General features: G+C 41.8%; 2 protein-coding genes across 4 annotated transcripts in view; both read right to left on the bottom strand.

Annotated features, from left to right (window-relative positions):
- SANBR (SANT and BTB domain regulator of CSR) overlaps positions 1–31,610 on the bottom strand; it is a gene marked incomplete at both ends in the record, with an annotated part of 69,049 nt that extends 37,439 nt beyond the window's left edge. For 2 of the 3 annotated variants that reach the window (XM_080712039.1, XM_080712041.1), the window contains 6 exons: positions 2,398–2,558; positions 4,867–4,925; positions 15,106–15,344; positions 21,082–21,175; positions 23,784–23,970; positions 31,461–31,610. In XM_080712039.1, the coding sequence (XP_080568165.1) occupies positions 2,398–2,558; positions 4,867–4,925; positions 15,106–15,344; positions 21,082–21,175; positions 23,784–23,970; positions 31,461–31,610 (890 nt within the window). The remainder of the gene's footprint in view (positions 1–2,397; positions 2,559–4,866; positions 4,926–15,105; positions 15,345–21,081; positions 21,176–23,783; positions 23,971–31,460) is intronic. The other variant, XM_080712040.1, reaches the window with a different exon arrangement.
- A 12,977-nt stretch (positions 31,611–44,587) lies between these two features.
- PEX13 (peroxisomal biogenesis factor 13) lies at positions 44,588–63,596 on the bottom strand (the record flags this gene model as incomplete). Its single annotated transcript, XM_080711074.1, has 4 exons — positions 44,588–44,886; positions 47,273–47,398; positions 53,295–53,989; positions 63,505–63,596. 4 exons carry the CDS (start codon positions 63,594–63,596, stop codon positions 44,588–44,590), a joined length of 1,212 nt encoding a protein of 403 aa, XP_080567200.1.
- Positions 63,597–72,089: the final 8,493 nt, after the last annotated feature.

The raw sequence follows: 72,089 nt of genomic DNA, 5'->3' as shown, positions 1-72,089 counted from the left end.
AAGGGCCTCACTAAGTAGCCAAGCCTGGCCATGAACCGCAATCCTCCTGTCTCAGCCTCCCAAATGCTGGGATTGCAAGTGTGTGCCACCACGCTTGGCACAAGCTTGTAATAGAATTTTTTTTTAAATTGGGGATGTAACCCAGGGGCCTTCTACCTTCTGGGCTACACTCCCAGACCTATTTTATATATTGTTTACTTGGAAACAGGGTCTCTTAAGCCAGCGGAGGCTGGTTTCGAACCCGCGCGATCCTCCTGTCTCAGCCTCCCAAGCGCCCAGCTCAAGATAGAATGTTTTTAAAGAGTGCAAGCCAGCCAGGCATTGTGGCGCATGCCATCCCCAGTACCACACACACACACACACAAAAGTGCAAGCCATAGCATTAAGAATCGAATAAATATTAATTACTTCATCACTTTGCACAATATAACTGAATTTGAAGTCTCTTAAATTTGTCATTAACTCCAAACGTATATCCTGCCTGTCTCCAATTTTCCTTGTGTAACATCTGCTGCTTGTGAAGGCCAAATGTGAATTCAGGATTCCATTGCCATTTTCAAGCATTTAGCTCTTTGATGATTCTACTTTGTCTCCTTATCCCCAAGGACTGAATTCTTGGATAATCCTTTGCATCATCAACATCTTCCTCTTTAAAGGATCATGCTGATCAGCACAGAAACATAAATCTAGTATCTCCATTTTCTCCATTTCTGTTGCTGAACCTTTTAGAACCATTCAGAGAAAAACATCTAAAAAAAATTGTTGTAAATCTAACCGGTTGCTGGGCGTGGTGGCGCACACTTGTAATCCCCGTGCTTGGGAGGCTGAGACAGGAGGATCGCCCAGGTTCAAAGTCAGCCTCGGCTACTTAGTGAGGCTCTCAGCAACTTAGGGAGACCCTGTTTCCTAACAAAATATAAAATAGGTCTGGGAATAGAGCCCGGAGGTAGAAAGCATCTGGGTTCCACCCCCAGTGCCACCAAAAAAAAAAAAAAAAAAAAAAAAATCAATCTAACCAGTCATACTCCATTTCCATCGTGCTCTGCCTGAGACCAGACCGCACACACCTGGCCCCTTTCTTTCCTTCTGCTTTCCCTTCCTCTTTACTGTCTCCTGCTGAGACCCCTCACTGGCTACATCTTGGCTAGTCTCTGTCTGTTGAGCCTCTAAGTAAGTAAGTAAGTGTGTGTGTGTGTGTGTGTGTGTGTGTGTGTGTGTGTGTGTGTGTGTTTTGCAGGTCTGGGGATGGAACCCAGGGGCATTCTACCTCCAAGCTACACCCCCAGCCCTATTTTTATTCTTTATGTTTAAACAGAATCTTACTGAATTGCAGAGGACCTCACTAAGTAGTGAGGCTGTCCGCAAGCTGCGATCCTCCTGTCTCAGCCTCCCGAAAGCTGGGATTACAAGCGTGTGCCACCATGCCTGGCTTCAAATTTCTATTTTAAGCCCTGACCAAAACAGCCTTATATCTTACCTGCCATCCTGTGTGAATGTCAAAGTATATTACTCAGTTACAACAAGATCTACATCTACTTCTTGATTTCCCTCACCTCAATCCTTCCCCTCTCAATCTTTCATTTCTCCATTAATGACATTACTATCCAAGTGAAAAACTTACTAATTTTCATCAAATCCTTTTCTCATCTACATCATCCCACTCACAAATCTGTCAAATATTTTTAATAACATACACAGAACCCATCTACTTTCTAGTTACACTGCTTCTACTCAAGTGTAAGCCATTTCATTTCCTATCAGACGACTATATACTAAACTCTGAATACATCTCTCTTTTTTTTTTTTTTTTTGCGTGTTTGGGGATGGAACCCAGGGGCATTCAACCTCCGAGCTATACCCCCTGCCATATTTTTTATTCTTTATTTTGAAACGGGGTCTCACTGAGTTGCAGAGGGCCTCGCTAAGTAGCTGAGGCTGTCCGTGAACCGTGATCCTCTGGTCTCAGCCTCCCGAGTGCTGGGATTACAAGCGTGCGCTACCAAGCCTGGCCTCTATGCTTCTTATATCCCTAAAGCCTATTCTTCACATAGCAGCCAGAATGATCTCTTAAATCAGATTTATGTAACCCTCTCCTCCCACCCACACCTAAAATAAAGTCTATTCTCCTTGCTATGACTTAAACAGCCCCTAAGTCTTAACAACTGGTAACCTCCTCTCATATCACTCATCCTCATTATACTGAAGTCTATTTTTGTAATTTTAACATAATTTACTACCACCACATACTCATATGTTCATTAGACAAAATAATTGCTAATTTTATCATAAGCCACTTTTCACAAAAAACAGAAATATATTCAAAATATGTCATTAAATTAAATAGAAATATATTTCTTTAATAGGAACATTTGATTTGAAATTAAATTAAAAAATTACCTCCGGAACTTATCTTTTTTGTCTTTTAAATCATCAACTTCATTGTGTGTGAAGAGATCAGCTATTCGTGTAAGAAGATTTGCGTTAATACAATTCATGTTGCAAGGGGTAGCTACTATGGCATTCATATTTTCGTGGCAGTAGTGAATACATTGTTCAACCTAAAAAACACAGGAGAGAAAATGAATACTGAAAAAGAGCACAAAGAATATTATCACAGCAACACTTTTCAAGTGTTAAATTCATTAAAAGCCTGATCCATGTATTTCTAGCCACTGAGTTTTGCCTATCTGAGTAATCTACCCATTCTAAAGTGGTCCAGCAGTTTGAATTTACATGCACAAATGCATGTATATACACACCCCTAAAAAAATTACTTCCAGCCTTTTCTATTTCAAACAGTAATGCATTTTTTAATGGTTGTAGCAGGTATAAATCTAAATCTGCATATTCAAATGTACAGTTACATGACTTCCTATAATTAAATTCAGCTATAATTTTTTTTTTTAAATTTGGAAACAGGATCTCACTAAACTGCTGAGGTTGGCTTCAAACCTGAGATCTTCCTGTCACAGCTTTCCAAGTACTCAGAGGTAGGATGCCCCTGGGTTCTACCCTCAGTACCGCAATCAATCAATCAATCAATCAATCAATCAATAAAAATAAAAAATATGGCTGGGACTGCAGCTTAGAGGTAGAATGTCCTTGGGTTCAATCCTTGGTACTGAAAAAAAAAAAAAGGGCTGGGGTTATCATTCAGAGCTAGAAGGCCCCGGGCATAGTGGTGTACACCTGTAATCCTAGCATTTGGGAGGCTGAGACAGGACGATAGCGGTTTGCAGACAGCCTCATCTACTTAGTAGGCTCTTTGCAACTCAGTGAGACCCTGTTTCAACATAAGGAATAAAAAAATAGGGCTAGGGGTATAGCTCAAAGGTAGAATGATCCTGGGTTGCATTCCCAGTATTGTAAAAAAAAAAAAAAAGATATCTAAGTAAAACACGCATAAAAAATCACTTTAATATCAAAACAAATATATTCCAACTAATGTGTGTGTGTGTGTGTTTGTTACTGGAAATTGGACCCAGAGGCATTCTACCTCTGAACTATACTCCTAGCTCAATTTTTTAGTCATTATTTATTATTATTATTATTATTATTATTATTACTACTACTACTATTTTCTTTTTTCTTTTCTTTTTTTTTTTTTTTTTGAGGGTCTGGGGTGAAACCCAGGGCCATTCGACCTCCAGGCTACACCCCCTGCCCTATTTTTTATTCTTTATTTTGAAACCCGGTCTCACTGAGTTGCAGAGGGCCTCACTAAGTAGCTGAGGCTGTCTGCGAACTGCAATCCTCCAGTCTCAGCCTCCCTCCAGTCTCAGCCTCCTGAATGCTGGGATTATACGCATGCGCCACCATGCCCAGCTTATTCTTTATTTCGAAACAGTGTCTAAGGTGCAGAGGGCCCACTAAGTAGCCAAGGTGGCCACAAACCAGGATTCTCCAGTCTCAGCCTCCCATGTACTGGGATTACAAGCGTGTGCCACCATGCCCTGCTTATTCCAACTAATTTTAATTTGGTAGTAGGGCAAAAAACTCTTTTGGTGTAGTTAATACTGTTGTTCCAGCTAGGCATGGTGGTGCACACTTGTAATCCCAGTACTTGGGAGGCTGAGCTAAGAGGATTGGAGGTTCATAGACAGCCTCAGTAACTTGTGAGGCCCTCTGCAACTTAGTGAGATCCAGTTTCAAAATAAAAATTAAAAATCAGGTTGTGGGTGGAGCTTAAAGGTAAAATGCCCCTGGGTTCAATCCCCAGTACCACAACAAACAAACAAACAATTTAGTTGCACCTAATACAACAATGATCTACACCTTAACTGCTTGCTTTATAGGTAAAACATAAATATCTAGTGGTTTTAACCGCTTCCGAACAGAACAAAGTACCTTCAAACATGAGCGATTTATTCAAATAAATTTACAATCTTTTTTCTTTTTTTCTTTTTTTTGCATTACTGGGATAGAACCCCGGGGGGGGGGTATTCTAACTCCGAGCTACACCTCCAGCCCTATTTTTTTATTCCTTATTTTGAAACAGGGTCTTACTGAGTTGCAAAGGGCCTCACTAAGAAGTAGCTAAGGATGTCTGTGAACCATGAATTTTCCTGTCTCAGCCTCCCAAATGCTGAGATTATAAGTGTGCACCACCACCCCCGGCTATAAATTTATAATCTTGAATTAGCATACTACTATTATAGTACAAAATCCTAAAATTGTATATTATTCATACTACTATTATAGTATGAAGATAAAAAGTATATCTATAACTTTACTATAACTATACAGTAAAATTATATATGATCATACTCTAATAGCATATATAATATTATATATTATTCATACTACTATTATGTATGAAGTCCTAAAATTTTCTAAACATTTGAAAGGGAAAAAATTAATACTTACTAATGAATCCATTTTCAAAAACTCTGAAGAAATAAGAATTGAAATAACATTTGCTGGCTCTAAAAAAGAAAAAAAATAAATTTTCCTTTTGATTTGTACCTCAATCTCCGCAGAACAGGCTCCTTCTCACCTTAAAAAAGGATGATACTTAATAAGAACAATTTAACACAATCTTGCTTATATCATACAGCTTAGGTACAAAAAAAAATTTCACTGTTAAAACCTATGGTACAGAAGTTGGGTGTAGTAGCACATGCCTGTAACTCCAGTACTTGGAAGTCTGAGGCAGAGGATAACAGGTTCATGGACAGCCTCAGCAATTACATGAGATCTTCAGTATCTTAGTGAGACCTTGTTTCAAAGTAAAAAAATAAAACAGGGCTAGGGGTGTAGCTTGGGGATAGAATGTCCTTGGGTTCAATGCCCAGTACCAAATCAACTTATAGAGAAAATACACATTAAACTTGCTCTGGATTTAGATTCATATTAAGTATAATGACAATATGATAAATGCAAAAGTTACAGTAAGAAAATTTAAAAAAATATTGAGAATATGCCAGGCGTCGTGGTGCACGCTTGTAATCCCCGCGCTTGAGAGGCAGAGACGGGAGGATTGCGCAGGTTGGAAGCCAGCCTTGCTGGTTTAGGAGACCCTGTTTTTTTTTTTTAAATATATATATACACACACACAAACACATATAAATAGGTCTGGGAATGTAGCCCAAAGGTAGAAGGGTTTCCAGGAACCCCAGTACCACCAAAAAATAAATAAAAAAATATTAAACATTTATTTGTGAATTTATTATTCTTATTATTTGGTGGTACTGGGGATGGAACCCAGAGGCCTTTTACCTACGGGCTACACTCCCAGACCTATTTCATATTTTTTATTTGGAAACAGGGTATCTTAAGAGAAGCTGGCTTTGAACCTGCACGATCCTCCTGTCTCCGCCTCGCAAGAGCAGGGCTTACAAGCATGCGCCACGATGCCCGGCATGAAATTATTTTTTAAAAAATTAAAAAGAGCCAGGTGTGGTGGCGCACGCTTGTAATCCCCGCGCTTGGGAGGTGGAGACAGGAGGATCGCGCAGGTTCGAAGCCAGCCGCGCGCGCTGGCTTAGGAGACCCTAAAAAATAGGACTGGGAGTGTAGCCCGGAGGTAGAAGGGCTTCCAGGAACCCCAGTACCACCAAAAAAAAAAAAAAAATTTAAAAAGAAAAAAGTTCAGAGCTGGAGTGTGGTGGCGCATGCTTGTAATCCCCGCATTTGGGAGGCTGAGACAGGAGGATTACGGTTTGAGGACAGCTTCAGCTACTACTTAGTGAGGCGCTTTGCAACTCAGTGAGACCCTGTTTCAAAACAAAGACTAAAAAACAGGACTGGGGGTATAGCTCGAAGGCAGAATGCCCCTGGGTTTCATCCTCAGTGCGGGGGGGGGGGGGGGGGGGGAATTCAGTGCTGGTATGAACAATATTTAATTAAGCCTATAATCCCAGCATTTGGGAGGCTGAAACATAAAGATTACAGGTTCAAGGCCACTGTAGCAATTTAGCAATGCCAACAGCAACTTAGCAAAACCTCCTTTCAAAATGAAAAGATAAGAGTTGGGCGTGGTGGTGCACACTTGTAATCCCCACACTTGGGAGGCGGAGACAGGAGGATTGCACAGGCTCGAAGCCAGCCGCGCTAGTTTAAGAGACAAGAGACCCTGTTTCCAAATAAAAAAGTATAAAATAGGTCTGGGAGTGTAGCCTGGAGGTAGAAGGGTTTCCAGGAACCCCAGTACCACCCCAAAAAAACCCAAAAAACAGTACCTATGCTGGGCGTTGTGATGTATGTTAGTAATCCCAGTATTCAGGGGGTGGAGACCTGAGGATAGCATTTCATGGACAACCTCAGCTACTTGGTCGGGGGCCCTTCGCAACTCAGTGTGACCATGCTTAAAAAATAATAAGCTGGGTGTGGTGGCACATGCTTGTAATACCTGCATTCGGGAGGCTGAGACTGGAGGATCATGGTTTGCAGACAGCCCCAGCTACTTAGTGAGGCCCTCTGCAACTTTGTGAGAACCGGTTTCAAAACTGAAGAATAAAAAATAGGGCAGGGGGTGTAGCTCAGAGGTTGAATGCCCCCGGGTTTCATCCTCAGACCCGCAAAAAAAAAAAAAAAGGGCGGGGCACTGTGGTGCATGCTTGTAATCCCACTGCTTGGAAGGCTGAGACAGGGGGATCGCACAGGTTCAAAGCCAGCCTCAGCTACTTAGTGAGGCTCTCAGCAATTTAGTGAGACCTTGTTTCCAAATGAAGTATAAAATAGGTCTGGGAGTATGGCCCAGGGATAGAAAAAGCCCCTGGATTCCACCCTCAGTACCACCAAAAACAAACAAACAAAAAAAAAACAAAAAACAAAAAAGGTTGGGCATGGTGGTGCATGCTTGTAATCCCAGCATTTGGGAGGCTGAAACAGGAGGATTGTGATTCACAGACAGCCTCAGCTACTTAGGCCCTTTGCAACTCAGTGAGACTCTGTTTCAAAATGAATAATAATAAGGCTGGGGATATAGCTCAGAGGTAGGATGCCCCTTAGTTCCATCCCCAGCACCATAAAGAATAAATAAATAAATTCTAAAAAAAATAGGGCTGGGGGTGTAGCTCAGAGGGACAATGCCCATTGGTACTGCCAAAACAAAACAAAACAAAACAAAGAAACAAAAAAACCCCAGTACTTCCCCTTAGCAACTCAGTGAGACCTTGCTTCAAAATAAAGAATAAGGCCAGGGGGTAGTGGTGCACACTTGTAATCCCGGCATTTGGGAGGCTGAGACAGGAGGACTGCAGTTCAAGGACAGCCTCAGCTACTACTTAGTGAAGCCCTTTGCAACTAGTGAGACCCTGTTTGAAAATAAATAATAAAAAATAGATCCTGGGGTATAGCTTGGAGGTATAATGTCCCTAGGTTCCATCCCCAGTACCGCAATAAATAAATAAATAAATAAATAAGAAAATATAAAAAAATAGGACTGAGGATGTAGCTTGGAGGTAGAAAGACCCTGGGTTCCATCCCCAGTGCTGCAAAAAGAAAAAAAAAAAGCCAATACCTGGATTATTAGAGATTTAATTAAGCATTTTAGTATTTCCTAGTTATATTAAATATTGGTTTTATAAGCCAGGCTGGGTGGTGTGCACCTCTAATGCTAGTATGTTTTTTTGTGGTACTGGAAATAGAACTATTTTATTTTTATTTTACTTTATTTTTATCTTATTTTACTTTATCTCTTTTTTTTGGGGGGGTATACTGGGGGTGTAACCCAGAGGCTTTCTACCTCCGGGCTATACTCCCAGACCTTTTTTATATTTTATTTGGAAACAGGGTCTCACTAAGTTGCTGGAAGCCTCACTGAGTAGCCGAGGCTGGCTTCGAACCCGTGTGATCCTCCTGTCTCAGCCTCCCAAGTGTAGGGATTACAAGCGTGCACCACCACACCCGGCACTTATCTTATTTTACTTTATTTAATTTTTTAAATTCTGAAACTAAGTAGCTGAGGCTGGCAGAGAACCTGTGATACTCCTGTCTCAGCCTCCCAAGTACTAGGATTACAAGCATGCACTACCATGCCCAGCAGAATCTCTGGACTCTGACTAAAAAATTCTTTTTTTTTTTTTTTTTTTTTGTGGTACTGGGGATGGAATGCAGGGGCATTCTACCTCTGAGCTATACCCCCAGTCATATTTTGATTCTTTATTTTGAAACAGCATTTCACTGAGTTGCAAAGGGCCTCACTAAGTAGCTGATGCTGTCTGTGAACCATGATCCTATCTTAGAGTCCCAAATGCTAGGATTACAAGCATTGGCCACCACGCCTGGGAGACTAACTAAAAATTCTGATTTAGCAATCTGGTTATTTATTTATTTATTTATTTATTTATTTATTTATTGGGTCTGGGGATGGAACCCAGGGGCATTCGCCCTCCAAGCTACATCCCCTGCCCTATTTCTTATTCTTTATTTTGAAACAGTGTCTCACTAAGTTACTGAGGGCCTCACTAAGTAGCTAAGGCTGTCCGCGAACTGCAATCCTCTGGTCTCAGCCTCCCAAATGCTGGGATTACAAGCGTGCGCGACCATGCCTGGCTATCAGTCTGCCCATTTAATTCAAAGACTCCTAGAAACCATTCCCATTAATTTGGTATCTATAATACAATAAACTATAAACAACTTCAGAATAATTTTATACTGTTAGTACAGATTTATCTTTTTTTTTTTTTTGGTGGTACTGGGGTGGAACCCAGGGGCTTTCTACCTCTGGGCTATACTCCTAGTCCTATTTTTTATATTTTATTTGGAAACAGGGTCTCACTAAGTTGCTGAGAGCCACACTAAGTAGCTGAGGCTGGCTTTGAACCTGTGCGATCCTCCTGTCTCAGCCTCCCAAGCGCGGGGATTACAAGCATGCACTACCACGCCCAGCTGCAGATTTATCTTTTAATAAAAGTTAAAGTAAATATTTTTTTTGTGGCACTGGGAATTCTATCTCAGAGCTATAACTTAGCCTGATTTTTTTAAATTTTGAAATAGGGTCTTGTGCTGGACATGGTAGTACACACCTGCAATCCCAGTACTTGGGAGGCCCAGAAAGGAGGATTACAGGTTCAAAAATAGCCTTACCTAGTGAGAATCTTTCAACCTAGTGAGACCATTTAAAAATAAAAATAAGGCTGGGGTGTAGCTCGGAGGTAGAATACCCCTGAGTTCACCCCCAGTACCCCCAAAATAAAAAAATTCTCACTAAGTGGCTGAGGCTATCTTTGAATCTGGGATCCTTCAAGTACTTGGATTAGAGGTGTACTACCATGCCTGGCTAGTTTAAAATATTTTGAAAATTCTATAAGTAGCAATTCTAATACAGATACTTTATTTTTTTATTATTTTTTATTTTTTTGGTGGTACTGGGGTTCCTGGAAGCCCTTCTACCTCCGCGCTCCACTCCCAGACCTATTTTTACATTTTTATTTGGAAACAGGGTCTCCTAAGCCAGTGGCTGGCTTCGAACCTGCGCGATCCTCCTGTCTCTGCCTCCCAAGCGCGGGGATTACAAGCGTGTGCTACCACGCCCGGCCAGATACTTTATTAATAATCACAAGTGTCATTTTGTATACAAGTCTATGCCCTCTTAAAGATTGTTATTCCTTATTTATTTATTTATTTATTTATTTATTTTAGTGGTACTGGGGATTGAACCAAGGGGCATTCTACCTCCAATGTACATCCCAAGGTGGCTGCTGCTGCCTCTTCCTCTTCTCCTCCTTCTCATTATTATTATTATTTTGCAGTACTGGGGATGGAACCCAGGGGTATTCTAACTTTGAGCTACACTCTCAGCCCAATTTTTTATTTTAAAACAGGGTCTCATCGCCAGGCGTGGTGGCACATGCTTGTAATCCCGTGCTTGGGAGTCAGAGACAGGAGGATCGCGCAGGTTCAAAGCCAGCTTTGCTGGCTTAAGAGATCCTGTTTCCAAATAAAAATATAAAATAGGTCTGGGAGTATAGCCTGGAGGTAGAAGGGTTCCCAGGAACCCCAGTACCACTAAACAAACAAAAACAAAAACAGGGTCTCATTGAGTTACAAAGGGCCTTCCTAAGTACCTGAGGCTGTTCGCAAACTGTGATCCTCCTGTCTCAGCCTCCTCCCAAATGCTGGTATTACTCGCGTGGGACACCACATCCATCTCCCAAGGCTTATTTTATTTTTGGTATTGGAGGCTGAACCCAGGGGCATTATATCCCTGAGCTACTACACCCCAGCCCTAACTTATTTTTTATTTTGAAACAGGGTCTTACTAAACTGGTGAGGGTCTTGCTAAATGGAGGAGGCTGGCCTTGAATCTGTGATATTACAGTGTTAGCTTCCCAAATGCTGGGATTACAGGCAAGCATGTGCTACCACACAAGGCATTATTTTTTTAGGTACTGGGAATCAAACCCAGGGGCATTCTACCTCCAAGCTACACCCCTAGACTGATTTTATTTATTTGGAAACAAGAGTCTCACTAGGTTGATGAGAGTCTCACAAGTTACTTGCTAAGGCTGTCCTTGAACCTGCAATCCTCTTGTCTCAGCCTCCCAAGTACTAGGATTACAAGTGTGGGCCACTATGCCCAGTTCTCTATTTTATTTTTTATTTTGAAACAGGATCTTGCTGGGTTGGTGAAGGTCTCACTATGTTGCTGGGGCTCTCTTTGAACCAGCCTCCTCAGTACTGAGATTATAGGCGTGAGCCATAATGCCTGACTTCTTGTTATTCTTATCGTTTACAATACTGGGTCTCAAATTTTTTTTTAGGATTGCTTTAGAATCTCAAAAACTGAGAATCCTAAATAGTTGTGTGTGTGTGTGTGTGTGTGTGTGTGTGTGTGTGTGTGTGTTACTGAGGGTGGAACCCAGGGGCTTTCTACCTCTGGGCTACACTCCCAGACCTATTTTATACTTTATTTGGAAACAGGGTCTCACTAAGTTGCTGAGAGCCTCACTACGTAGCTGAGGCTGGCTTTGAACCTGTGCGATCCTCCTGTCTCAGCCTCCTAAGCATGGGGATTACAAGCGTGCACCACCACACTCAGCTAAATAGTTTTTATTTATGTGGGTTATATCTACCAGTATTCACCATACTAGAAACTATGCAAACAAATAAAGATATTTATTTGTTTAAAAAGAATCTAAGCCTATTACAGATTAATATTTTCTTTTGTGTGTGTGTGTGGTACTGGGGATTGAACCTAGGGCCATTTTACCTCAAAGCTATACCCCTAGCCCTATTTTTTATTCTTTGTTTTGATACAGGATCTAAGTTGTGGAGGGCCTCACTAAGTAGCTGAGGCTGGCCATGAACTTGTCATCCTCCTGTCTCAGCCTTCCAAGTACGGGGATTACAAGCATGCATCACTGTGCTAAGCTCAGGTTAACATATTTTGTAAAAATTAATCAGTGAGAAAGGCATGGTGAAGCATGCCTATAATCCTAGTACTTGAGAGGCTGAGACAAGAGGATCATAGGTTTGGTGACAGCTCCAGCAACATAGTGAGTGTCTCAGCAACCTAGTAAGAACCTGTTTCAAAACAAAAAATAAAGCCAGGCATGGTGGTGCACATTTGTAATCCCAGTGCTTGGAAGATTGAGACAAGAGGATCGCACAGGTTCGAAGCCAGCCTCAGCTACTTAGTGAGGCTCTCAGCAACTTAGTGAGACCCTGTTTTCAAATAAAGTATAAAATAGGTCTGGGAGTATAGCCCGGAGGTAGAAAAGCCTCTGGGTTCCACCCCAGTACCACAAGAAAATAAAAAAATAAAAACAAAACAAAAAATAAAAAGGAGCTGGGCGTGGTAGTGCACACTTGTAATCCCAGCATTTGGGAGGCTGACACAGGAGGACTGCAGTTTGGGGACAGCCTCAGCTACTTTAGTGAGGCCCTCAGCAACTTTGTGAGACCATTTCAAAAAAAAAAAAAAAATAGGACAGAGATTGTAGCTCAGAGGTAGAATGCCCCTGCATTCCATCCCCAGACCCTCAAATAAAATAAAATAAAAATAATAAAAAAGTAAAAAGAATGTCCCTGGGGTTCAATCCTCAGTATGTCCCATATAAAAATAATAATCAATGAAAAGAATAGCACGGTTTGACAATTTTTACAAATCTCTTCAATATTTGACATAACAGAAGACAGCTAGAAGCCAGGCATGGTTGTGTATATCTGTAATCCCAATATTTGGAAAGCTGAGACAGGATGATTGAAGGTTCAAGGCCAGCCTCAGCAATTTAGAAAGACCCAGTTTCAAAATAAAAATAATAAACGGGGTTCGATGGTGCACACTTGTAATCCCAGCATTTGGGAGGCTAAGATGGAGGATCGTGGTCGAGGAAAGCCTCAGCTACTTAGTGAGGCTCTTTGCAACGTAGTGAGACCCTGTTTCAAAATAAAGAATAAAAAATTGGGCTGGGGGTGTAGCTCTGAGGTAGAATGCCCCTGAGTTCAATCCCTAGTACTACAAAAAATTAATAATAATAATTAAACCGAGCATGGTGATAAATGCCTATAATCCCAGTACTGAGAGGCAGAGACAAGAGGATCATAGATTTGAGGAGAGCTTCAGAAAGAGTGAGACTCTCATCCACTTGTGAGATCCTGTTTCAAAATAAAAAATAAAGTAGGGTTGGGAGTGTAGCTCAGAGGTAGAATACCTCTCAATCTCTAGTACCACACACACATACCAAAAAAAAGGGGGGGGACGGGGTGTCATAAGAGATAGAATGCTCCTAGGTTCAATTCCCATTACAAGGAAAAGAAAAAAAGCAGCTGAAATCTGTATCATATTTTGCATTCAATTTGTGGGTAGCCTTCTTTGATGTTCCACCAATATTTGACAAGTGGTAGTTTCTTTTTTTTCTTTTTTTTTTTTTTTTGGTGGTACTGGGGTTCCTGGAAGCCCTTCTACCTCCGGGCTACACTCCCAGACCTATTTTTACATTTTTATTTGGAAACAGGGTCTCCTAAGCCCCTTCGAACCTGCGCGATCCTCCTGTCTCTGCCTCCCAAGCGCGGGGATTACAAGCGTGCGCCACCACGCCCGGCATGACAAGTGGTAGTTTCTTAAGAGACAGTAGCAAGCTGGCTGTGGTGGCACACACCTATAATCCTTGAACTTGGAAGGCTGAGACAGTAGGATTGCAGGTTCCAGGCTAGCTTCAACAATTTAGTAAGACCCTCAGCAACTCAGCTGACACCTTGTTTCAAAATTAAAAAATAATAAAGGCTGAGGGTCTAGTTCAGAGGTAAAATGCCCCCAAATTCAATCCCCAGTACAAAAAAAAAAAGCAACAACAACAAAAACTGCAGGTAGTTTAGCTTACAACTCAATTGCCCAAGTACTTTTCCTCAAGATAACCATTATCATATACTGGTGTGTAATAGACAAGCACTTCCACTTTTTTCACACAAGCTTTTTTTTTTTTTTTTTTTAAATGAGCGTTAGCTAAGCACTCTAACATGGAGCTATATCCCAAGCCTATTTATTTATTTAGTGGTACTGGGGATTGAATCTAGCTGGGGCATTCTACCTCCAAGTTACACCCCAACCTATTTTATTTTGAAGTAGGCTCTAAATTGGAGAAGACCATTATAAGTTGCTGAGGCTGGCCTTGAACCTGCAATCCACCTGTCTCAGCCTCCTAAATACTGGGATTACAGGCATGTGCCACTACACCCAGATGTAATTTATTTGTTTTTTATATGAGGTCTCATTAAGTTGCCCAGGCTGGCCTCAAACTTGCTGATCCTCCTGTTTCAGACTCCCAAGTAGTTGGGATTATAAGCATGGTCCACTGCACTTTATCTATACAGAATTAATAATTCAAGGATTGAGATTTAATAAAATTGTTAATTTTTATAGTTTCATCAAAGACATTAAGTGAACTTATATTTTCTCTCTTTCTTTTTTCCTTCTTAATGGTGTTCAATATAATTACTACTACAGTTTGGCACCCCTACCTAAATTTTTATTAAAGCTCCAACAGTTTTTTTTTGTTTTGTGGTACTGGGGATTGAACCCAGGGGTGTTCTACCTCTGAAGCTCCATCAGTTTTGCTATTACTTTTGCAAACCCTAACATTTGTAAAAAAGATAAATAACATCTTGGCACTATTACGTGAATTGTTTTGTCCTTGTAGACTCTCTAAAAACCATGGGTAGCTGGGTGTGGTGGCGTATGCTTGCAATCCCAGCATTCGGAAGGCTGAGATCGGAGGATCGCAGTTTGCGGACAGCCTCAGCTATGTATGCAGTGAGGCTCTCTGCAACTTAGTGAGACCTTCTCTAAAAAAAATAAAAATAAAAATAAAAACTAAAAGGAAAAAAAAGAATAAAAAAATAGGGCAAGAAGGTGTAGCACGTAGGTAGAATGCCCCTGGGTTCCATCCTCAGTACCGCAAACAAAACAAAACAAAACAAAAAACTACATGCTCCACATGTCATATGTTAAGAATTGCTGATCTAGAGACCTGTTCATTTACCATAAATATACTATAATTTAACTAGATACCTAAAAATGATGAGATATCATTTTACTATTAGTACTAAGAACATAACTACTAATGCTCAAACAATTTTCTATACTTCACTTCTGGCCTGAAACAAGTACCAGGTGACACACAAGTTTCACTAGAAAAGAAGCAACAGATTGTCTTTTACCTAAAGTGGGCATCTCACACTCCTTATTCTCCTTAGTGTTCCTTTTAACATATTTTATCAACCAGTTGAATATGTGAACGTCACAATGAACTGAAATGTCCACCTCTTCCCAGCGCTGGGCATCCATAGATAAATATTCAGCAAAGTACTTCATTTCTGATATCAAAAGATCTCGTGGGCAAATAAAATCTTCTTTCAAGTTTTTTCCTTCATCACATACATGGATCACCATGTTTGGCCTTCATAAAAAATGTTACACAGAAATGAAAGTATTAGTGTTTTAGAAGAGGGTCCAAGAATGCTGACATTTAGTGGAGGTAAGAGAACAGGATATTTTTGAAGATTTTGACCACAAATCAGTTTTACAGAGTTTTGACATGCAGAATTTTTTAAAAGTGTCTTGCAAACTTCATTTATTTTATAACTAATTTTAGTATGCTACTGATTTAATTAAACATTAAGGGACTAATAATTTACATAGTTTAAAATTTATTTTTCAAGTTATGTTACAGTTTATACAAATAATAGCAGTTCTTGTCTGAACTATGTAATGAGACTACAATGCACCAATACAAGTATATTTAAAAAAAATAATAGGCCGGGTGTGGTGGCACACACTTGTAATACCCGCGCTTGGGAGGCTGAGACTGGAGGATCACACAGGTTTGAAGCCAGTCTCTGCTGACTTAAGAGACCCTGTTTCCACATAAAAAATAAGAAATAGGTCTGGGAGTGTAGCCCAGAGGTAGAAGGTCCCTGGGTTGCATTCCTAGTACCACCAAAAAAAATAATAATAATAATAATAATAATAGCCAGGTGTGGTGGCATATGCATGTAATCCTAGTACTTGGGAGGCTGTGTTAGGATGATTACAGATTTGAGACCAGCCTCAGCAATTTAGTGATGCCCTTCCAAACTTAGTGAGTCTTTCAAAATAAAAAATAAAATAGGACTGGGGGTATAGCTCAGAGGTAGAATGCCGCTGGGTTCAATCCTCAGTAACACACACACACACACACACACACACACACACACACACCCCACCAATTCCCAAAGAAAAATTAAGAGATGAATTTTAATTATTGTGAGAAACTTAAAATATCAATTTACATAGTTATATGGGTATGGAAGAGAAATAGTATATTAAATGCCAAAAGTTCCATACTTTTGAAAGAGAAAAAACAGCGGGGCATGGTGGCACACATTTGTAGTCCCAGTACTTGGGAGAATGAGACAGGAGGATTGTGGGTTCCCAGCCAGCCTCAGATACTTAGTGAGGCCCTCCACAATTAGGTGAGACCCATTTCAAAATAAAGAATAAAAAAATCAAGCTGGGGTGTAGCTTGGAGGTAAAATGCCCCTGGGTTCAATCCCCAGCAACACACACACACACACACACACACACACACACACACACACAAAGAGGAAAAGAAAAAAAAAAAAACAGGGCGGGGGGGGGTTAGCTCGGAGGTAGGATGCCCCTGAGTTCCATCTTCAGTACTGCAAAAAAATAAAAACTTAAAAGAAATATGTAAATTGTAGTCATTAGAATATATATATATATATATTTTTTTTTGCGGTACTGGGGATGGAACCCAGGGGCATTTTACATTCAAGGTACATCTCCAGTCCTATTTTTTATTCTTTATTTTGAAACAGGGTCTCACTGAGTCACAAAGAGCCTCACTGAGCTGAAGCTGTCGGAGAACCGTAATCCTCCTATCTCAGCCTCCCAAATGCTGGGATTACAGACTTGAGCCAAACTCTTATTTACATACTTAAAAAAAATAAGCCAGGCACAACAGCACATGCCTGTAATCTCAGTATTTGTGAGGCTGAGACAGGTTCGAGGTGAACCTCAGCAACTTAAGAAGACTTTCAGCAACTTAGCCAGATCATTTCAAAATAAAAAAAATAAAACAGGGCTTGAGGCATAGTTCAGTGGTTCAATCCCTAATACTATCACCAAAATATATATATTATTTTTTGTTTGCTCATTTATTTATTTGGCACTAGGAATTTAACCTAGGGCATTCTACGTCCAAGCTACATCTTTAGCCTTATTATTATTTTTAAAATTTATTTTATTTTTATTTTGAAACAGGGTCTCACTAGGTTGATGAAAGTCTCGCTATTTGCTGAGGCTACCTTAGAACCTTCGATCCTTCTGTCTCAGCCTCCCAAGTACTGAGATTATAAGTGCTTGCCACCATGCCCAGCTTTATTCATTTCATTCATTCATTCATTCATTCATTCATTCATTCATTCATGGTACTAGGGATTGAACCCAAAGGCATTCTACCTCTGAGCTACATTCCTACCCCTTTTTAAAATTTTTTCTTTTTGAAACAGGGTCTTGCTTAATTTAAATATTTTAAAAAGTGGGTGTAGCTTGGAGGTAGAATGTCTTTGGATTCAACTTCCAATACCATAAATAAATAAATAAATAAATAAATAAATAAATAAATAGTTTTAAAATATGTATATGGTAGGGAGTGTAGTTTGGAGATAAAAACATCCCTGGGTTTGAGCTGGGCGTGGTGGCACACGCTTGTAATCCCAGTAATTGGGAGGCTGAGACAGGAGGATCACACAGTTTCGAAGCCAGCCTCAGCTATTTAGTCAGGCTCTGGGCAACTTAGTGATACCCTGCTTCCAAATAAAATATAAAATAGGTCTGGGAGTATAGCTCAGAGGTAAAGGCCCCTGGGTTCCATCCCCATACCACCAAATAAAAAATAAATATCCCTGGGTTAAATTCCTAGTAACACACACACACACACACACACACACACACACACACACACACACGTTTAAATAATGCATCGGACATTTTTTGGGTGTTTTTTTTTTTTTTTGGTGGTACTGGGGTTCCTGGAAACCCTTCTACCTCCAGGCTACACTCCCAGAGACCTATTTTATATTATTTTTATTTGGAAACAGGGTCTCTTAAGCCAGAGAGGCTAGCTTCAAATCTGCGCGATCCTCCTGTCTCTGCCTCCCAAGCGCGTGGGCCACCATGCCCGGCTGCTACACCTTTCTTTAAATAAGACTCCAACTGCTTAAGAAAGAAGGATGTTTTGATGCATCCATTAACTAATATGAAGAATGTTTTAAGAAGTATAATCTCTTTGAAAACTGCATCAACTCTTGAATTCACAGCATACTAGATATGTCTGTAAATAAATTAATGACATGAAAAAAATAAAGGTACAGAGCCAGGCATGGTGGCATATGCTGTGTCCCAGTACTTGGGAGGCAGAGAAAGGAGGATCATAGGTTTGTAGCCAGCTTCAGCAACTTAGGCCCTCCACGATAGTGAGACCGTAAACGAAGAAAACAAAAACAAAAAACAAAACAGAACAAAAAAGGGTTGGGCCGGGTGTGGTGGCACATGCTTGTAATCCCAGCATTTGGGAGGCTGAGACTGGAGGATCACAGTTCGTGGACAGCCTCAGCTACTTAATGAGTTACTGAGGCCCTCTGCAACTCAGTGAGACCTTGTTTCAAAAAATAGGGCAGGGGGGTGTAGCTCGGAGGTCAAATGACCCTGGGTTCCATCCCCAGACCTGCAAAAAAAAAAAAAAAAAAAAAAGTTGGGGTGTAGCTTAGAGGTAGAATGCCCCTGAGTTCAATCCCCCATACCCCAAACAAACAAACAAACAAACAAACAAAAAACCCAAAAAAACAAAAACAAACAAACAAAAAAAAAACCAACCAACCAAAACAAAACAAAAAACCAACAAACAAAAGCCACCAAAAAACCCTAAAGGTGCAGGAAGAACCTTTCAGGGATATTGAAAATATTCTGTTTCTTGATTTAGGTGACAGTTATATGGTGTATGTGTTTGTCAAAACTCAAAATGAAGCTGGGCGTGGGTGGTACATGCTTGTAATCCCCATGCTTGGGAGGCGGAGACAGGAGGATCCCGCAGGTTGGAAGCCAGCTGCACTGGCTTAAGAGACTCTGTTTTTCAAATAAAAAAAGTATAAAAATAGGTCTGGGAGTGTAGCCCGGAGGTTAGAAGGGTTTCCAAGAACCCTAGTACCACCAAAAAAAAAAAAAAAAAAACCACAAAAAACAACAAAAAAAATCTCAAAATGATGCCAGGTGTGGTGGCACATGCTTGTAATCCCAGCTTGGGAAGCTGAAACAGGAGGATTGCACAGGTTCAAAGCCAGCCTCTGTTACTCAGTGAGGCTCTCAGCAACACAGTGAGACCCTGTTTCAAAATAAAATATAAAATAGTTCAGAGGTGTAGCCTGGAGGTAGAGGTCCCTGGGTTCCATTCCCAGGACCACCAAAACAACAACAACAAAAAAAACCAAAAACAAACAAACTCAAAGTGAACATTTATTTATTTATTTATTTGCAGGTTTGGGGATAGAACCCAGGGGCATTTGACCTCTGAGCTACACCCCCTGCCCTATTTTTTATTCTTTAATTTTGAAACAGGGTCTTACTAAGTTGCAGAGGACATCATTAAGTAGCTGAGGCCGTCCGCGAGCCACGATCCTCCGGTCTCAGCCTCCCGAATGCTGGGATTACAAGTGTGCGCCACCATGCCCGGCTAAAATGAACATTTATAATCCATGCAGTTTATTTTATACAAATGCACAAAACCAGAAAAAATATCAAAACTTATAATTAAAAGATTCTAATTTTTAGATGTTTGTATAATAAGTAATTATATTCAAATAGTTCTAAAACATATGCCTAATTTCTTTCTTTTTTTAAGGGGGCTGAGAATTAAACCCAGAGGCATTCCACCTCCAAGCTATATTCAAGCCCAATTTTTTATTTTTGAAAACAGGGTCTCACTAGATTACTGAGAGCCTTGCTAAGTTGCCAAAGGTGGCTTTGTACCTGCGATCCTCCTGAATCAGCTTCCTCAAGTACTAGGATTACAAGTGTGCACCATCATGCCCGGCTTACATCTAATTTCTTTAAGAAAGCTGAACTAATGGCATAGAGATTATTCTTTGGGTATTAATTAATTTATTAATTTATTTATTATATTTCTGGTGGTATTGGGGTTCCTGGAAACCCTTCTACCTCCAGGCTACACTCCCAGACCTATTATATATACTATTATATATATATATATATTTTTTTTTTTTTTTTTTTGGGGAAACAGAGTCTCTTAAGCCAGCAAGGCTGGCTTCGAACCTGTCTCCGCCTCGCAAGCACAGAGATTACAAACCTGCACCACCATGGGCTGCTTTGGGTATTTAAATTTATGTTTCAAAGGTTTTTCTTTTTCTTCTAGTACTGGGGATTGAACCCAGGGACATTCTACCTCTGAGCTACACCCAGCCCTATTTTTTATTCTTTATTTTGAAACAGGGTCTCACTAAATTGCTGAGAGCCTAAGTAGTTGAGACTGGCTGAGAACCTGTGATTCTCCTGTCTCAGCCTTCCAAGTACTAGGATTACACATATGCCACCACGCCCAACTTTTATGTTTCAAAGTTTTAATGTAATAAATATCATTTTTAATTTTATAAATATCAAAATAACTTAAAAACTGATAAACTAGTCTTTTTTTTTTTTTTGAAACTGGCAAAACCATAACCCCACTATTTGGGAAGATGAGACAAGAGGATCACAGGTTTTAGGCCAGTCTTAGCAACTTAGCAAGACCATCTCAAAATAAAAAAAATTTAACACAGGGCTGGGGATGTAGCTCAGTTGTAGAGTGCTCCTGGGTTCAATCCCCAGTACCACACACACATGTACACAAAAGCAAATTGTAGTCTAATTTATAAATAACAGGAATAAGTCATATGTTAGGTATTTTAGGTATTAAGTAATTTATAGTCCAACACATGAACTGTGATTCCAATGGTATCATCAGTTGTGTAATTTAAAATTCCTAAACTATGGTAACTGATACATATAATCACCAATTATATATTTCATAATTTAAAGTTGATTTAATATTAATCTTATCTAGCAAATAACCATCCTCCTACCCTTCAGATTCTTCAGTCTTTTCTCCACCATTATGAGTAGTACAATTTTCACTTTCTGAAGAACAATTCCTTGTGGAAGCTATACTATGTCTTCCTTAAATACAGAAACAGACACATACAAAAAGAAAGGGGGGGATGTTAGCATTTCTAAATGAGAATGGGTTTTTACTTATTAAATGGTAACACTGTAAATGCATCGTTTCCAAGGCTAGTTAAAGATGGTATTTGGCTGGTGGCATTTCTCATATAATACTAGTATTTAAAAGGCATATGGGAGAAACAGTATAAAAATGAATCACAAATTGCTAATGTTACAATGAAGATTTCAAAAAACACTGATGTGAATGTACAAATGGGTCAAATGTCCTTATACCAACAGCATAGTTTTCTTTTCTGAATTAAATTTTTATCTCAATACTGATTGCTGCTGCTAAGATTAACTCAGTACATTTTGAGGATTTTTAAAAAACAGTTTTTCCCAATACAATTTCAGAAAACATTTCTTCTAGACCTGGCATAGTGGCGTACTCTTGTAATCCCAGTACATGGGAGGCGGAGACAGGATCACAGGTTCACGGCCAGCAACTAGTAAGGCCTCTGCAACTTTGTGGGACTCTGTTTTAAAATAATAAAGAATTGCCGGGCGTGGTGGCGCACGTTTGTAATCCCAGCATTCAGGAGGCTGAGACCTGGACGATCGCGGTTCACAGACAGCCTCAGCTACTTAGTGAGGCCCTCTGCAACTCAGTGAGACCCGGTTTCAAAATAAAGAATAAAAAATAGGGCAGGGGGTGTAGCTTGGAGGTCGAATGCCCCTGGGTTCCATCCCCAGACCCGCAAAAAAAAAAAAAAAAAAAAAAAAAGAAGAATTAAAAATAGAGCTGGGAGTGTAACTTGCAGGTAGAATACCCCTAGGTTCAATCCTAGCTTCGGAAAAAAAAATAATAACCCTCAAACATCTCTTCTACATTGCCTTTGTGTTACTTGAGTCTACTGTTATCATAAGCAGTAAAAAGTAGGTATAAGCTGGGCGTGGTGGCGCACGCTTGTAATCCCCGTGCTTGGGAAGCGGAGACAGGAGGATCACACAGGTTCGAAGCCAGCCTTGCTGGCTTAAGAGACCCTGTTTCCAAATAAAAATATAAAAATAGGTGTCTGGGAGTGTGGCCCAGAGATAGAAGGGTTTCCAGGAACCCCAGTACCACACACACACACACACACACAAAAAAAAAAGTAGGTATAAAAAAAGTTATGTGAGAGATCAGTAAGATTCTCTCGGTCAGGAAAAAAAAAAAAAGTAGTAGTCGAGCGTGGTGGTGCACGCTTGTAATCCCAGCATTCCGGAGGCTGAGACTGGAGGATCGTGGTTTGCGGACAGCCTCGGCTACTTAATGAGGCCCTCTGCAACTCAGTGAGACCCTGTTTCAAAATAAAGAATAAAAAAACTAGGGCGAGGGGTGTAGCTCAGAGGTCGAATGCCCCTGGGTTCCATCTCCAGACCCGCAAAGAAAAAAAAAAGAAAGAAAGAAAAAAGAAAAGTAAAATATATAGGCCAATAAATGAATATTGTATTTGGGAGGCTGAGACAGAAGGATCGCAAGTTCAATGCTAGCCCCAGCAGTTTAGGGAGGCTCTCAGCAATTTAGTGAGACGCTGTTTCAAAATAAAGATTAAAATAGGGCTAGGAGTATAGTTTGGAGGTAGAATGCTCCTGGGTTTCATCCCCAGTACCACACACACACACAAAGAATATTCATAGAAATAATAAAGATTTTGGTTTTGGAGGTAGTTTGACATATATTAACATCTAAAAAGTTTTTAAAATATGACAAAGAGCTGGGCATGGTGGCGTATGCTTGTAATGCCCGCGCTTGGGAGATGGAGACAGGATTTTGCAGGTTCCAAGCCAGCTGTGCTGGCTTAAAAGACCCTGTTTCCAAATAAAAATATAAAATAGGTCTGGGAGTGTAGCCCGGAGGTAGAAGGGTTTCCAGGAACCTCAGTACCACAAAAAAAAAAAAAAAAAAGACAAAGAAATTACAATTTTTTAAATTTAGAAAGAGCCTGGCGTGGTGGCACATAGTTGTAATCCCAGTGCCAGGGAAGCTGAGACAGGAGGATCACACAGGTTCCAAGCCAGCCTCAGCTGGAGCTGGAACTAGTGAAGCTCTCAGCAATTTAGTAAGACCCTGTTTCCAAATAAAGTATAAAATAGGGCTGGGAGAATAGCCCGGAGGTAGAAAAGCCCCTGGGTAGCCAGGCGTGGTGGCGCACACTTGTAATCCCCGTGTTTGGGAGGTGGAGACAGGAGGATCGCTCAGGTTCGAAGCCAGCCGTGCTGGCTTAAAAGACCCTGTTTCCAAATTTTAAAAAAATATAAAATAGGTCTGGGAGTGTAGCCCGGAGGTAGAAGGGCTTCCAGGAACCCCAGTACCACAAAAAAAAAAAAAAAAAAAAAAAGAAAAGAAAAGAAAGAAAGAAAGAAAGAAAGAAAGAAAGAAAGAAAAAAGAAAGAGAGAAAAAGAAAAGAAAAGTCCCTGGGTTCCACAAAAAAAAAAAAAATCAGAAAGATACAGATACTATTAGATTTGCATAGTAATGTTAACATTAGCCTTTAAACAAAGAGAAAAGTTTATTGCAATGAATAAAATTTCACAGAAATATCATAAAGACAAGTACTGCATTTTATTTTAAAACGTTACCTGTCTTGGAAACTGCATCCTGACTCAGTGGAGTCTCCTGAAAATCTCCCTGAGTGTCAAGCAGGGAGGATCTGATGTATGTGGCTAGAGTTTCAACAGGACTCTCTCCAGCTGCCACGACAGGGTTATACTGGTTGTCAACAGGTGAGCTTCCACTGCTCTTCAGCTCATCAAACCTTTTTGCACACTGTCATAAAATAAAATGAAAACAAATGGTATCAAATTAAAAAATATATTTTTTTGCAGTACTGGGGATGGAACGCAGGGTCATTCTACCTCTGAACTACACCCCCAGCCCTTTTTTTTTCTAATTCTTTATTTTGAAACAGGGTCTTCCTGAGTTGCAAAGGGCCTAAATAGCTGAGGCTGTCCACGAATCGCGATCCTCCTCTCTCAGCCTCCCAATTGCTGGGATTACAAGTGTGCATGACCATGTCCAGCTTAAAAAGAATATATTTTCCTGTCCTCCATTTGAAGGCATTTTCCAATAATCACGTGTGTGTGTGTGTGTGTGTGTGTGTGTGTGTGTGTGTGTATAGTGCTGGGGATGAAATGCAGAGGCATTCTACCTCTGAGCTCCACCCCTAGCCCAATTTTATTTTATTTTTATTTTTAAACAGGATCTCATTAAGTTGTGGCAGGTCTCACTAAATTTCAGAGGCTGGCCACAAACCGGTGATCCTCTTGTCTCAGCCTCCCAAGTACTGGGATTACAAGTGTGTGCCACCATGCACAGTTTAGGTTGACTTTTGTGTGTATATGTGGTACTGGGGATTAAACCTGAAGGAGGCATTTTACTTCTGAACTATACTCCAAGGCACATATATGTGTGTATATGTGTATATGTGTGTGTGTGTATTTTTGTGTGTGTGTATTTTTGTGTGTGTGTGTTTTGTGTGTGTGTGTGTGTATATATATATATATATATATTTTGTGTGTGTGTGTGTGTGTGTGTGTGTATGGGTCTAGAGATGGAACCCAGGGGCATTTGATCTCTGAGCTACAACCCCTCCCCTATTTTTTTATTTTGAAACAGTCCCACTAAGTTGCAGAGGGCATAAGTAGCTGAGGCTGTTCGTCAACTGCGATCCTCTGGTTTCAGCCTCACGAATGCTGAGATTAGAAGCATGTATCACCACACTCAGCTCTATATTTTTTAATTTTTATTCTGAAACAAGGTCTTGCTAGGTTGATGAGAGTCTCACTGCATGCTGAGGCTGTCCTTGAACCTGTGATCCTTCTGTCTCAGCCTCCCAAGTACTGGGATTACAAGCGTGCGCTTCTAGGCCAGGCTTTAGGTTAACTTTTAAAAGAGATCAAATACTAGAATTATTGAACCTATGTAAGGGAACGAGAATTGTACTATTCTTTTAACTTTTCTACATGTTTGAAAGTGTTTATACTAAAAAGTTGGAAAAATAAATGTATTCAACAGTTTTTGTTTTGAAACCTAACATAAAAATCCAAAAGATAACAAAATATAAATCAGAAAGTGAGGATCCAGGCATGGTGGCGCATACTTGTAATCCTTGTGCTTGGGAGGCTGGGACAGGAGGATCGCGCAGGTTTGATGCCAGCCTCAGCTGGTTTAAGAGATCCTGTTTTCAAATAAAATATAAAATAGGTCTGGGAGTGTAGCCCGGAGGTAGAAGACTCTTGGGTTCCATCCCTAGTACCACCAAAAAAAAAAAAAAAAAAAAAAAGAAAGTGAGGATACACACTAAATAATAAATTCCCTTATTATTTCACAAAGGCCTATAATACAGCTGAGGACAAGTAATTTCTGTGGGTTTTTTCAGCTGTATGAGGGCAGAACTTGATTTATTCACTGATTTGACACACACTGCATGTGTATAAAAGGCCAGCGTGGTGGTGCACACCTGTCATCCTAGCGCTTGGGAGGCTGAGATAGGAGGATCGAGGCCAGCAGAGACCTTCAGCAACTTAGTGAGACCCTTTCTCCAAGGCCAGGATCGGAGCCTGCTGAGAGGTTAGGCCAGTGCCGGGGCCAGTGAGGCCAGGATCGGAGCCTGCCTTGAGGCAAGGCCGATGCTGGGGCCTCCGAGGCCAGGATCAGAAGCTGCCGAGGGGTTAGGCTGGTGCCGGGGCCAGCGAGGTTGGGATCGGAGCCCGCCATGAGGCAAGGCTGCTACTGAGGCCTCTAAGGCGGGGATCGAAGCCTGCCGAGGGGTTAGTTTGGTGTCAGGGTCAGTAAGGCCGGGATCAGAGCCTGCTGTGAGGCAAGGCTGGTGCTGGGGCCTCCGAGGCTGGGATCGGAGCCTGCTGATGGATTAGGCCAGTGCTGGGGCCAGCAAGGCTGGGATTGTCACCTGCCATGAGGCAAGGCCGGTGCTGGGGCCTCTGAGGCCTGGATTGGAGCCCGCCGAGGGGTAAGGCTGGTGCCAGGGCCAGCGAGGCTGGGATTGGAGCCTTCCTTGAGGCAAGGCCGGTGCTGGGGCCTCCGAGGCCAGGATAGGAGCCTGCTGAGGGATTAGGCCGGTGCAAGGGTCAATGAGGCTGGGATCGGAGCCTGCCTTGAGGCAAGGCCAGTGCTGGGGCCTCCGAGGCTGGGATTGGAACCAGCCGAGGGGTTAGGCCGGTGTGGGTGCCAGCGAGGTCAGAATCGGGGCCTCCCATGAGGCAAGGCCGGTGCTGGAGCCAGCAAGGTCAGGATCAGAGTTCTCTGGGTGGCCAGGCCACTACTGGGGCCATCAAGAGTGGGATCAGAACTTGCAATGTGGCATGCACAGAGAAATATCACAGAAAATAAAAACCAGATGCTTCTCCTCATTAGCAATAACTAGGAGGAAAGGGGTAACAAGAGGAGGTCGAGTTATAGAAAGGGCCCAATAGTGAAGCAAGGTGATCAATCAGAGGGGATGGGATGGGGGGGGGATGGAACCTCTTTAAAACTCAGGAGGTACATAAACAAATGTATCAAAGATAATCACCAATCAAGCATGGGATCGAGGGGTGGGGATGGGATGAGGATTGGATGAGGGCTAATTGAATGATATGTGCTTGTATATCCTCTCAAGTCTTGTATTCCAATGTGATGTATGATTACAATGCACCAATAAAAAAATAAAAAATAAAAGGCCAGGCAGTGAGAAATATGCTTAAAAACTATTGGAGAAAATCACTAATGTCATAACGACTTCTAAAATGCAAAGATGATTCACCCACTTTAGGATTTTTTTGTGTGTGTGGTACTAGGATTGAACCAAGGAGCATTCTACCTACAAGATATACCCCCAGACCTATTTTTTATTCTTTATTTTGAAACAAGGTCTCACTAAGTTGCAGAGGGCCTCATTAAGTAGCTGAGGCTTGCTGTGAACCTGTGATCCTCTTGTATCAGCCTCCCAAGTACTGGGATTACAAGTGTGCGCCACTACGCCAGGTAGGATTTCTTATAGCAGCAAAAACTGCAGGGTCAGTGTTTTTCAAGCTAAGTGTTCATGGTTGAATTAACAGGAATATATAAGTTCCCTCTAAGACTCATTATATTTTAAGTTTTGATTCTGAGGATAACTTTAATAAATCATTTAGATTATCAGGAAGAACAATTCAGTGCCCATTTGCTTTTCTGTTTACAGTTAAATTGGTACCACAAAGAATTTTAATTGTCCATGGTGAGGAAGAGAAGGAGGGAGGAGGAGGAAGAGGAGGGGGAGAAGGAGGAGGAAGAGGAGGAGGAGAAAGAGGAGAAGCAGCAGCAGCAGCAGCAGCAGCAGCTGGGCATGGTGGTGCATGCTTGTAATCCCAGCAGTAGGGAGACAGAGACCTGGAGGATGGTAATTAACAGACAGCCTCGGTTACTTAATGAGGCCTTTTGCAACTCAGTGAGACCCTGTTTCAGAAAAAAAAAAAAAGAAAAAAAAAAGAAAAAGAAAAAAGACTGAGGGGTGACTTCCGGGAAGATGGCAACCAAGAAAAGTGGGGCTTATGAGCCCCGCTAACAACCAATCTCCATTACCACAAAATCAGCGCCTTTCATAGCCAGAAAACACCATCACCAGAGAAACAAAAAAATCACCAGGCTCCAGAGAGGAGGGGGACTCAGAATGAAGCTCAGAGCCACAGAGGAGATACACCGGCATCACACTAGAGGACGCGGCAGCAGCGCCTTACTGCTGGCAGCAGCGGCGAGTTCACCGGACGGCTAGGCCTACAGACCAACACACTCAACAGCCCACCAGGCTCCAGAGAGAAGTGGCGGACAGCGAGCCGAGGGACTCATGGCGGAGCTCAAAACCATAGAAGAAATACACCAGCCTCATGGCAGAGGGTGTGGCAGTGGCGCCATATTGCCACTGGCGGCAGCAGCAGCGAATTCACCGAGTCCACTACAGCTCCATCTGCGTACTCAACAACAGTGAGTCAAATTGCGGGCCCCATAGGAGAAATCGCAGTACTGCACTCCCAGGGACTTGACCCAGTAGGGGAGTGGCGGTGGCAGAGATATTACACCATAAGAGAAAGCCCAACCTAGCACCCCCCATAGTCTAAAGCAGCCTCTATCGACTCCCTGGGTCTGAGACTCTGCGATATAAGCCAGTAAAGGAGTAGTGGGGTCTGAGATACCACAGACTCGATATCCAGAGCACCTTAAGTGAAGTCGTAGTGACCCAAGGGAAGAACCCAGAGAAGGCACAAACTTCTGAAATCATGGGAAAGAGGAATAACAATGGAGCAATGAATGCCCACAACCCTGTAACATCAGAACCCGATAAAACAGAAATTCAGAGATTTCTAGAAGACCAAATCAGGAAAATAACTGTAGAAATAATAGAGGTGTTTCGAAAAGAATTCAGAGAGAGCCAAAAAGAGATAAAGGATGCCTCAATTCAAAGTACAAACAACCGATTAGACCACATGGAGAATAGAATCTCGCTCTTAGAAGATGATCAATCCAAAAATGAATGCATAGTTTCTAATCTAGAAAAAAAAATCCAACTGCTGAAATCTGACATTGAAGAAATATGGGTCCATTTTAAGAGAGCTAACCTAAGAATAATTGGAATAGAGGAGGGAAAAGAAGGTGAAACCAAAGGGATCAACAATCTCTTCAAGGAAATAATAGCAGAAAACTTTCCAAACATAGAGCAAGAGGTCGATACACAGGTCCAGGAAACTTATAGAACTCCCTTTAGACAGGATCGGAGAAGAGGATCTCCACGCCACATAATTGTCAAAATGACCAATGTGGAAGCCAAGCAGTGAATCTTAAAGGCAACAAAAACAAAGGGCCAAGTGACATTCAGAGGCAAACCAATTAGAATCACTCCAGACTTCCCAGACCAAGTCATGAGAACCAGAAGGGCTTGGAATAACATATACCAAACTCTGAAAGAAAACAACTTCCAGCCAAAAATTTCCTACCCAGCAAAACTTTCTATCAAATTAGATGGAGAAATAAGAAGCTTCCATGACAAACAAAAACTGAAGGAATTTATGTCTTCAAAACCAGCGCTAGAGAAAATACTCAAAGAGATTAACTACAAAGAAGAAATAGGTAACACACACCAGAACCAGAGAAACAAGATTTTCCATCCAACAGACAACTAAGATTGGTTATCTGTGGAGATTCATTATTTATGTTAGTCTTTTACCTATCTCTAAATGGTATTGTTTGCCTTTATTGTTGTTAATTTTTAGGATTTCTAGTTGGAATATTAATATACCTTCAGATATAGCATTTGGAAATATTTTCTCCCATTCTATCAGTAACTTTTAACTCTGTTTACATTGTCTTTGGATATACAATATTTTTTATTTTTTAGGGAGTTTGTATACTCTTCTGTTGCCTGTGCCATTGAAATCATATCCAAGAAATCACTGCCAATTTCAATGTTGTGAGGTTTTATGACCCAGATTTTCTTCTAAAAGTTTATAGTCTTAAGATTTATATTTAGGTCTTTTATCTATTTTGAGTTAATATTTGTATATGGGGTTAGGTAAGGGTCCAATTTTACTCTTTTTCATGTAATTATTATTATTATTATTATTATTATTTTTTTATTTTTTTGGTGGTACTGGGGTTCCTGGAAGCCCTTCTATCTCCGGGCTACACTCCCAGACCTATTTTTACATTTTTATTTGGAAACAGGGTCTCCTAAGCCAGGGCCCGCGGCTGGCTTCGAACCTGCGCGATCCTCCTGTCTCTGCCTCCCAAGTGCGGGGATTACAAGCGTGCGCCAGCACGCCCGGCTTGTAATTATTATTTTTCAACAATATTTAGTTAAAAGATTATTATTTCCTCCACCAATAGTTCATGGAAACCTTGTCAAAAATAACTTGACAATATATGGAAGAATTTAGCTCTAGGCTTTTATTTAACTCCAATGGTTTATATATCTGCCTTTAGAACAGTACTACATTGTTTCAATTATTGTAGCTTTATATGGTTTGAAATCAGAAAATATATATCTTCTAGCTTTGTTCTTTTTCGAGATCGTTTTGGGTATCTAGAGTCCATATTCCATATTAGGATAGATTTTTTTTCTGAAAAATAAATATATGATAGTTTCACCTAAAAAAAAAAAAAGAAAAAAATATTCTCTGGTAAGAAAGAAAGCAAAAAGAAATATTGAAATGTTATCTTTAAGTTATCAAAAGCTTGGTATCTGACAAATGAAACTGTTATGTGAGATTATCATTTTTAATTTTAGAAAAATTGCTATAATACTAGATGTCAACCACTAAGCCAAGCATGGGAAGGAGGGATGGGGAGGGAATGGGGTGGGGATCAGGTGGGGGTTGACTGGGCGATGTGTGCATGTATGTCTACAAAAGATTTTTTGTATCCCACTATGATGTATGAATACAGTGCACCAATAAAAAATTTTTAAAAAAGTATATAAAAAAAGAAAAAGACTAAAAAATAGGACTGGGGACATAGCTCAGAGGTAGACTGCCCCTGAGTTCCATCCCTAGAACCACAAAAAGAAGAAGATGACGACAATGATGACGACGACAAGGTAGGAAAGGAACCTGGTAGAGGAGAGATTCATTAGTGTCATGTGAAAGCAAATAATATGATGATACAAAATAAGGCTTCCCAGTAGGTTAAAGAAAAGTTGAGCCAGGTGCGGTGGTACAAACCTGTGATCACAGTACTTGAAAGGCTGAGACAGGAGGATTGTGAGTTTGAAGCCAGCCTGGGCAACTTAGTAAAATAAAACATAAAAAGGTCTGGGAATGTAACTCAGTGGTAGGGTGCCCATGGGTTCAAAAGAGAGAAACTGAGAAAAACTGACTTCAAAGATATCAGGTGGTTTAAAATATTACATGATTTATACAGTTTATCTCACATATATAGACATTCATATATGCATCTAAGTCAATCATAGAGATATATACATACAGTATTTTTATCTCCACATGTATAAGTAAAACTCAAAAACTTTTTTCTCAGTTGTTTCTTCAAATTATTCACTTTTAAGCCAGACACTCTTAAAATCCCAGTACTTGAGAGGCTGAGACAGGAGGACGTGAGACAGTGAGATGCTGTTTCAAAACAGGGGGAATAAAATAGGGCTGGGAGGGAATAGCTCAAAGGTGAGCATATCCCTGGGTTCCATTCCCAGTACTACAAGAAAAAAATTAATTGCTCACTTTTTCTGATTTTTTTCAGAAGAGAGCAGACTTTATTCAGAAGATATTGTTACTTACTTCTTTGGGTGTTAATCCAGGCACAAGCCTTGCCACAGTTTCCCAGTTGATGGTCTGAGGGATTCCAATTAATGGATAAAGGATCATGTCCAATACCATTTGGTTGTTATTGTTCAGGAAATTATTGTTTTCTGAATAACCACGACTCATCTTTTGGAACTAGAGACAGAGAGAAAAAAATAGCTTTATCTCTGAAATCCAAATGTTTTCAAAACATTACACATTAGCTATAATACAGTCTTAAAAATTATCTAAAAGGCTGGGCATGGTGGCGCATGCTTGTAATCCCAGCATTCAGGAGGCTGAGGCCTGAGGATGACAGTTCGTCGATAGCCTCAGCTACTTAGTGAGGCCCTCCACAACTTACTGAGACCCTTGTTTCAAAATAAAGAATAAAAAATAGGGCAGGGGGCATAGCTCAGAGGTAGAATACCCCTGGGTTCCATCTCCAGGCCTGCAAATACACACATACAAACACACACACACACACACACACACACACACACACACACACACACACACACTTGTGCATACCTGTAATCCCAGCTGCTTGAGGGACTGAGGCAGGACACTCACCAGTTTGAGGACAGTCTGAGAAACTTAGTGAGAGACTCTGAGTCAAAATGAAAAATAAAAAGGGAGGGCCAGGCGTGATGAAACACACCAGTAATGACAGTACATGAAAGGCTGAGACAGGAGGATCACAGGTTCAGCTACTTTGTGAGGCCCTGTGCAACTTAGTGAGACCCTGTCTCAAAATAAAAAATAAAATAGGGCTGGGGTGAGGTAAAATGGCCTGGATTCAATCTCCAGTACCCACCAAAAAAGAGATGAGGATATAGTTAAGGGGTAGAGTACCCCTGGTTTCAATCACCAGTAACACAAAACTAAACTAAAAATAAAAGTCGGGTGTGATGGTGCACACTTGTAAACTCAGCATCTGGGAGGCTGAGACAGAAGGATTTGCAGTTCGCAGACAGCCTCAGCTACTTAGTGAGGCCCTTTGCAACTCAGTGAGACCCAGTTTCAAATTAAAGAATAAAAAACAGGGCTAGGGGTATAGCTCAGAGGTAGAATGCTCTTGGATTCCATCCCTAATACCACAAAATAAATAAATAAATAAACAAATAAATAAAATAATAAAAAACATTAAGTGCTCTAAAAATCACGGTTTTCTATAACCAGAGAAGTACCTTACTGAAGGGCTAGTAAAATATAGTGGTTAGAGTGTAGATTCTGGAGCCAGACTTCCAAGTTTGCATCCCAATTCTACCATTTAATGTTCTGTCTGGTTCAGATAATCTGTGCCTCAATTTCCTCATCTGTAAAACAAAAGTAAGAAACAGTAGCTAGCTCAAATTCTTTGAGGGTGCTTTTGGTGCAACATACTATTTGGCACACAGTGAGGACTACAATATCTGTAGTAGTAGCATTATCATACCTGAGATTCTTGGATTAAACAGATTCATAAAGCTTAAGTTGGGCACTGTGGTACACACCTGTAATCCTAGTACTTGGGAGGCTGAGACAGGAGAATCCCAGGTTTAAGGCCAGCACATAGTAATTTGGCAAGACCTTGTTTCAAAATAAAAAATAAAAGCTGGGCATGGTGGCGAATGCTTTTAATCCAAGCATTTGGGAGGCTGAGATAGGAGGATCATGGTTTGCAGAAAGTCTCAGCTACTACTTAGTAAGGCCCTCTAAAACTCAGTGAGAACCTGAGAATAAAAATAATAGAGAATAGTCGGGCGTGGTGGTGCAAGTTTGTAATCTCAGCATTTGGGAGGGGACAAGAGGATCATGGTTCAAGGACAGCTTTAGCTACTTAGGCCCTTTTGCAACTCAGTGAGACCCTGTTTCAAAATAAAGAATAAAAAATAGGGGTGGGGATATAGTTTGGAGGTAGAATGCCCCTGGGTCCTATCCCCAGTACTGCAGATAAAGAAGTAAATAAATAAAATAGAGCTGAAATTGCAGCTCAGTGGTAGAACATCCCTGGGTTACATCCCTAGTACTACACACACATACAAAGATTATTATGGCAAATAAAAGGAAAGTAATGTCACAATGAAGTATACTGTCAATAAAACGAGCTATGGATTGAATCTAGAAGCATTCTAGCTTCAAGCTATATTCCCAGGGTCTATTCTCTATTTTGAAACAGGGTCTCACTAAATTTTGGAGGGCCTCATTAAGTAGCAGAGGCTGGCCAGGAACCTGTGATCCTACTGTCTCAGCCTCCCTGGGATTACAAGAATGAGTTACCATGACTGCCTTTAAATTTTCTGCTTTTAGCTTTACTACTACTGCTACTACTACTACTACTACTACTACTACTACTACTACTACTACTGCTACTGCTACTGCTGCTACTTCTTTGTCTTTTTTTTGTGTGTATGGTACTGGGGATCAACCCAGGAACATTCTACCTTTAAGCTAAACCCCCAGCCCTATTTTTTATTATTATTTTTTTAAACAGGTTCTCACTAAGTTGCAGAGAGCCTCACTAAGTAGCTGAGGCCTGCTACCAACCTGCGATCCTCTTGTCTCAGTCTCCCAACTGCTGGAGTAACAAACATGTGCCACCAAGCCTGGCTTTAGCTTTTCCACTTCTAATGCTACAATCAATGGCTTCAATTGTCTCAGCCATAGGAAAATAATACCTAAGGTTTATTGTGAGAATTAAATACTACTATAAGGTACCCAGCACATTGTCTGCATATGAAATGGGCCCACGAATTTGCTCATTATTTTTCTCCTTCCTACTTTGGCTATTATTGGCATAAATGTTTTTTTTTTTCTTCCCAAATTAGCTTACTAACTGTAAAGAGCTTCCTTGTATTCAGTGGAAAATAGATGTTTACAGAACTTTTTTATAATTAAAAATTCATTTATTTTGTGGTACTGGGGAATGAACCCAGGGGCTTCTTGAATTATACTCCCAACCATATATATATTTATTTATTGGGTTTGAAGCCAGGGACATTCTACCTGTAAACTACATACCAGCCCTATTTTATTTTTTTATTTTGAAACAGTCTCAGTTGCTGAGGGCCTCCCTAAATTGCTGAGGGTATTCTTGAACCTGTAATCCTCCTGTCTCAGCCTCCCTAGTACTGGGATTACAGGCATGTGCCATCATGTCCAGCTCCTATTTTATTTTCAAACAGGATGTCATTAAGTTGTTGAGGGCCTCCCTAAATTGCTGAGGCTGGTCTTGAACCTGTGATCCTCCTGTTTCAGCCTCCTAAGTATTGGGATTATAGGCATGAATCACCATGTCTCCTTGTCTTGATTTTTTGGTACTAGGGATTGAATCCTGGGGTATTCTACCTCTGAGCTATATCCCCAACCCTATTTTATTTTTTATTTTGAAACAGGGTCTCACTAGGTTGCTGAGAGTCTTGCTATGTTGCTGAAGCAGTCCTTGAACCTGTGATCTTCCTGACTCAGCCTCCCAAGTACTAGGATTACAGGCATGTACCACCAAACTCAGTTCTTTTCTTTTTAAGAGTTAGTCAGCTGGCTGTGGTGGCACACTTGTAATCTCAGCATTTGGGAGGCTGAGATAGGAGGACTGCTGTTGGTGGACAGCCTCAGTTACTTAGTGAGGCCCTCTGCAACTTATTGAGAACCTGTTTCAAAATAAAGAATAAAAAATAGGACTTGGGTGTAGCTCGGAGGTCGAGTGCCCCTGGGTCCCATCCCCAGTACTGGGGGGAGGGGCAGGTGAAAAAACCATGAGTATAAAAGTAACAGCTTTTTATATATCCTTGGCTGAATTTTTGCAAAAGAGGGCTAATAACGCCCTTAGAAGAATCCTGGGTCTAGAGAAATTTCTGTTCATTTTTCTCTTCAACTTACATAACCGTTTTCTCTTTATGAGTTGGGCCTTCTATCTTTTGATTCCTAAGGAGAGTGATCACCAAGGCCCAAAATGGCAAGTTTCCTGAATTAATAATAATGTCACAAAACCTTAGGAGAAATTTAATGTGTATTTGGAACTCAATCTAAAAGGAAGGCATACAACTCACTTAAATATTTATATATCTATACTGCAAAGACAAACAGGAATTGTGTCCTGCTGGATTTAATCAATTTTGTTCTTTTTTCTTTTTTTTTTTTCCAGTACTGGGTATGGAACCCGGGGGCATTCTACCAAGCTACACCCCCAGCCCTATTTTTTATTCTGTGTTTTGAAACAGGGCCTCAATGAGTTGCAAAGGGCTTCACTAAGCAGTAGCTGAGGCTGTCGAGAACTGCGATCCTCCTGTCTCAGCCTCCCAAATGCTGGGTTTATAAAAGTGGGCTGCCATGCCCGGCTTAATTTCATTTTAAATGCACAAATTTCTTGGAGGATCTGGTTTCTCACTGGTGTATATGGCATTGTTCTCCACTTACATGTAGTACATGGATCACTTTTCATACTCTATTATTTGGGAAGCATGTTAGGGAATGGAGTGACATAACTTTTGTTTAGGTGCTGGGCGTGGTGGCACACGCTTGTAATCCCGGCATTCGGGAGGCTGAGACCGGAGGTTCACGGTTCACTGACAGCCTCAGCTACTTAGTAAGGCCCTCTGCAACTTGGTGAGATCCTGTTTCAAAATAAGGAATAGAAAATAGGGCAGGGGGTGTAGCTCGGAAGTGAAATGCCTCTGAGTTCCATCCCTAGACCCGCAAAAAAAAAAAAAAAAAAAAAAAAAAAACAACAACAACAACAACAACAAAAACATATCTCATGCCCCTTCCCTCATTCCCATATCTTGGTTTATGTATATGTATTAGACGTAATCTAAGGCACTTCCTCATCATATAGAGGTCCACACAAATATCTGTTTTTTTTTCTTTTTTTAAATAGAAAGGGTCTTGTAGACGGATTTTTCGTGGCAAGACGGACAGAGTGGGGCGAGTGGGCAGGCCGAGGGCCTTTGGCATAACAGAGGGTGGCGGTAACACGGAGTCCCCCACCAGAGGGATGCCCGGTGTCCAGATTTTCTGACCCCCGGCCTTGGCCGAGCAGAGAGGCGCTGGCTTTGATCCTGGGGGAGGAAGCTCGGTCGCCCACACCCAGGACGAGGTCAAAGCCGAGAGCTCGGGCCCACGGCGGGGCGTCCTCGGGCACGGGACCCTCCGCTCGCCCGCCGGCGGGCAGTCTCGGGTGGGTGAGGGGCAGACAAAGGCGCGGGCGGCGGGCCCTGGGCTCCGGGGCGGGGCGGGGCCGGGCTCCCGGGCTGCGGACCCGGCTCCGGGCGGCGGCTGCGCGCGGCGTGCGGGCGTTTGGGCAGCGGGACGCCCGCCCCGCGCACTCCGCCGCGGTGGGGGCGGCGGCGGCACCTGCAGGCGGCGAGCGGCACCCCCCTCGCTCTACTTCCCGCCCCCGCGAGCGCCCGAGCCCTCGGCGTCCAGCTCACCTCCACCCGGCCGCTGCCGCCTTCGCTGCGTCTCTGTGACCCGCGGCGGCCGGCGGCCGCGCTCGCCCGGCGCCCCAGCCCGCAGCCCCGTCGCGCCCCCGCGGGCCCGCTCCAGCGGCGAGGGGCGGGGCCGCGTCGCCCTCGCGCCGCCGGCCAATCGCCGGCCAGCGCCGCAGCTGCGGAGCCAATGAGCGCCGAGCGCCGAGCGCCGGCGCGGCGGGGGCGGCGGGCGCGCGGCGGAGGCGGGAGGCCGCCTAGTCTGGCTGGCGCTTTCATCTAGCTCTGGCTCTGGGTCCCCGACTTGTCGCAGTGCAGCGTCCCACCCTGTCAGCGTCTTGTCTCTTAGCAACCAGATCCTCGGAGCCAGGTCTTAGAGGTGACCGAGGCTGATTCCAAAAGAGAGAGATAAAGGAACTGGGATTAAAGAATGGATGAAACGGGTCGCGGGGCCAATTACTTTAGTATATCTGCTTAGAGGGGGAAAATTATATGATCTGAGGGACACTAAGATTTTCCTTGTGCAGAGCATTGCTTTTACCAGAAGATCCCTCCTAAGGCAAATAGCTCTGGGTGTTACTGTGAGGAGCACTACGACTGGGAAAACGGTAAAATATATAAGACTCAATGTTGTAGTGAAAATGCTCCATGTCAATGTTTCTAATTTCCACTTGGGATGGGAAACCAAATTCAATGTTAGGTTCAGAAAGGATGGAAAAAGTAAAACCTTATTTAAATGAATAATGAGATCTGATGGTTAAGTACAGGTGTCTTACTGTACAAAATATTAGTTTTTCATTTGTATCACCCGTGACTGTGTGTGTGTGTGTGTGTGTGTGTGGTACTGGGGTTCCTGGAAGCCCTTCTACCTCTGGGCTACACTCCCAGACCTATTTTTTCATTTTTATTTGGAAACAGGGTCTCCTAAGCCAGCGCGCACGGCTGGCTACGAACCTGCGCGATCCTCCTGTCTGTTCCTCCCAAGCGCGGGGATTACAAGCGTGCGCCACCACGCCCGGCCACCCGTGACTTTTTTAAAAAAAACTTTTACCATTTTTGTATCACAAAGACATTAAAGTTAGGCAAATTTCATACAAATAGATAAATGCTTAAAGCTGCATATCCTTTACTTCTTTCCCACACACTGGTAACTCAGTTGTGATGGTGGTAAACTGAGAATAAGAACAATCCCAAAGGAATTGTAGAGCAATAATATACAAGGAACCTTGACTCTGAATTACCTTCTGAAGCAGAGCATACCTCTAGACTAAATGGGAGAAAAATGTTTATCTTCCTTTACCTACTCTATTTTGGGGGACTTTGTTTTCATCATAGCTTAGTATACCCTAAAAGAGAAAGTTGTCCCTGAGTTATCTAAGACATATGACATTGGCTGACAGACACACATTGCAAGCTAGAAGGCTAGTGAATCTTCCCAGATTTACTGGGGAAAGGCCTTTAGCTTTCTCCAGTAAATTAACTCCAAGGGGAAGGGTTTAGAGAATTTGTGTTAGTTCCACTCCTTACAAAAGCAACATTCAACAAAAAAAGATGTCAGTTAAGAATTAAGCAGTTTGCCGAGATTGAACCAAACTATACTGCTGTAGCCCCTGTATCACATCTGCCTCTGTGATTGATCTACATGTGACTAAGCATCTCTGAAAGGTCAGTGTGGATATTTAGTGTCTGAAACATTTTCTCATCATCTACCTTGTCTATTTATTTGGAAACAGGGTCTCTTAAGCCAGCGAGGCTGGCTTGAAACCTGCGCGATCCTCCAGTCTCCGCCTCCCAAGCGCGGGGATTACAAGCCTGCGCCACCAAGCCCGGTAAAAGTTGTATATATTTATATGGTGTACAACATACTGTCTTGAGCTATATGTCTATTGTGGTGGTACATGCCTGTAATGCTAGTACTTGGGAGGCTGAGACAGGATTGCAGGTTCAAGGACAGCCTCAGAAAGTAGTGAGGCTCTCACCAACCTAGTGAGGCCCTGTTTCAAAATAAAACTAAATTAGGGCTGGGTATGTAGCACAGAGGTAGAATGTCCCTGGGTTCAGTTTACAGCAACACACAGTCTAAATCAAGCTAATATATATATACTGCCTGAGCCAGGCAGGCGTGGTGGCGCACCCTTGAAATCCCAGCATTTGGGAGGCTGAGACAGGAGGATCTTGGTTCGCAGACAGCTTCAAGTACTACTTAGTGAGGCCCTTTGCAACTCAGTGAGACCCTGTTTCAAAATAAAGATAAAAAATAGGGCTGGGGTATAGTTTAGTTAGAATGCCCCTGGGTTCCATCTCTAGTACTGCAAAAACCCCCCACAAAAAACAAAAATAACAAAAAACCCCTCAAACACCAAAAAACAAAAGAAATAAAAACAAAACAAAAAACAACACTGCCTCATATACTTATTTGTGCCCTATTATTTATACATTTATTTGAGGTGGGACATTAAAATTTACTCTTAGTAATTTTCAAGTATATAGTACATTGTTATTAAGTATAGTAACCATGTTATACAATACATATCTTGAATTTACTCTTTTTTGTGGTACTGGGGATGGAACTGGGCATTCTATCTCTGAGCTACACCCCAGCCCGATTTTTTTTTTATTCTTTATTTTGAAACAGGGTCCCACTGAGTTGCAAAGGGCCTCACTAAGTAGCTGAGGCTGTCCACGAACTGTAATCCTCCTCAGTCTCCCAAATGTTGGGATTACAACCATGCACCACCGTGTCCAGATTTGAATTTATTTATTAAAAAAACTTTTGTGTGTGTGTGTGTGTAGTACTGAGGATTGAACTCAGGGACATTCTACTCCTGAGCTACATCCCCAGCCCTATTTTATATTTTACTTTGAAACAGGGTCTAAGTTGCAGGTGGCCTAAATTGCTGCTGGCCTTACACCAGCAATCCTGCTGTCACAGCTTCCTAAGTACGAAGATTACCGGTGTGCACCACCATGCTCAACTAAAATTTTGTATTCTTTGACCAACATCTCCCAATCCTCCCAGCCTTTTGTAAAGGCTGGATGGTTTTCCATTTTGTATACATACTGTATTTTCTTCATCCATTGATGGATACTTTGGTTGATTCCTTATGTTGGCTACTGTAAATAATAATGCAGTGAACATAGGAATGGAGACATCTCTTCGACATTGATTTCATTTTTTAGGTTATACACATGCAAGTGGGTTTGCTGGGCCAAATTATAGTTTTTTTGGTTTTGTTTTGTTTTTTTGGTGGTACTGGGGGTGGAACCCTGTGGCTTTCTACCTCTGGGCTATACTCCCAGACTTTTTTTATATTTTATTTGGAAAAAGGGTCTAAGTTGCTGAAAGCCTCACTAAGTAGCTGAGGCTAGCTTTGAACCCGTGTGATCCTCCTGTCTCAGCCTCCCAAGTGCGGGGATTACAAGCGTGCACCACCACGCCCGGCTACCCTTTTTTCTTTTTGATAAGACATTCTGTTAGGTATAAAGTAATATCTTATTGTGACTTTGATTTACATTTCCTTGATAATGATGTTGATTATTTTTTCTTATACCTGTTACATGCGCCAGTACCTTTTTTCTTTAATGATATTGGAAGACAGACATGGCAGCACACACCTGTAATTCCAGTATTTGGAAGGCTGAAACAGGAGGAGCACAGGTTTACGGCCACCCTTGGCAACACAGCAATGTCCTCCAAACATTAGTGAGATCCTGTTTCTAAATAAAAAATAAAATAGGGCTTAGGGTTTAGCTCAGAGGTAGAATGACCCTGGGATCAATCCTCTGTATCATGACCAAAAAAAAAGAAAGAAAAAAATGAGGGATTGAACCAAAGGGTCATTCTACCTCTGAGCTCCCAACCTTTTCAATTTTTTTTTTTTTTTTTTTTTCAGTACCAGGGATGGAACCCAGGGGGCTGAGACAGGAGGATTGAGGTTCCCAGCCAGCCTCAGCTACTCAAAGAGGCCTTCCCCAACTTAGTGAGATCCTGTTTCAAAATAAAGAATAAAACTAGGGCTAGGGGTGTAGCTTGGAGATAGAATTTCTCTGGGTTCCATCCCCAGGACTGCAAATAAACAAAAAACAAAAACAAAAAAACTGGCTCTTGCTAAGTTACTGCACATTGGTCTTTAACCTGTGATCCTGTCTCAGCCTCTTAACCTCCTAAGATTACAGGTATGAGCTATGACAAAGAGCTTGCTCCAGTTTTTTTTTTGGCGGTCCTAGGGATGGAACCCGGGGGCATTATAATTATACCTCTGAGCTACACCCTCACCCCTATTTTTTAGGCTTTTTGTTTTAAACAGGGTCTCACTGGGTTGCGAAGGGCCTCACTAGTAGCTGAGGTTGTCCACGAACCGCAATCCTCCTGTCTCAACCTCCCAAATGCTGGGATTACAAGTGTGCACCACCATACCCGGCTTGCTCCAGTATTTTTAAGGGTGTGTTTCCTACTGGTTAAAACTATGAGGGAGGTGGCTAGAAAATGTAGATTCTGAGTAGCTGTGCAGCCAACTAAAATGTGGGAGTTCCAATTACAGATTATGGAAGCGTAAATACTGGTGGTCAATTGGCAGTTTCTACACTAAAAGCTTAATATCAAGAACAAGCTGGCCGGGTGTGGTGACGCATGCTTGTAATCCCCGCGCTTGGGAGGCTGAGACAGGAGGATCACACGGGTTCGAAGCCAGCCTCAGCTACTTAGTGAGGCTTTCAGCAACTTAGACCCTTTTTCCAAATAAAATATAAAATGGGTCTGGGAGTATAGCCCGGAGGTAGAAAGCCTATGGGTTCCACCCCCAGTACCACCAAAAAAAAAAAAAAAAAAAAAAGCTACCTAGACTTCTACTGACCTCATTATAATAAATTATTTTTGAAACATTTTTACTACAGTACAATATGAAACTAAAAGGAGCTCCATTTGTACTGAAAAAAAAAAGTCAAAGAATGTTTATGAATAAAATGCAATAAAAATAAATGCAAACCGGGCGTGGTGGCGGACACTTGTAATCCCAGCATTCGGGAGGCTGAGACGAGAGGATCGCAATTTGGGGACAGCCTCAGCTACTTAGTGAGGCCCTCTGCAACTCAGTGAGACCTCGTTTCAAAAATAAAGAATATAAAATAGGGCAGGGGGTGTAGCTCAGAGGTCAAATGCCCCTGGGTTCCAGACCCGCAAAAATAAATAAATAAATAAATAAAATAAAAATAAATAAATAAATAAATGCAAATACCTTTGGGATTCCAGCTACTACCAAACATTGAGAATATTTAACACTAAATATAACTTTTTCTCCAAAACAAGTCAAAGGATTGTACAAGACAAAACTAATGTGGAAAAGTATTAATAAACATCTTTCATCTGCTACAGTTAGAAGCCATGTTTATTTACAATCTACCTATTTCTGTAAATTTCTAATAAATCATAGAACCTCTTTCTCCTTCCTTTCTTTCCCTCCTTCCTTCCTTCCTTCCTTTCTTCCTTCCTTCCTTCCTTTCGCAGTACTAGGGATGGATTCCAGGAGGGACATTTTACCTCTGAGCTATACCCGCAGCCTTATTTTTTTATTATTTTGAAACATGATCTCACTGAGTTGCAAAGGATCTCACCAAGTAGCTGAGGCTGGCTGCGAAACGGGATCCTCCTGTCTCAGCCTCCCAAACGCTGGGATTACAATAGTGTGCCACCATGCCCCACTAAGGAGAACTTTAATTGTTAAAATACAAGTGGAACAAACTAATAAATGAAATTTTACCTTCTTAATTTGAGGGCTAATTCCTGGGTGTGATAAAAATAGGCCCAAGATATCAAATTTTACTGGAAGTACTTATTTTTTTCTGCACAAGGTAAAGATTTCTGTTTTAAATAATGTTACTTATTATAATGTCATTTCAAAAAAGGTTTTCCTAAGAAACCATTAGCAGAGTCCTTCTATACTAAGTATATAGATGGTTAGATAGTTTAGTCTGAATTCTAGGGTTACTTCTTCGATAAACATTTTTTTTTTTTTTGAGGTACTGAGGATGGAACCCAGGGGCATTCTACCTCTGAACTAAGCGCTCAACCCCATTTTTTTATTCTTTATTTTGAAACAGGGTCTCATTGAGTTGCAAAGGACCTCACTAAATAGCTGAGGCTGTCCAGGAACAGACATCCTCCTGTCTCAGCCTCCCAAATGCTATTATAAATGTGCACACCACGCCCAGCTATAAAAATTGTTTTGAACACATCTGTCAGTATATTATCGTATACCTGTATTCCTGATAGTATTAATCTGTAGTATGATCAAAGGAAGTATTTTTTTTTTTTTGTGTGTGTGTGGGTCTGGGTAGATAGAACCCAGGGACATCCAACTTCTGAGCTACAGTCTCTGCCCTACTTTTTTGTTCTTTATTTTGAAACAGGGTCTCACTATATTGCAGAGGGCCTCACTAAGTAGCCGAGGCTCTGGTCACAGCCTCCCAAATGCTGGGATTACAAGTATAAGCCACCACGCCCGGTTTTCAAAGTAAGTATTTAAGTTTCCCAATTTTGTGAGAAAATATTCAGTGTACTGAAACTTTTTTTCTTTTCTTTTTGTGCTATTGGGGATTAAACCTACGGGCATTCTACTTCTGAGCTACATCTCCAGCCATACTTTTTATCTTTATTTTGAAACGGTCTTGCAAAGTTGTAGAAGCCCTCACTAAGTAGCTGAGGCTGGCCGAGAACCTGTAGTCCTCCTGTCTCAGCCTCTGTGCCACCACGCCCAGGCTCCTGAGAACTCAACTGCATTTAAAATCATTATTAAGCACAGAATAAGTCAAATAGTATTATCACATTCTAAATGGCAAATAAGTATTTTATTTGTAGTCTCAGTAGTAAAAACTAAAAGAAATATGTATCCATTTCTTTTATTGAAAGAAAATGGTTTTCAATGTTTAAAGAACATCTAAAATATGGAATTTTAAAAAGTATTTAGAAGCAGAGAATTTATGAAACGATTAAAAATCATTGCTGTTAGAACCGATATCATTAAGTACAAACTCAAAGGACTTAAGTCTTAGTTGGAAGAAACAAAAGTATATCTTTCATATATTTTGAATCATCCAAAAGCTAGTCATATTGTAAACGGAAAAAGTTATACTCTGTCATTCTATAAGTATCTCTATAACGCATCTAGCAATTTTGTCAAGATAAAATTTTAAAAATGTAATAAAAGATAATAGTATCAATTGTTTGTGGGTGAAAACATTACTACATAAAGAGAAAAATACAGATCAGAAAAATTTTATTATTCATTTTACTACTTTGCCTGTTCTTGTATTTGTTTATCAATTTCTAAGAATTTCAAGTCAATTCATATAAGACTTTAAGAAGTATTAATAATCCCTTCTGTAGCAAATCATGCATTCTATGCCTTACTAATCTCACTTTTCCAATAAACCTTGAGATTTGAATATGATGAAAATGATAGCAGTCTCCATAATCTTAAAAGCCCAATGAGACGAACATCCTAAAGGTCCAATAAATTGTTAAAATGTAACCAGGTCACTAGACCAACTAACTAGTGTACAATACATAAAACTTAATTTCCATTTAGAACTTTAATTATTTCTAGCAGCAAAACACCTGGAATAGCCAGTAACAAATATTTTCATTGAATTATACATTAATTTCTTTGTAGGAAATAATTTTTAAAAGTATTGTTCAATTGCACGTTAACATGGAAGATATCAAAGCTCTTGCTTATCTCCATTTTTCCCTGTGGAATCAGGTGCACCGGGAACCTTACTACTTTCAACAAAAACAGATTCAAAGGCAGCTTCCTGTTCATCCAAAGAATCAGCAGCTGTGGCTCCTTTAATTAGTGTTGGTTTGGTAAAAGACTGTTGCTGTGTTGAAATTTTGCTTGATTCCATCGTTTTTCTACCTCTTCTTTTACCAAGAATTTTGACATAATTTGCAGGTATAAGTCCTGTTGTTTGGCCATCAAGACTAGCCAGAAGCCAACCACGAACTTTGGGTTGTTGTTCTGATGGGGAAAAAGACAACTTTGTAATTATAATATACTTTGGAGTCTAACAGCATATTAATAGTAAGATATTAGGTAAAATCTGTTACACCTTTATAAAATATCTTAAAATATAGTACATATATGTATATTAAAAATCAAATGCTGAGAAGGCTTAACAGGTCTAGTAGGTCCATTCTTTTTTTTTTTTCTTTTCTTCTTATTCTTCTTCCTAAATACAGGGTCTCTCTATTGTAGTTCAGGTTGGCCTCAAACTCCTGGACTCAGATGATCTTCCTGCCTTAGCCTTCTAAGCAGCTGGGACTAGAGGTATATACTCGCTTTAGGTATATGCTTATAATCTGTATTTTTTATTTTATACTTACTAAGTATTTTTTTCTACTTTGAAGAACCTAAAGTTTATATCATTTGGACCACTCACAAAGTATAAGGATATTCAGTATTCTCAAAAACTGAAAATTAAAGTCGGGCATGGTGGCGCACGCTTGTGATCCCAGCATTCAGGAGGCTGAGACGGTAGGATCGTGGTTCGCAGACAGCCTCAGTTACTTAGTGAGGCCCTCTGCAACTTAGTGAGACCCTGTTTCAAAATAAAGAATAAAAAATAGGGCAGGGGATGTAGCTTGGAGCTCAAATGCCTCTGGGTTCCATCCCCAGACCAGAAAAAAAACAAAAACAAACAAACAAACAAAAACCCTGAAAATTGACATCAGTGTTTTTTCTATTTTAAATTGAAATTTAAGTAATAAATATCTCATTATTTCTCATTTGGGTAAATTGAGGGATTATGCACTGATCTCAGTACTTGGGAGGCTGAGACAGGAAGATCACAGGTTCATTGCAAGCCTCAGCAATGAACTTAGCCCTCTGCAACTTTGCAAAACCCTGTTTCAAAAAATAAAAATAAAATAGGAGTGGGGGAATAGCTTGGAGGAAGAATGTCCTGGCTTCAATCCCCAGTACCAAAAAAAAAAAAAAATTTATGATGGAGTTCTGATTTTGTTTGTTTAGGGGCCTGATGAAGACTGATCCTAGGGGCTTGTACATGCTAGGCAAGTGCCTTATGAGTGAGCTAAACCCCTAACCCTTTTTAAAAATATTTATTTTTAGACAGGATCTCATTAAATTGTATAGGCTGGCCTCAAACTTAAAATCTTTCTGCCTTATCCTTTGAAGTAGATGGGATTATAGGCATGTGACCCCACGACTGGCTTTTTTCTATTTATTTATTTATTTGGTGGTACTGGGGGTAGAATCCAGGAACTTTTCTACCCCTGGGCTATACTCCCAGACCTATTTTATATTTTATTTGGAAACAGGGTCTCACTAAGTTGCTGAGAGCCTCACTAAGTAGCTGAGGCTGGCTTCGAACCTGTGTGATCCTCCTGTTTCAGCCTCCCAAGTGCTGGAATTACAAGAGCACGTCACCATGCCCGGCTCTCTTTATTTTTTGTGTGGTAATGATGAGCATACCTAAGGGCATTATACCTCTGAGGTATATCCTAAACCCTATTTTATTTTTGAAACAAGGTCTCATAAAATTCCAGGAGGCCTCACTCAATTGCTGAGGCTGACCATCTCAGCCTCCCAAGTACTGGCATTTTAAGTGTATTCCAGCATGCCCAGCTTTATTTTTATTTTGAAACAGGGTCTTACTAAATTGTTGCAGCTGGCCTAGAATCTGTAACCCTTCTGTTTTAGCCTCCCAAATACTTGGATTACAGGTATATGCCACCATGCCTGGCTCATAACCACCTTCTGATGAAATTTCTGAAACAAATACTGTTTAAATAATAAGGAAAGATAGGGATCCTTACATGATATTGAATAATTTCTTTGGTTTATTAGATTTGTTATATTTAGTTTTCACTTCATGTTTTTGTGTAGGGATTAAAAGAATTTAAAATTAAAGTGTTTTGAGTTTATTTTTATTTTTTTTAGGTGGTACTGGGGTGGAACCCAGAGGCTTTTTACCTCCAGGCTATACTCCCAGACCTATTTTATATTTTATTTAGAAACAAGGTCTCACTAAGTTGCTGAAAGCCTCAATAAGTAGCTGAGGCTGCATTCGAATCTGTGCGATCCTCCTGTCTCAGCCTCCCAAGTGCGGGAATTACAAGCGTGTGCCACCACGCCCAGCAAGTGTTTTGAGTTTAAAAGAGTCTATTATAAAGAGTTTTTCCTTATTTGAGTGGAATATTATTGGAACAATTCTGTTGGACCATTTCTCTGACTTCCTCAGATTTGAAGTCAAAACTGACACAAAAGAGAAATTCTAATAACTACTTCAAAGTTAACAATTAAGATCCTTTGTTGCAGTTTCTAACAATACATTTGCAAATAGTAAAAATTCAGACATGATTCCAATTTATTCATGATTTGTTACCTTTGAGAGCTAAGTTTAGCATATCGCCAGCACGGAAAGAAATTTCTTCTTCAGAAACAGCAGTAAAATCATATTCTGCTCTAGCAACTACATGGTCATCCTCACCACTTGCCCAGTTGATGTTGTCTATAAGCCAAATTAAGATTACGTTAGCAAACCTTGCAAATGGAAAATGCAAATATTTCACTGCCTATGGCTTATAAATTGCATACCTTTATTTGTCAGGAGAAAAGTCCTCCCAACAAGTAAATTCTATAACGAAAACTATCTTCAGCAAATGATATGCTCATTAGGATTATTTCTTGACAACTTTTCTCTTTTCTTCCCTCCTTTTTTTTTTTTTCCTGGTACAAGGGGTGGAACTCAGGGGCCTTCTATCTCTGAGCTATACCCCCCAACCACACTTTATTTTTATTTCGAAACAGGATCTCGCTCAGTTTCTGAGAGCCTCACTAAATTGCTGAGGCTGACTTTGAACTTGCGATCCTCCTGTCTCAGCCTCCCAAGTACTGGGATTACAAGTTTGTGCCACCCTGCTCACTTTCCTTTTCCTTAAACTCCAATTCCACCCCCACCTCACTTTAAGCCAGAGGTTGGCAAATCTTTCCTGTAAACAGTCAGAGATTAAATATTACAGACTTTGTAGGTCAAGAGACAAAATAAACTATATTGTGTAATTACTTATATAATGAGAGGGGGAAAAAAGTTCTATGTATTTTTCTGACAAAATCCAAAAATGTGGTAAGAGTGTTCCTCCCCCACCCCCAATACTACAGTTCTACTACTAAGAAGAATGGAATATTTTGGAACAATTCACTTTGGGTTCAACTGCATGACAATTTGTTATGAGATTTGAGGTATTTCATCTTAACTTTTTTTGGGTGGGTAATGGGGATTGAACTCAGATACAGTCTACTTCTGAGCTACATTTCCAGCCCTATTTTATTCTTTTATTTTGAAACAGGGTCTCACTAAGGTGCAGATAGCCTCACTAAATTGCTGAAGCTGGCTGTGAACCTGTGATCCTCCAGTCTCAGCCTTCCAAGAACTGAGATAACAAGTGTGAGCCACTACAGCCAGCTTTACTTCTTAACTTTTAACAGCCTGGGAGGTATAGATAGCAGTGTGCCATTACTTGTGATTCAAGTAATGTTAACCGTTGTCAAAATAACTTTATTCCAACATAAGATTAAGCATATAAGCACTGTTCTGCTTTATGGTTTTAGGTTTAATTCATTACTAAAATACCAAGTCTATGACAAAAGCTAAATTCCAAACCATTAAGTGTTTAAGAATAATTGAGCAGGGCATGGTGGGACATGCTTGTAATCCCAGCATTCTGGAGGAGGATCCTGGTTTTCAGACAGCCTCAGATACTTAGTGAGGCCCTTTGAAACTTAGTGAGACCATGTTTCTAAATAAAAGAATAATTAAAAAAATAAGACTGGGGTGAACCTCACAGGTATGGAACTGGGTTCCATCCCCAGTACTGAAAATAAAAACAAAAAAAGAATATTAATTGAGAATAGTTGTTCAGAAAAATGTCAACCTTGCCTCAATTACAAATAAATAAAACCCTGCTGTGTGGTAGGGAAAATCAAGATCTTCAGCTTCTACACTTGTCAAAAATTCATATAACTGACAATGGTTGTATCACAAGAGTAAATGCAATTTTCCTTTGACACTACTGGTTCAATAATATCTGATAAATTCAAATAGTTTCTGCAATATTCCTGCTGATAAATGCCAAATAAAACAATGAATAACTATAGGCTTAAAAAACCTCAGCCAAAGCTGGGCATGGTGGCACTCTTGTAATCCCTGCGCTTGGGAGGCAGAGACAGGAGTATCGTGTAGGTTCAAAACCAGCCAGCTGCACTGGCTTAAAGAGACCCTGTTTCCAATTTAAAAAGTATAGAAATGGCTATGGGAGTGTAGCCCAGAGGTAGAAGGGTTTCCAGGAACCCCAGTACCACCAAAACCAAAACCAAAACAACAACAACAACAAAAAACCCCGGGCATGGTGGTACACACTTGTAATCCCTGAGCTTGGGAGGCTGAGACAGGAGGATTGAGCAGGTTTTAAGCCAGCCTCAGTTGGCTTAAGAGACCCTGTTTCCAAATAAAATATAAAATACGTCTAGAAGTGTAGCCCGGAAGTAGAAGGCACCTGGGTACCATCCCCAGTACCACCAAACAAAACAATACAAAACAAAACAAAAAAAAACACAAAAAACTCAAATTTTAGGACGTTTTATAAATTTTGTCCAACTAAGCCTTCTTTGGCTCCATTTGTTTACCACCATCTATGTTTACTACAATTTAGCAGATCCCACCTCATTTGTACAGAATTAGCTTTCAATTTTGAAAATATTTTTGCCTGTAATTATACCACACAGATAATATTTACTGAGGATGTCACTTGAAATTCATCTTTACTTCTCAAATAAGCAAGCAGTATCAGTATCTATTGGGTCATCATAAGGCAAGGAAAAATATTCAAATAATTTGTACTTTTTATCCTATAAGTATTGATTGGAACTAGCATGCTCTTTATCACTGAGCTATATTTATCACTGAGCTTTAAATTGACTATGTTGCTTTAAATGCAAACTCTCTGAGAACAAAAAGGTTAAGAGTATTAAACAAGCTTACTTTTTTTGTGGTACTGGGGATGAAACTCAGGGACATTTATCTCTGAGCTATTCTGATCCTCAGCCCTATTCTATTTTTAGTTTGAAACAGGGTCTCACTAAGTTGTGGAGGGCCTCACTAAATAGTTGAGGCTGGCCATGAACCTGTGATCCTCCTGTCTCAGCCTCCCGAGTACTGGGATTACAAGCGTGCACCACCATGCCTGGCTTTAGTGTTGATTTTCTATGAATAGTAATCAGTATGGTAATCATATATATTGATTTAACATAGTTATAGTGTTCCACCATAATAAACAGTGCTTTATCATCTAATTCAAAAACAAAATAATCCATATTACACTGAGCCTTGAAAGTATTACACTCAAATTTACTTGTCTTTTTTTTTCTTTTTTTTTTTTTGCGGGTCTGGGGATGGAATCCAGAGGCATTTGACCTCTAAGCTACACCCCCTGCCCAAATTTTTATTCTTTATTTTGAAACAGGGTCTCACTGAGTTGTGAAGGGCCTCACTAAGTAGCTGAGGCTGTCTGCAAACTCCAGTCTCAGCCTCCCAAATGCTGGGATTACAAGCGTGCAGCACCACGCCCAGCTATGTCTTTTTTTCTTGTGTGCCAATTATGTACTCTATAAAAATATATGCTGTAACAATATATGTTGCACTCTACATGTTGTCAAGTTATAATCCAGATATAAAGATTAACAGCATACAGATTTGAAGTGTGAAGCAATGAGAGTGGCACATGTGGTCTCTGTGCAAAGTATTCAGCTCCACTTGCTATAGCACAAAAGTAGCCATAACAACATGTACGTGAATTAATGTGGCTGTGTCCCATTAAACTTTATTAATGGACAATACAATTTTAACTTCTTTTTTTTGTGGTGCTGGGGATGAAATCCAGGGCATTCTACCTCTGGCCTATACTCAGACTTATTTTATATTTCATTTGGAAACAAGGTCTCACTAAGTTGCTGAGGGCCTCATTAAGTAGCTGAGGCTGGCTTCCAACCTCTGCGATCCTCCTCTCTCAGCCTCCCAAGTACCGGGATTACAGACGTGCGCCACCACGCCTGGCTTAAATTTTTAATTTCATATAATTTTCATGTCCCAACTCTTCTGATTTTTAATTAAAAACTTTTTTTCTACTTATTGAAAATATAAAGCCATTCTTACCTTGTGTGCTGTAAAAAATCACGAACAGGTAAGATTTGGTTTATAAACTGGGCGTCATTGTACACGCTTGTAATCCCAGCATTTGGGAGGCTGAGACAGGAGGATTGTGGTTCACAGACAGCCTCAGCTACTACTTAGTGAGGCCCTTTGCAACTCAGTGAGACCCTGTTTCAAAATAAAGAATAAAAAATAGGGCTGGGGGTGTAGTTCAGAGGTAGAATGCCCCTGGGTTCCATCCCCAGTACTGGAAAAAAAAAATAAACATTTGGCTTATAGGTTATAATTTATAGATTCCTGCTCTAAGCAGCTATTCATAGTAACCAAGTTTCCTTAATTTTGCTTTTCCTCAAAACTATCTTTATATCAATACATACTTTTCTTTAGCCTCAGACAAATGCTAGTCTTTTTTTTTTTTTTGGCAGTACTGGGAATTGAACTCAGAGGCATTCTACCTCTGAACTATACCTCCAGACTGATTTTATTTCTTATTTGGAAACAGGATCTCACTAGGTTGTTGAAAGTCTCACTAAATTGCTGAGGCGGTCTTGGAAACTAAGATCCTTTTGTCTCAGCATCCCAAGTACTAGGATTACAAGCATGGGCCACCACACTGGGCTCAGCTAGTCCTTTTTACCTGGTCTCTCAGATTACATTCTCACCTACCTCCTATAAGAGGCTTCTTCATAGCTGGGCCTGTTGGCGTATGGTTGTAATCCCAGCATTTGGGAGGCTGAGACAGGAGGATCTCGGTTCGAGGACGCCTCAGCTAATTAGTGAGGCTCTTTGCAACTCAGTGAGACCCTGATTCAAAATAAAGAATAAGTCGGGTGTGGTGGCACACGCTTGAAATCCCAGAATTAGGGAGACTGAAACAGGAAGATTGCGGTTCGCGGACAGTCTCAGCTACTTAGTGAGGCCCTCTGCAACTCAGTGAGACCCTGTTTCAAAGTTAAGAATAAAAAATTGGAGCCGGATGTGGTGGCCCACACTTGTAATCCCCAGGCTTGGGAGGCGGAGACAGGAGGATTGCGCTGGTTTGGAGCCAGCCTTGTTGGCTTAAGAGACCCTGTTTCCAGCCAGGCGTGGTGGCGCATGCTTGTAATCCCCACGCTTGGGAGGCTGAGACAGGAGGATCACACAGGTTCGAAGCCAGCCTCAGCTACTTAGTGAGGCTCTCAGCAACTTAGTGAGATCCTGTTTCCAAATAAAATATAAAATAGGTCTGGGAGTATAGCCTGGAGGTATAGCCCGGAGGTAGAAAGCTCCTGGGTTTCACCCTCAGTACCACAAAACAAAACAAAGAATAAAGAAATAGGGCTGTGGGTGTAGCTTGGAGGTAGACTGTCTCTAGGTTCCATCTCTAGTATCTAAAAGAAAAAGAAAAAAACCTACTTGCTATAGTGTGATGACCTCCAATTGACAAATCTAATGGTCTTCTTTCAGTTCTTAATCTTACCTTATAGCATCTTACATTATTCACAAATCTTCCTCCTGCTCCCTGCCCCCTGCCTTTTTAAAAAGTTTTTTAAAAACTTTTTTATATAAGTACAGTACCTTGTAAAGAGTAGTTAGTGTGCAGTGTTAAGCTACACTAATAATAAAATAGCAAGCCTGTTTTTGCTACATATTCTAGTTTTGAAACTTTTTTTTGTGTGTGTGGTACTGGGGGTGGAACCCAGGGGCTTTTCTACCTCTGGGCTATACTCCTAGACCTATTTTTATACTTTATTTATTTATTTATTTATTTATTTATTTATTTTTTGCACGTCTGGAACCCAGAGGCATTTGGCCTCCGAGCTACAAAACCTGCCCAATTTTTTGTATTCTTTACTTTGAAACAGGGTCTCACTGAGTTGCAAAGGGTCTCAGCCTCCCGAATGCTGGGATTACAAGCATGCTTCACCACACCCAGCTTATACTTTATTTGGAAACAGTGAATCATCTCACAAAGTTGCTTAGAGTCTTACTAAGTAGCTGAGGCTGTCTTCTAACCTGTGCAATCCTCCCATCTCAGCCTCCCAAATTCCGGGATTAGAAGCGAGAGTCACCATGCCCAGCTAGTTTTGAAACTTTTAATTGAAAATGTAACTGGATCAAAATAGTAAATACAAATGAATATAAAAATGAATATTTAACAAATCTATATCGGAAGTTTGAAATTATTATATGGTTTCTGAAGCTCTTCCCTTATTCTTACCTGTTACTTCATCACTGTGAGTCGAGAGCAGTTTCCAGATGAGATAAGGACCACCAAGGATAACAGCAAAGAACAAGAATATTGGCCAGGATTTTGCTGAGTTAGCTGCTTGGTCGTCAGCACCAAGACACACCACAGTTCCTTCACTTTCTGCCCACAGGTCTTCATTCTCAGAGCCTCTTCTTAAACCCATCATCCACTGTAACCGTCTATAAAGGTATCTTATAGTCCTAACTAATGCAAAAGCTGAAAAAACTTTTGTAAAGTGTATTTTTAATCGGGAAAAGTGATTTGCTACATCCAAAACAGCCCTGAAACTGTTATAGACAGCTGAAAAGGTAGCATCCATCATCATACTGACAGAGGCAAAGGCATGTACGATACTTTCAATGGACTGAAATGCGCCTCTACTGCTTTCCTCAGCTTGCTGAACAAATCTACTGGGTGGAAGATCATCTACACGAAGGCGGTTGTAGCCCAACCCATTATATCCATAACTATAAGGGCTATAGCTTCCATAAAATGAATTTCCATAGGCTCCATATCCGGAAGAAAATGAACTGTAAGCAGGTCTGAAAGTGTTCACATTGCTGCTTCCTGTCTGCTGTGATGGCCTTGGAAGAATAGGTGGGGGCACTCTGGTAAGTGTTGGTTGTCCAGGTCTTGTCAATAAAGTAGGACCCAAGTCAGCAGATCTAAAACCAACAGATTCAAAATAGTTACTTAACCATATGATAAGTTAAATTCTAAATAACCATTAAGCATCTCCTACATGTATAGTGCTATGATAGATCTATTGAAGCCTTTTATTTTGGGCAGGTCTGGGGATGGAGCCCAGGGGCATTTGACCTCTGAGCTACACCCCCTGCCCTATTTTTTATTATTTTGAAACAGGGTCTAAGTTGCAGAGGGCCTCACTAATTAGCTGAGGCTGTCCGCAAACCGCGATCCTCTGGTCTCAGCCTCCCAAATGCTGGGATTACAAGTATGAGCCACCACGCCCAGGCACTGAAGACATTTAAGGGAGTACAGTGGTCATCCCTTATCTGTGATCTCTTTTTCTGCTGTTTCAGTTGACCCACAGTCAATTGTGGTCAACAAAGCACTATGAAATATAGTGGTCAGTACACTATGTTTTGAGAAAGAGACTACATGTTACAATATTTTGTTATAATTGTTTTTAATTATTAGTTATTATTGTAAATCTTAATGTGCCTAACATAAGAATTCAGTTTCATCATGGGTATGCATAAGATTCGGTGCTATTTGTGATCTTTCTTAGGCATCCACTGAAGATCTTGGAACATATATATCCTCCATAGTTAAGAAGGAGGTAATAATGTCTAGGGATTAGACTCTTAATATCCAAGTGTTTAGAATCTCATTATTAAGATAAATTGAATGATAAAGTAGACAACTAAACTCTATTTTCTTACTATTATTCTGTGTGGGGGAATTATTCTGGGAATTGAATCTAGGGGGCTTTCCACCTCTGCAATACATCCCTAACCCTTTTATTTTTATTTTTATTTTTTTATGTTGAAACAGATTCTTGCTAAGTTACTGAGGCTCACCTCGAACCTTAGATCCTCCTAACTCAGCCTCCCAAGTATTGCGATTACAAGAGTGGGCCACCTGAATTTATAACAGAGACTTAAAAAAGGTGCAATAATTCATGGTACCATTAGTATTATGTTCAGTTTGTGGTCTCCTTTTCAAGACACCCATTTTTTTTTTTCTTTTTCTTTTTTGGTGGTACTGGGGGTGGAACCCAGAGGCTTTTCTACCTCTGGGCTATACCCCCAGACCTATTTTATACTTTATTTGGAAACAGGATCTCACTAAGTTGCTGAGAGCTCCCTAAGTAGCTGAGGCTGGCTTCGAACCTGCGCGATCCTCCTGTCTCAGCCTCCCAAGTGCGGGGATTACAAGCGTGCACCACCACACCCGGCTAGGACACCCATTTTCTCAAGGTTAGATACAACTAAATATTTGTCTATCCTTGAACCAAAATGGCAATATTTTTTTTTTGTGTGTGTGTGGTGCTAGTGATTGAACCCAGGGGCATTCTACCTCTGAGATACACCCACAGCCCTATTTTTATCAAGAAACAGGATCTCCCCAAGTTACTGAGGCTGCCTTCAGGCTTTCGACCTGTTTCAGCCTCCAAGTCCTGAGATTATAGGTGTGCACCACCACACCTGAATTTAATTAAAATAGTTTGCCTGGCGTGGTGGCGCACGCTTGTAATCCCCGCGCTTGGGAGGCAGAGACAGGAGGATCGCGCAGGTTCGAAGCCAGCTGCGCACACTGGCTTAGGAGACCCTGTTTCCAAATAAAAATGTAAAAATAGGTCTGGGAGTGTAGCCCGGAGATAGAAGGGCTTCCAGGAACCCCAGTACCACCAAAAAAAAAAAAAAAAAAGTTTAATAATAGGTTTTAATATCCAATAAAATAAGTACCCCTGCATTGTTCTTGAGCCTTTGCATTTTCATATAAACTTTATAATCAAAGCTTTGAGTTTTTCATGTTTCTCACCAAAGCCTGTTGAGATTCTGTTTGGGATTATCAATAAGTTGGGTCCCTCCCCTCCCCTACGTGATCTCACAGCAAAGGCAGGAGGCAGAACCTTGGAGGAGAGTCTGCTCTCAGACTACAGATAGAGTGAGAGGAATGGAGTTCTCATGCTTAGTCCCATCCCCGCCCCAAAATATTGGCCTTAAAAATAAAAGTACTTCCACCCTGGAACCAGATGACTCCAACGGCTGATTGGGACTGGTCCCTTTCCCCATGACCGGCGGACCCATCCCGAAGGGCACTGAATAAAGCAGATCGCTGGCTGATTGGCTCCTTTGTAATTTGTTTTGCCTCTATTGGAAATCTTTCAATTATACTGAATCTATAGGTTATTATTATTATTTTTGTGGTACTAGGGATTGAATTCAGGAGAATTCTTCCTCTGAGCCACACTCCCAGCCATATTTTATTTTTTAGTTTGAAACAGGGTCTCACTAGGTTGCTGAGAGTCTTGCTACATTGGCGAAGTTGTGTGATCCTCCTGTCTCAGCCTCCCAAGTACTGGGATTACAAGCATTAGCCACCACACCATATTTATAGATTAATTTGAGGCTAATCAACATCTCTGGAATATTAAAAAATATTTTAACCTGAAAATACAACAAATGCTTCCTTATTTAGTTTTCTTTCTTTTTTTGTGGTACCAAGGATGGAACCCAGGGGCATTCTACTCCAAGCTATATGCAGCCCTATTTTTTATTTTGAAACAGGGTCTCACTGATGTGCAAAGGGCCTCCCTAAGTTGCTAAGGCTGGCTGAGAACCCGGATCCTCCTGTCTCAGCCTCTCAAATGCTGGGATTACGAGCATGTGCCACCACTCCTGGTTCTTTATTTAGGTCTTTTAAAGATTTTCCTGCCGGGGTGTCTGTAACCTCAGCATGGGGAGGGGGACAAACCCTGGAGGATCACAGTTAGCGGACAGCCTCAGCTAATTAGTAAGGCCCTTAGCAACTCAGTGAGACCCTGTTTCAAAAAAATAAAAAGATAGCCAGGCGTGGTGGTGCACGCTTGTAATCCCTGCGTTTGGGAGGCAGAGACAGGAGGATCACACAGGTTTGAAGCCAGCCGTGCTGGCTTAAGAGACCCTGTTTCCAAATTTAAAAAAAAGTATAAAATAGGTTTGGGAGTATAGCCCAGAGGTAGATGGGTTTCCAGGAACCCCAGTACCACCAAAAATAAATAAATAAAAAATAAAAAATAGAGCTGGGGATGTAGCTCGGAGGTAGAATACCCCTGGGTTCCATCCCCAGTACTGCAAAATTAATAAACCGCCTCCCGAATGCTGCGATTACAATGTGCCACCACGCTGGGTTATATTTAATCTTTTGATGCTATTGTAAATGATATCTTTTTTGTGTGTGTGGTACTGGGGGTGGAACCCAGGGGCTTGTCTATCGCCAGGCTATACTCCTAGACCCTATTTTATACTTTATTTGGAAACAAGGTCTCACTAAGTTGCTGAGAGCCTCACTCAGTAGCTGAGGCTGGCTTCGAACCTGCGCGAGATCCTCCTGTCTCAGCCTCCCAAGGACTGTGATTACAAGGATGCATCACCACACCCGGCTTTAAATAGTATCTTTCTAAACTCAGTTGCTGTTAAGTAGAAAAAATGAACTTTTAAACAAGCAGCCCTTGTATCAAACAACTTTGTTTTGGATCCTTCCGCATTTTATAGAATTAAAAAAAGTCTGGAGTCACATTGCATGTACACAGTAAGTTTATTTTTTCTCAATTTTGTGTGTGTATGTTTTTATGTATCTGTGCGTGTGTGTGTGTGTGTGTGTGTGTGTGTGTGTGTGTGTGGCATCTTATGGACTGAAACCCGGCTTGGCATATGCTAGGCAAGTCCTCTACCACTGAGCCAGCACCAACTCTTCTTTTTTTTTTGGTACTGGGGATGGAACCTAGAGGCATTCTGCCACCAAGCTATGCCCCCAGTCTGATTTTTTTCTTTCTTTATTTGGAAATAGAGTCTCATTAGGTTTCTTTGAGTCTCACTATGTTGCCGAGCCTGGCTTTGAACTTGTGATCCCCCTGTCTCAGCATCCCAAGTACTGGGATTACAAATGTGCACCACCACACCTGGCTTCCAACTCTTTTTATTTTGAGAGAGGGTCTTGCTAATTTGGCCTCAAATTTGTTATCCTCCTGCCTTGGCCTTCTGAGTATCTGGAATTATGGGCATGCACCACCTGGCTTTCAATTTTGCAGTTTTGATTAATTGCACCTTGAATAGAAGCAATGACAACAGGCACCCTTACTTCATTGCTGATCTTGAAGGAAAAGTTTTCAACATGTTACCATGAATTTTTATAACTGCTATAGGTCTGTTATAAATATAGGTAGTGCATGCCTATAATTTCAGCACTTGGGAGGCTGAGACAGGAGGATCACAGGATCAAGGCCAGCCTCAGCAATTTAGCAAGACTCTGTGTCAAAATAAAAAATAAAAAGCTTAGCGTTAGAATGCCCCTAGGTTCAATTTCCAGTACTAAAAAGGGGGGGAAAAAAAGAGCTTACACTATAATATAAATCAAAAGCTTCTTACTCTATAAAGTTTTGCTATCAAGAAAATGCCAAGTGAACTAAATAACATGCTTAGTGTTAAGAGCAACATCCTGAAACAAGTTTCCTATTTTATTATGAACTGCTAGTACATCCTTCAGGAAACAGCGATTAGTCTACAGATTCATTAGAAACAGAACACCCATGGAGCAACAGGGCTGTCATTAGTTTTCTCTGTGGTAGGTATCTAATCTGTTGTTTAATCCACTAAGTTTTAATTTTGGTTATTATAGTTTTTGTTCTAGAATATTCTTTTTAGTATAATTCTTTTTTTTTTTTTTGGTGGTGGTACTGGGGTTCCTGGAAACCCTCCTACCTCTGGGCTTCACTCCCAGAACTATTTTTTATATTTTTATTTGGAAACAGGGTCTCTTAAGCCAGCGAGGCTGGCTTCAAACCTGCGCGATCCTCCTGACTCTGCCTCCCAAGTGCGGGGATTACAAGTGTGCGCCACCACGCCCGGCACTATGTAATTCTTTGCTAAAATTATTTTTTTTATTGACTTTAGTATATTAAATATAGTTAGTTTATTTTATGGTGGTACTAGAGATAGAACCCAAGGGAATTTTGCCTCTGAGCTACACCTCCGGCCCAATTTAATTAAAAAAAAAATTTTTTTTTTTGAAAGAGGGTCTAAGTTGCATACAGCATTACTTAGTTGTTGAGGCTAGCTGTGAACCTGCCATTCTCCTGTCTCAGTCTCTCACGTACTAGGTTTATAGGCCTGTGCCACACATAGTGTGTGTGTGTGTTACTAGGAATTAAACCTAGGAATATTCTACCTCTGAGTTACACCCCAGTCCTATTTTATTTTTTATTTTAAACAGGGTCTCACTAAGTTGCAGAGGGCCTTGCTAAGATTCTGAGGCTGGTCACATCAGCCTCCCAAGTATTGGTTATTACAGGCATGTGCCACTATACCTGGCTTGCACAGATTATTAATTCAGATTGTTTTTTCTTAGGTAGCCTTATATTGTTTCATAAATTGTAATTAATACATTGTTTTAATAAGTAGAGTGAAATTTAAACATTCAGTAAGAAAAAAATGAGAGCTTTTTATCTTGTTCTTCCCTGGTATTAATGCTGTGTGTGTTTGTGGTTGTGTGTATATGCGTGTGTATGTTGTATGTTACTGGGGATTGAACCCACGGGCATTCTACCTCTGAGCTATAACCTTTTTCTTACTTTGAAACAATATTTGAACCATTTGGAATTAGCTTCATCAACCAGTCAACCAAATACACATATTTGTTTTATGTACATTTTTGATTAAACACACATTTTGTAAGGTATATTGTGAACCATTCATAGTGTAAACAATCTGTAAACTCATGAACAACAGCAGTATAACTTGTGGCTGAATGAAGCTTATGTGTCACATATATTTTCTCTGTGAAGTATATAAAAGCCTCTCTATGCTTCAAATACTAGACATCACTATGCTTGGGGGCCATTTTTTAAAAATTATTATTATTTTTAATGATACATCACTTTGGAATACAAGACTTGAGAGGCTATACAAGCACATATCATCCAATAAGCCCTCATCCAATCCCCATCCCATTCCCTCCCACTCCCTCGATCCCATGCTTAATTGGTGATTATCTTTGATATAATTGTTTACGCACCTCATGAGTTTTAAAGATACTTCATCCTTCCCCATCCCCTCCCCTCTGATTGGTCACCTTAATTGCTTTTCAATAGGGCCCTTTCTACTACTCAACCTCCTCCTGTATCCCCTTTCCTCCTAGTTCTTGTTAATTAGGGGAAGCATCTGCATTTTATTCTCTGTGCATGCCGCATTGCAAGTTCCGATCCCACTCTTGACGGCCCCAGTAGTGGCCTGGCCACCAGGAGGACTCTGATCCTGACCTTGCTGGCTCCAGCAACGGCCTTACCTCATGGAAGGCCCCGATCCTGGCCTCGCTGGCCCCCGTGCCGAACTAACCTCTTGGCTGGCACCTTTCCTGGCCTCAGAGGCCCCAGCATCGGCCTAGCCTCACGACAGGCTCCAATCCCGGCCTTGCTGACCCTGGCACCGGCCTAACCCCTCGGGAGGTTCCTATCCTGGTCTCACAAGTCCCAGCTCCGTCCTTGCCTCACAGCTCTTTCCGATCCTGGCCTCGCTGGCCTCAGCCTTACCTCTTGGCAGAGTCCGATCCCGGCCTCATAGGACCCAGCACCGGTCTTGCCTCACGGCAGGCTCCGATCCCAACCTTGCTGGCTCTGGCACCGGCCTAACCCCTCAGCTGGCGATGATCCCTGCCTCGGAGGCCTCAGTAGTGGCCTTGACTCACGGTAGGCTCTGGTCCTGGCCTTGTTGGCCCCGGCACTGACCTCAACCCTTGGCAGGCTCCGATCCTGGCCTCGGAGGCCTTGGGGGTCATTTTAAACAGTGAAATCACCATAAAAATATCAAAATCCCAGCACTAAACAGGCTGTGAAAAGGATACCCGTTTACAGCATAATGGTTTAAATAAGAAGCCCAGCCGGACGTGAAGGCACACGCTTGTGATCCTCGCGCTTGGGAGGCTGAGACAGGAGGATGGCATAGGTTCAAAGCCAGCCTCAGTTACCTAGAGAGGCTCTCAGCAACTTAGTGAGATCCTGTTTCCAAATAAAATAGAAAATAGGTCTGGGAGTATAGCCTGGAGGCAGAAAGCTCCTGGGTTCCACTCCCAGTACCACCCACCCACCCACCCACACACACACACACACACACACACACTAATAAATAAATAAATAAATAAGCCCGACTGTTGCCTCAGCTACTTAGTGAGGCCCTCTGCAGCTTAGTGAGACCCTGTTTCAAATAAAGAATAAAAAATAGGGCAGGGGGTGTAGCTTGGGAGGCCGAATGCCCCCCATTTCAGAAAAAACAACAAAAAATCTGGGTGTGATGGTACATGCTTAAAATCCCACTAGTTAGGAGACTGAGACAGGATGACTGCAGACTCAAGGACAGCTTCAGCCTCAGCTACTTAGTGAGGCCCTCCACAACTTAGTGAGACCCTGTTTCAAAATAAGGAATAAAAAGCAAAACAGGGCTGGGGGTGTACCTTGGAGGTAGAATGTCCCTGGGTTCAATCCACAGCACGGCAAAAACAATCAATCAAACAAACAAATGAAGCTAGGTGTGGTCATGTATCCTGTATTCCCAGTACTTGGGAGGCTGAGACAGGAGGACTGAAGGTTTGAGGACAGCCCCAGTATATAATTAGTGAGGTTCTCTCTACAACTTAGTAAGATTCTGTTTCAAAATAAATGAAGTAGGTCTTGGGGGCATATCTCAGAGGTAGAATGCCTCTGGGTTCAATCCTAAGTATCATAAAAAATAAAATAAGGTTAGAAGTATAGCTTAGCGGTAGAATGCTCCTAGGTTCAATGCCCAGTAATAATTGAGCAGCGTCGCATGCTTATAATTTCTGCATTTGGGAGGCTGAGACCAGAGTTATCTGGGTTTGTGATTAACCTCAGCTACTTAGTGAGGCCCTCTGCAACTTAGTGAGGTCCTGTTTCAAAATAAAAAATAAAAGCAGGGCGTGGTGGTGCACGCTTGTAATCCCAGCATTTGTGAGGCTGAGATGGGAGGATCACGGTTTGAGGACAGCCTTAGCTACAACTTAGTGAGGTCCTTTAGAATTCAGTGAGACCCTGTTTCAAAATAAAGAATAAAAATAGGGCTGGGGATGTAGCTCAGAGGTAGAATGCTCCTGGATTCCACCCCTCAGTATTGCAACAAACAAACAGCAAAACTCACACCCACGTGCACACACACACACACACACAAAAAAAAAAAAAAAAAAAAAGAAAAAGAAAAAAAGGACGGGCATGGTGCCTCACACCTGTAATTCTAGCATTTGGGAGGCTGAGACAGGAGGATCCAGGTTTGTGGACAGCCGATTGTACCTCTGAGCTATACCCCCAGCCCGATTTTTTATTATTTATTTTGAAACAGGGTCTCACTAAATTGCAGTCTCTTAAGTAGCTGAGCCTGGCTGCGAACCCGGATCCTCCTGTTTCAGACTCCCAAATGCTGGCATTACAAGCGCACATTACCATGCTGGACTCACAAGTATTATCTTAACTTTCTACTAGTTTGTTTTTTTTTTAAAAAAAAAAAAAACACTTCAAATGAAAATAGTGGGAAAACGGTTATTTTTCACAAACAGAAATTTAACATGCAAAAATAAACACTGCTCCTCCAACAAGCGGTCTAAATCAAGGGAAAAAAAGGGTCAGAATCACTCCTTAGAAAGGTGGCAGAAACTGTTGACTCTGCTTAACATCATAATTAAAGCTATTAAATGTTATATATCTACCATTATCAAAAAGTTAACGTGCTCAGTACTTCAGCGTTTGAATAAAAGATTTCAAGATTTCAGAACACAGCAGAAGTACATTCCGATATACTGGGGATTTTTAAGAGCTACATTCAAGTCACGCTACCTGAGTGAAGATGTCCATCTACTCAATAGAAAAAAAAAAGTCGTGAAAATTTCCAATTTTGTGGGTTTAAGCCTTTTAAAAGTTGTGGACTTATTTGATACTGAGTAAGCAAGCAGAAAACACAACTATACGTCTTAGAAAAATACACAGAGTTCTGCACACAAAGGCCACCCATTAACCAACCACAGATTTAGAAATTCTGCTTCAGAATTGCTTCTCCAAACCTTAATCCGAAGCATCCGCTGAGTTATGCAGGGAAAGAACGCAACGTCGCGTACAAGTGACCTTTTGGGCTCTCCCCGCCCGGTCCAGGGGCTGTAAACAGCTCTCGGTGGTGACTTTTGCCCATCAGTGCCGGGCTGGGGGATGCGCCTTCAGCGGCTACAGACCAGGTCTAAGGCTTTAGGGGCGCCGGGCCGGACCGCAGGAAGCCGCGGGTTCCTCCCCAGCAGCGGCACCCAGGACGCCGCCCAGGAGCCCCGAGCAAACTGAGCAAGGCCGAGCGGCGGCCGGAGCCCGGAGCGCCCCCGGCCCGGCCCCGCGGCATAACGGCCGCAACCGCCATGGCCCCAGCCCCTCGCCGGCCCACCGAGCTCTGCCCCCGAGTCCCACACTCACTGGAAAGTGGGGCCGGGTCCCGGCCCCGGCCCGGCTCCCGGAATCCGGCGGGTCTCCCAGGGCTTCGGGGGAGGCGGCGGCTGGGACGCCATCGCTCGGCCGCGGCGCCCGCTCCTCGCCGGGGCCGACGGTCTAGGCCCGGGTGCCCCGGCGTCGCGCGCGCCAGGCTCTACGCGCAGACAACCGAACTCTCCACCCCGCCCACTCCCGCCAGCCCGCACAGGGCTTGGCGCTTCCCCAGCTGCGAGCAGAGGGCGGGCGGATGCCACTGATTCACCGGAGGGAAGGCGTTTCCCCTCGCTCTCTCTCGTGGCCATAGAAAGAGCTGCTGTTCTAAACTTGAGGGATCATCGATATTTCTGGCAGCGGCTACAATGTCCTAGACGCCGGGTTCCACGGGCCCTACTCAGGGACTAGACCCCTCAGGTTGCGAGCCCTGCCCTACGGACGCTTGCACTAGCAGTGGGCGTGAGGCTGCGAGCCGAGTCGATTTACAGATTTCCTCACAAACAAGCAGGGGGAAGTTCACTGATTTCTCGCGAGAGGGGCCTGGCACCTTCTTTGTACAGCCCTCGTTTCCTCGGGAACAGAATCGCGAGGCGCCGTAGGTGCGTTGTCTTTAATCTTCCCCCACTTCCTCGCAGGGCCGGAAGGGTTAAAGCCTTTAGCTCCGGCGTCGGGGAGAAGGTAAGGCTGGGCGGGCTGAGGTGAGGGGTCGCGAGCTGGCGCGGGAGGGGTGTGGCTGGAGGGCCGGTTCCCTCCCGTGGGAGTAGCTTTGTTGGAAGGGGTGAGTGGGAAGTTTCTTGGACCTGATCAAAGAGGCTCGCTTGGCCAAAAGAGACTCGAGGTTGGACCTTGGGATGATTTTCCAAGAGCCCTGTGTAGATTCCATAAGTGACTTTGTCGGTAGTACTTTGAGGTTGTGAGCTCCTCTTTCCGTGGAAAAATCCACCTCCTCCCCGCCACGGGATGAATGACACCCGTGTGTATGGATGTCAGTTTTATAAGGTCTCATAGTTTAAGACTCTGGTCATTTTTTTTTAAAGTTCTCTTTCTTTTTTCCTTTTCGACGGATAGTTTTTTGTAATCGTCAGAGAGATTAAAAAAAAAAAAAAACAGAACTTAATCTTCATAAAATCCTAAACTGGGCCAATTATGGTCGATTGGCTGGTGGAGAAGGGAGTCAGTGCCAGTGGGGATTCTTAAACGTGGGAGGCCGTTCTATTGCAACTAGCTCCGGAGTTCTTTCTCTAAAACGGGTAAACGAAAACAAAAATCTTAACATTGGTAACCAACACTGGAAACTTACAATGTGAGATATATTTTTCAGACCTTGCTTTCAAACAATTGGCTTCTATTATGAAATCATTTCATTACTAAGATCAAACAACCAAATGCAGAGTATTTCCTCTTAACATTAATGTGCTTGAGAAGTGGCTAGATTATTGCTAGGTGAGAATGGTGTTGAGAACCCGGGCTTGGTGGTGCGGGCTTGTACTCTCAGTACTTGGGGGGCTGAGACAGGAGGATCACAGGTTTGCGGCCAGCCTCAGTTACTTAGTGAGGCCCTCAGCAACTTAGTGAGATACTGTTTAAAAATAAAGAGCTGGGCCGGGCGTGGTGGCGCACGCTTGTAATCCCCGCGCTTGGGAGGCAGAGACAGGAGGATCGCGCAGGTTCGAAGCCAGCCACGCGTGCTGGCTTAGGAGACCCTGTTTCCAAATAAAAATGTAAAAAATAGGTCTGGGAGTGTAGCCCAGAGGTAGAAGGGCTTCCAGGAACCCCAGTACCACCAAAAAAAAAAAAAAAAAAAAAAAAAAAAAGCGGGCGTGGTGGCGCACACTTGTAATCCCCGCGCTTGGGAGGCTGAGACAGGAGGATCGCACAGGTTTGAAGCCAGCCTCAGCTACTTAGGCTCTCAGCAACTTAGTGAGACCCTGTTTCTAAATATAAAATAGGTCTGGGAGTATAGCCTGGAGGTAGAAAGCCTCTGGGTTCCACCCCCAGCACCACCAAAAAATAAATTAAAAAAATAAAAATAAAGAATAAAAAATAGGGTTGGGGGTGTATCTCGGGGATAGAATGTTCCTGGGTTCAATCCCCAGTACTACCCCCCCAAAAAAAAAATGGTGTTGAGAGGTGTATAAACCCAGAGCTCAATTATTAACTCACAAGAGGTTTTTTGTTTGAGTTTTTTTTTTAGATTTCAGGACAGTAGGTTTTGTAATTCTAAACAGGTTTGGGAGCTTCTCAGAGCTGGGTGATTGCAATATGTCCTTTGTTGACTTTGATGATACCTTTATTCTAGTTAGCCTGTTGGAGAAATAACATTCAATCTTTAAGCCAAGAGAAAGAGAGCATTTTTTTTTCCCTCTTTGTGGTACTGGGGATTGAACCCAGAGGCATTCTACCACTGAGCTACACCCCCACCCTTATTTATTTTATTTGGAAACAGGGTCGCATTAAATTGCAGAGGGCCTCACAAGGTTGCTGAGGCTGGCTTTGAACCTACTATCCTCCTATCTCAGCCTCCCAAGTGCTGGGATTACAGGTGTTTGCCACAGTGCCTGGCTTATTTATTTTGAAACAGAATCTTGTTAAATTGGTGAGGATCTCACTAAGTTTCTGAGGCTGACCTCCAACCTTTGACCCTGTCTTAGCCTCTCAAGTACTAGGATTATAGGCAAGCACCATCAAACCAAACTAACAAAATGTATGTATATTTTACTGGGGATTGAAATCAGGGATGTTCTACCTCTGAACTACACCCCTGCTTTTATTATGTATTTTGGTACTGGGGATTGAACCCATGGGATTCTACCTCTTAGCTAAACCCAATCCCTTGTTATTATTTTATTTTGAAACATGTTGCAGAGGCTAGCCTGGAACCTTCAGTCCTCCTGTCTCAGTCACCCAAGTACTGGGATTACAGAAGGGTGCCACCATGCCAGGCTCTAAGTGCCCTTTTTAAGCATTTACTGATTTGTTTATTGGAGGAAGGCATATTTGTTTTTCTTTTTGAGATAAAGGTTAATTCTGAGTTAAATCTTTAACCTTAACTAATGGAAAGGAGAGAAAAAAATAACATATGGATGAGATAGGAACAGTGTATCTGTGGGGGAGTACAGGAGATGTGCTTTAAATGCTTATATTCAGCCCCTCAAAGAATCCCACACCCTGCCTAGCAGCTAACTAAAAGATTAAGTGGGTTGGAGGTTAGGATTCAGATCACTTGCATAGAACAATGACTGGACCAGACAGAGTTTCATTATTTAGAAGTTGCTCTTCTCTCCCCTCCCCCCCTCTCTCGTGTAAGTTACCATTTATTTCTCTAAAGGCATCTTTCTAGAATAGGAAAGAAGAAAATTGTTGTTTAAAAAGTGAACACGAAGTCAGGCGTGTGGCACACGCTTGTCATCCCAGCATTCGGGAGGCTGAGACTGGAGGATCACCCTTCGCAGACAGCAAGTGAGACCCTGTTTCAAAATAAAGAATAAAAAATAGCGCAGGGGATGTAGCTTGGAGGTCAGATGCCTCTGTGCTAACACCAGAAATCTTATTCTTCCCAACATGTTCCTATAAATACAAATAACTTTAGACTCTGCCTGGACAGAAACCCCAGAATCTGGACTTCTTCCTTTACAACTTATGGATTCTGTCTTGCAGACCCTCAGGATTCCAGAACCATCTCATAAGTAGTAACGCACCATCTTTCCAACTGTCAAGAAACAAATACCAAAAACTCAACAGCACTGTTGACTCCCCATCACAGCTCAGGCCTCATTGACATTTAGGCGCACCCATCCTATGTTTGAGTACAATGTGCCACAGCACCTGCACCATCTCCAATGACTTCAGGGTTAGTGAGGAGAGAGGTGTGGCTGTTTAACTGGCAGGCCACTCCTTCCTGTCTCATTACTTTGAAAAACAAAAAACAAAAAACAACAACAACAAAAAAAAAACACCCTAAATTGTTTTCTGAGTAAATAGGGTAAAAAAATTAAATATGTTTCTGAGTTGGAGATTATTCATAAATTACCCTATATTTGAAAATGAAAGAGAAACTAAGGAAATTTGTCATTCTGATTTTTTTTTTTTTTTTTTTTTTTTTTTTTTTTTTTTTTGCAGTATGCTTGTAATCCCAGCATTCAAGAGGCGGAGACCGGAGGATGGAACCCAGGGGCATTCTACCTCTGAGCTGTGCCCCCAGTCCTATTTTTTAGTCTTTATATTTTTTGAAACAGCGTCTCACTGAGTTGCAAAGGGCCTCACTAAGTAGCTGAGGCTGTCGGTAAACCGTGATCCTCTGGTCTCTGCCTCCCAAATGCTGGGATTGCAAGTGTACGCCACCATGCCCGGCCTGTCATTCTGAATTTCTAACAATTACTCTCAACTACTTCATGAACAATTACAGCAGAACTCACTCCAAGTGTTGAAGGAAGATTCTAGGGTCCCTGAATTCAGCCGCTGCTGCTCCCTCTGTTCGTTTATGACCTTTTGAAGGGGGCCCTTACTTGCTTTGCTTTCTTCACTTGTCTTCTCTCCTGTCTTTGTTTAAACCTTGACTTCCAAAGATTCTGGTGTTCCTGCTACTTACTTTCTCCTGGTTCATCTGAAGCATGGCACAGTTATTGCAGATTCGGTATTATAACTTTTGGTTTCCGAGTTCTGGATTATTAAATTAAAATCTGAGCATCCAGCCAGGCGTGGTGGTGCATGCTTATAATCCCAGCATTCAGGATGGAGACTGGAGGATCGGGGTTCATGGACAGCCTCAGCTACATAGTGAGGCCCTTTACAACTCAGTGAGACCCTGTTTCAAAAATAAAAAGAATAAAAAATAGAGCTGGGGGTGTAGCTCGGAGGTAGAATGCCCCTGGGTTCCATCCCCAGTTCCGCAGGGGGGGAAAAAATCTGAGTGTGCAGTTGCATTGCAAACTTTCTGGACAGCATCCTCTACTTCATCTCTCAAGTCTTCAAAGTCAACTTCTCTTGTCTTGATTTTTTTTTTTTTTAATTTGATTCATCTTGATGAAGCATCTGAAAATCAGTCTAGAGATGCCCAGGTGCTTCAGGGTTGCCCGTGCTCCTCCGAACACTCATCGTGCTCCCCATACCCATACGCATGTGTGGCTCCCTCACCCTGCTTTTCCCCGTATCCTGAATCCACCACAAAGGAGCATTAAGTTGTTGAATCACCACATTCAACTGATGATTTCTTGCAAAAGCTACAATTGCATCATTGCCGGCAAAAGTACCAGGCTTTGCCAAACTGGCCACATGCTTCTCAAATGGAATGTCATCTTCTACAAGGGCTCGAAATCTTCCCGCTGCTTCTGCCTCGTCATGTAGTCCACCTTCTCTAGGCATTGCTTGAGATTGCTTCCGGTGTCCCTCCAGCTGATCACCAAGAGCTCTGAACTGCCAGTTGCTCTGCAGCTCCAGCCCCAGGGCCTGCGGCTGGTATTTGAAGCTGACAACTCAGGTTCCCCAGTCCTGAGTGATCAGGGGCTGGAGTGAACACTGCCCCACCTGCTAACAGATCCCTTTTCTCGAAAGTACCCTGGAGTACATATTTCCTTAGACCATCCTGATTAAGTGTTTTGCAATCTTGGTGTCTGAAAGTTCTCACTAGTGTGTCCGGACAAGTCTGGTTTTCTTCTCTTTTCTCGGTAATTCACATATTCACCGGAACCTGAATTAGAACACAGCCACCTGTAATCCCAGTATGATTGTAGGTTTGAGGATAGCTTCAGCAGGTAGTGAGACTCTCGGCAACCTAATGAGACCCTGCTTCAAATCAAAAAATAAAAAGGGCTGGGCACCTACCCAGAGATAGAATGCCCTTGTGTTCAATCCCAGTACCACACACACACATATTTTTGCCAAAGAGAGTGATTAGGTCATTTGAATTTTTAGTACTCTTTCTGGCAAGAGTTATATTGGATTCCACCATTCTAGACACAGTATTTCTTTACTTTTTTTTTCTTTTTCTTTCCTTTTTTTTAATTTTGTTTTTTGCGGGTCTGGGGATGGAACCCAGGGGCATTCTACCTCCGAGCTACACCCCCTGCCCTATTTTTTATTCTTTATTTTGAAACCAGGTCTCATTGAGTTGCAGAGGGCCTCACTAAGTAGCTGAGGCTGTCTGCGAACTGCGATCCTCGGGTCTCAGCCTCCCAAATGCTGGGATTACAAGCGTGCGCCACCACCCCCAGCTTGACACAGTATTTTTTTCTATGTGAATTTATTCAAGTTGCAAAGATTGACAACATTTAAGCATATAATTACTTTCACATATTTTGCATTTAATTTGCTTTTTTGGGGATGTTTTACTTCTGGATAAAAGGCAGAGATTTGTTTCTCATTCTGCTGACCATTCATTGCCATTTAGTTATATCATTAAAATAAAGTTGATATTTTTGGACCTACTGATCAATTTTGTGTGTGTGTATGTGTTGGGAGGGTACTGGGATTGAACTCAGTCATTTTATCTCTGAGCTACAACTCCAGCCTGTTTTATTTTTATTTTAAGACACGGTCTTGCTAAGTTTTTGAGGCTGGCCTTAAACTTCTGATCCTCTTCTCTCAGCCTCCCAAGTATAGGGATTACAGGTATGCCATGCCCAGCTGTCAATATGTTTTTGTTGTTGTTTGTCTATTTTTTTGTTTTTGGTGGTACTTGTTAAGTTTTTTTAGGCGCAATAAAAAAGGCGAGAGAGGCCGGTCCGCCAAAAAGAATTTTAATACGGTCTTCTCTCCGGGATAGGAGTCTCTGATGCTGGAAAGGAAATGCCCTTCCTTTTAAAGTTTTAAGGCTTGTGGGTGGGGTTATGCTTGGAAACTCCACTCCTCTCGCGATATCGCCTGTCTTGATATTGCCCAGCAGAGTCTCCTCCTTTTCTAAGGTTCCGCGCTGACACCCAACCTGTCAGTACTGGGGGTGGAACCCAGAGACTTTCTACCTCTGGGCTATACTCCCAGACCTATTTTATATTTTATTTGGAAACAGGGTCTCACTAAGTTGCTGAGAGCCTCAGTAAGTAGCTGAGGGTGGCTTCGAACCTGCGCAATCATCCTGTCTCAGCCTCCCAAGCGTGTGCCACCACGCCCGGCTTGTTGTTTGTCTATTTGTTTTTTGTTTTCTTTTGTGTGGGATTAGGGATGGAACTCAGGGGCATTTGACCTCCAAGCTACACCCCCTGCCCTATTTTTTATTCTTTTTTTAATTTTTGAAACAGGGTCACACTAAGTTGCAGAGGGCCTAAGTAGCTGAGGCTGTCCGGGAACCGTGATACTCAGGTCTCAGCCTCCCGAATGCTTGTTTTGTTTTGTTTTTGTTTTTTGTGCCTCAGTATTTATTTCAAATATTTGTGAAAGCACCATTATTATCCGTTGGGATAAGAGTAAAAGATCACCCCCCTCAGAAACTTTGCAACTATGTACAGAACTTCATCGAACAGAGGCAACACTAGCTGACTGCTGACCAGAGTGCTGAGCTGAGCAGGGACAGAGAAGGGGAAGGTGTAAATCTCAGTCCAACCCCAGCTGCCATCAGGGTGTATCTGTTGTGCTCATATAGGTAGGTTCTTTTTTGTTTGTTTGTTTGTTTGTTTGTTTGTTTTCTGCAGGACTGGGGATGGAACCCAGGGGCATTCTACCTGTGAGCTACACCCCCAGCGCTAGTTTTTATTCTTGAATTGGAAATGGCCTCACTGGGTTGCAGAGGGCCTCACTAAGTAGCTGAGACTGTCAGGGAACCGCGATCCTCCTGTCTCAGCCTCCCAAATGCTGGGATTACAAGCGTGTGGCACCACGCCCAAACAGGTAGGCTGTTTTTGAAGGGTTGGGCATACATAGGCATTCCATTTGTCTATTTGGCTACATCCCTGGCTGGGGTGCCATTAGGTCAATGTCACTCAAGTTCTTGGGCAGCCAAACTCCGGCTGCAAAGAGACCCAAATTGAGGATCAACTTCCTCATTTCTATCGGTGGCAAATTGGTAGATGCCCTGAACCAAGTGCCTATGTTGTCCATTGTCTGGAATCTCTGGAGGTCTTATTTGCCACAGAGCTCATGGCGACCCAGCTGGAAGCCGTTAGTACCTTTGGTGACCCAGCTGGAAGCCATAAGAAGTACCTTCATACTCCACACCAGCCTCGCACCATCAATTCGTTTTAAATGCTTGCTAAACTATCAAGACTAGCCAAGTATGTAATGTAGATTTGCCTTTTTTTTTTTTTTTTTGTCCAGCAAACTCATTTTAACTTCCAATAGGAAAAGTTTAACGAATTAGCTCCTCTTCTTAAACAATACTGAATGGCGCAAAATTAAAAGTAAAATTTTACTCTTGTTTTTACTGCTCTCTTGAGAAGCTCCGTAGCTGGATGCAGAGGTAGGCATCTGTAGTTTCTGCTATTTAGGAGGCTGAAGCAGGAGGATTGTAAATTCTAGGCCAGCCTGAACAACTTAGTGAGACTCTGTCTCAAAATAAATAAAAGGGTGGATGGGGCGTGGTGGTGCACGCTTGTAATCCCAGCATTTGGGAGGCTGAGACCAGAGGATTGCAGTTTGAGGACAGCTAC

The sequence above is a fragment of the Muscardinus avellanarius genome (assembly GCF_963383645.1).
Source record: "Muscardinus avellanarius genome assembly, chromosome: 15".
Classification (NCBI taxonomy): Eukaryota; Metazoa; Chordata; class Mammalia; order Rodentia; family Gliridae; genus Muscardinus; species Muscardinus avellanarius.
This window is presented reverse-complemented; position numbering and strand designations above follow the sequence as displayed.